This window comes from Leiobunum rupestre, chromosome 7 (genome assembly GCF_980474605.1).
Source record: "Leiobunum rupestre chromosome 7, qqLeiRupe1.1.hap1, whole genome shotgun sequence".
Taxonomy (NCBI): domain Eukaryota; kingdom Metazoa; phylum Arthropoda; class Arachnida; order Opiliones; family Sclerosomatidae; genus Leiobunum; species Leiobunum rupestre.
Window position 1 is genome coordinate 25,942,809 of NC_143390.1, and position 68,520 is coordinate 26,011,328.

The 68,520-nt window shown below is 36.4% G+C and overlaps 9 protein-coding genes across 21 annotated transcripts in view; 4 read left to right on the forward strand and 5 right to left on the reverse strand.

Moving 5' to 3' along the window:
- The first annotated feature begins 9,632 nt into the window (after nt 1–9,632).
- Nucleotides 9,633–12,486, forward strand: LOC149935401 (folylpolyglutamate synthase, mitochondrial-like). 6 transcript variants are annotated; one of them, XM_090154611.1, is made up of 10 exons: nt 9,633–10,029; nt 10,092–10,220; nt 10,287–10,405; nt 10,472–10,586; nt 10,641–10,749; nt 10,901–11,025; nt 11,095–11,398; nt 11,475–11,625; nt 11,694–11,836; nt 11,901–12,484. In XM_090154611.1, the coding sequence occupies exons 1-10, from the start codon at nt 9,757–9,759 to the stop codon at nt 12,260–12,262; spliced, it is 1,830 nt and encodes a 609-aa protein (XP_090010737.1). In that variant the 5' UTR covers nt 9,633–9,756; the 3' UTR covers nt 12,263–12,484. The 6 variants fall into 6 exon arrangements, with proteins under 6 accessions (XP_090010737.1, XP_090010736.1, XP_090010735.1 ...); XM_090154610.1 differs by having other exon boundaries at nt 9,633–9,883; nt 9,968–10,029; nt 10,472–10,777; nt 10,845–11,025; nt 11,901–12,483; XM_090154609.1 differs by having other exon boundaries at nt 10,641–10,777; nt 10,845–11,025; nt 11,901–12,482.
- Hen1 (Hen1 methyltransferase) lies at nt 12,308–14,188 on the reverse strand. Its single transcript, XM_090154612.1, has 5 exons — nt 13,870–14,188; nt 13,029–13,276; nt 12,785–12,967; nt 12,550–12,724; nt 12,308–12,487 (listed from the first exon to the last, which is right to left on the reverse strand). Exons 1-5 carry the CDS (start codon nt 13,987–13,989, stop codon nt 12,437–12,439), a joined length of 777 nt encoding a protein of 258 aa, XP_090010738.1. The 5' UTR covers nt 13,990–14,188; the 3' UTR covers nt 12,308–12,436.
- ix (mediator complex subunit intersex) lies at nt 13,300–13,871 on the reverse strand. The gene has a single exon (XM_090154613.1). It carries the CDS (start codon nt 13,811–13,813, stop codon nt 13,358–13,360), a length of 456 nt encoding a protein of 151 aa, XP_090010739.1. The 5' UTR covers nt 13,814–13,871; the 3' UTR covers nt 13,300–13,357.
- Nucleotides 14,189–14,328: 140 nt separating the features above from the next.
- LOC149935404 (low-density lipoprotein receptor-related protein 1B-like) lies at nt 14,329–22,747 on the forward strand. 4 transcript variants are annotated; one of them, XM_090154602.1, is made up of 22 exons: nt 14,329–15,052; nt 15,180–15,380; nt 15,441–15,645; nt 15,704–15,871; nt 15,938–16,088; nt 16,773–16,878; nt 17,146–17,384; nt 17,445–17,553; nt 17,618–17,798; nt 18,322–18,446; nt 18,522–18,803; nt 18,861–19,211; nt 19,279–19,426; nt 19,499–19,777; nt 19,835–20,067; nt 20,136–20,372; nt 20,436–20,613; nt 20,672–20,873; nt 20,939–21,204; nt 21,264–21,328; nt 21,386–21,661; nt 21,731–22,747. In XM_090154602.1, the coding sequence occupies exons 1-21, from the start codon at nt 14,851–14,853 to the stop codon at nt 21,655–21,657; spliced, it is 4,200 nt and encodes a 1,399-aa protein (XP_090010728.1). In that variant the 5' UTR covers nt 14,329–14,850; the 3' UTR covers nt 21,658–21,661; nt 21,731–22,747. The 4 variants fall into 4 exon arrangements, with proteins under 4 accessions (XP_090010728.1, XP_090010729.1, XP_090010727.1 ...); XM_090154603.1 differs by having other exon boundaries at nt 21,739–22,747; XM_090154601.1 differs by having other exon boundaries at nt 21,386–22,747.
- Nucleotides 22,748–23,174: 427 nt separating this feature from the next.
- shi (dynamin-1 shibire) lies at nt 23,175–32,960 on the forward strand. Of its 5 annotated transcripts, none has more exons than XM_090152892.1 (18): nt 23,175–23,517; nt 24,766–24,836; nt 24,902–25,054; nt 25,125–25,328; nt 25,403–25,501; nt 25,561–25,864; nt 25,935–26,073; nt 26,138–26,205; nt 26,270–26,408; nt 26,472–26,629; nt 27,405–27,456; nt 28,056–28,187; nt 28,253–28,362; nt 28,625–28,925; nt 29,002–29,058; nt 29,126–29,313; nt 29,506–29,694; nt 30,277–31,700. In XM_090152892.1, the coding sequence occupies exons 1-18, from the start codon at nt 23,351–23,353 to the stop codon at nt 30,320–30,322; spliced, it is 2,577 nt and encodes an 858-aa protein (XP_090009018.1). In that variant the 5' UTR covers nt 23,175–23,350; the 3' UTR covers nt 30,323–31,700. The 5 variants fall into 5 exon arrangements, with proteins under 5 accessions (XP_090009018.1, XP_090009015.1, XP_090009016.1 ...); XM_090152889.1 differs by lacking the exon at nt 30,277–31,700 and adding an exon at nt 31,709–32,960 and having other exon boundaries at nt 23,176–23,517; XM_090152890.1 differs by lacking the exon at nt 30,277–31,700 and adding an exon at nt 31,709–32,960 and having other exon boundaries at nt 23,176–23,517; nt 28,640–28,925.
- On the reverse strand, nt 32,961–35,800 carry hyx (cell division cycle 73 hyrax). The gene is made up of 14 exons (XM_090152895.1): nt 35,632–35,800; nt 35,396–35,501; nt 35,289–35,327; nt 35,150–35,231; nt 35,031–35,086; nt 34,882–34,967; nt 34,602–34,818; nt 34,436–34,531; nt 34,291–34,366; nt 34,060–34,218; nt 33,771–33,993; nt 33,613–33,704; nt 33,385–33,526; nt 32,961–33,321 (listed from the first exon to the last, which is right to left on the reverse strand). The coding sequence occupies exons 1-14, from the start codon at nt 35,760–35,762 to the stop codon at nt 33,285–33,287; spliced, it is 1,542 nt and encodes a 513-aa protein (XP_090009021.1). The 5' UTR covers nt 35,763–35,800; the 3' UTR covers nt 32,961–33,284.
- A 3,167-nt stretch (nt 35,801–38,967) lies between these two features.
- On the reverse strand, nt 38,968–40,226 carry LOC149935407 (uncharacterized). The gene is made up of 3 exons (XM_090154223.1): nt 40,204–40,226; nt 39,791–40,102; nt 38,968–39,400 (listed from the first exon to the last, which is right to left on the reverse strand). Exons 2-3 carry the CDS (start codon nt 40,008–40,010, stop codon nt 38,973–38,975), a joined length of 648 nt encoding a protein of 215 aa, XP_090010349.1. The 5' UTR covers nt 40,011–40,102; nt 40,204–40,226; the 3' UTR covers nt 38,968–38,972.
- A 653-nt stretch (nt 40,227–40,879) lies between these two features.
- Nucleotides 40,880–51,073, reverse strand: Dsk (Drosulfakinin). Its single transcript, XM_090153277.1, has 3 exons — nt 50,959–51,073; nt 42,794–43,028; nt 40,880–41,221 (listed from the first exon to the last, which is right to left on the reverse strand). The coding sequence occupies exons 2-3, from the start codon at nt 43,017–43,019 to the stop codon at nt 40,977–40,979; spliced, it is 471 nt and encodes a 156-aa protein (XP_090009403.1). The 5' UTR covers nt 43,020–43,028; nt 50,959–51,073; the 3' UTR covers nt 40,880–40,976.
- Nucleotides 51,074–64,008: 12,935 nt separating this feature from the next.
- LOC149935409 (putative ammonium transporter 1) overlaps nt 64,009–68,520 on the forward strand; it is a 12,063-nt gene continuing 7,551 nt past the window's right edge. Inside the window, exon 1 of the mRNA XM_090152820.1 lies at nt 64,009–64,314. Coding sequence (XP_090008946.1) covers nt 64,176–64,314 — 139 coding nt within the window. The 5' untranslated portion in view covers nt 64,009–64,175. The remainder of the gene's footprint in view (nt 64,315–68,520) is intronic.

A 68,520-nucleotide genomic window follows, 5' to 3' on the forward strand; every position in this document is an offset into this window, starting at 1 on the left:
GCTATTACGTAATTTTTATAAGGTTATAGTTTTTCCATAGGTGGCGACACTCTACTAGGCACAAAGGTTAATTGTGAGCCGCTGTTCGCGCCATAGAGATAGAAAAGAAGTAGAGGCACTATTGTATCTGGCGAAGTTGACCGCGAGTGCCGACCCCCTTTTCGCCAATGTAGGAAGCCATGAGATGGGCAGATTACGTGGCGCCATCGACGCGCGGTGAAATGAAATACATTATGCCTTTTTGAAAATCAACTGTCATTTGATGTAAACAAAAGAAGGATAGATGGCGTTGCAAATTCTGCCCATCTCCGCTTACATATATGCGCGGGGGGGGAGATGAATTTTCCCTGTCAAAAACAGGGATGCCTTAACGCGGTAATCTTCCCTCTATTTCTTTTCTATCTCTATGGTTCGCACGCCTGCTTTTCTTCTCCAGGATAGTAGTTTCTTCCTCCATTATCACACATTAAGTTGACAAGTTATAAAGCAGATGGCAATATTCTTTCTTAGCTCAAACTCCTCAAAGACTATATTAAGCGTCTATAATCTTAGAACTCTAAGACTTGGCCCAACTTTTCTCAATGTACGAAGTAAGTGAATTTTTCACATTTTTGAAACATAATTTTTTTTCAATATGAAAAGTATGAAAACCTGAAGTCCGCAAACCCCAATGCTTTTCATATTTTATCGTTGTTAAATCGGGAGAGATGATACAATTTAAGAGAGATTTATAACTATTACATATTTGAAAAAATATGCTGGTTAACAAAACCACCAGAATTAATTTTCTTGGGGGGCCTTTAAGGACTCGGTTTTGAAAATAAATACAGTAGACGCTCTTATAAGTTCGTATTTTGTTTCGAACGCTCAATGGGGTCAGAGGTTTACCGTTATCGGTCGGAGTATCGGATAAGACCAAATATGTCAGTCAACTAGACGAAAATATTTCAAGTTTGTTTATATGGGCAACTAGACGTACGTCGTCTTCCAGTTGCTTAAAATGACAGCCCCCTCTAGGAAACGCCACTGAATTGGAACATTGTCTTCGGTGCAGGAAGACCCGGGATTTGAAGTTACGCCACTGAATCCAACCTGATTTAAATTAAACTAATAAATACCTTTCCATTCTGATATTTAAAGAATATATACAGGGTGTCTCAATTTGATCGGCCCATGGATTTTTCTCAAACACTATAGTTGCTAGAAATGTGAAATCATCCGGATATACTTTCTCGGGGAGGGCCCATTTCTTTTGGAATTTTCAGAAAAATCGTGAAATTTTTCACCGTTTTGAAATTTTTATTTTTTGAACGATAGGTGGTAGATGAAAATTTTCAATCAACAAGTTGTAGAGCGTACTCGAAAACCTTTAATGAAATTGGTTTGGTCAAAAATGGACAATTTTTAATTGAAATAATACGTCATGAAAAAAAACAAGTTGGTACTACCCAAAAAGAAAGAGAAACCTATCTAATTTGAAATGATCGTATGTTTGTAAAGATAAAAAAAGGACTGTTTTTTTAAGCCAAATTATTTTAAATAATTTTTTAGAGAAAATACAATTTACATAGTAGAATTCAAGAATTCACGCGTCTTATTTGGGGCAAGATCTACGGCAGAGAATCATCGCAGCGTTCGCTGCGTTCCAACTCATAACTCCCGAGATGGTCCGTGCTTCGTTTCAAAATATGCTTCATCGCGCACGGATTTGTATTTCAGCGGACGGTGGAATTATTGAACCTCATTTAAAATAAGACGCGTTAATTCTGGAATTCTACTATGTAAATTGTATTTTCTCCAAAAAAATATTTATCATTACAAACATACGATCATTTCAAATTAGATAGGTTTAGCTTTCTTTTTCATGAGACGTAAACCTTTTTGGGTAGTACCAACTTGTTTTTTTTCATGACGTATTATTTCAATGAACAATTGTCCGTTTTTTACCAAACCAATTTCATTAAAGGTTTTAGAGTACGCTCTACAACTTGTTGATGGAAAATTTTCGTCTACCACCTATCGTTCAAAAAATAAAAATTTCAAAACGGTGAAAAATTTCACGATTTTTCTGAAAATTCCAAAAGAAATGGGCCCTCCCCGAGAAAGTATATCCGGATGATTTCACATTTCTAGCAACTATATTTTTTGAGAAAAACGCCTGGGCCGATCAAATTAAGACACCCTGTATATAAAATAATTGTCAGGAATTAGAAAAATGGTTTATTTAAGTTATTTTATTTGATAATATCATATGTAACATAATCTATCGTAAGTATATGCCATAAAAGCATTTTCTTTCATTGAAACATGTTAACGGGATATGACGTAAATTACGTCACTTCCAACTCCGTGACGAAAACGCGTCATAAAGGGAAACGGAAGTTAGTGAATCGCATTTTGAAAACGTGCACCATTCCTAGCACAACTTTCACAATCAGAGTGGAACTATTGGTTTCTTTGAAATGTCGTTAGTAGTTGTTGTTGTCTAAATTGTTTAAAAGGTTTCCATCTACATCTACCTGCCTAACCAACTTCGTTTAGCTAAAACTAATTAGCTGCAGTTTAGCGCGACATTAATTGAACTCCCACTTGGAATTTCGACGAAGTTTTACGCACGTTTTACGCTTCCGCGAAAATGGCCCCCAGAGCGGTCAATTTAATTTAATTCTTTTTTTAACATGGTTTTTTATCAGAAGTAAATGAACGTCTTTTACCGGAAGTAAATGAACGTCTATTACAGGAAGTAAATGAACGTCTTTTACCGGAAGTAAATGAACGTCTTTTACCGGAAGTAAATTAATGTCTTTTACCGGAAGTAAATTAACTTCTTTTACCGGAAGTAAAATAACGTCTTTTACCGGAAGTAAATTAACGTCTTTTACCGGAAGTAAATTAACGTCTTTTACCGGAAGTAAATTAATGTCTTTTACCGGAAGTAAAATAACGTCTTTTACCGGAAGTAAATTAACTTAGTTTACCAAAAGTAAATTAACTTAGTTTACCAAAAGTAAATGAACTTGGTTTACCAAAAGTAAAGGAACTTATTTTACCAAAAGTAAATAAATGGCTTTTATCGGCTTTGGTTCGTAAAGGTTCCCAGAAAATCATGTTTCTATTAGCCTGCTACATAGTATACATTTCAAGGCTTAGCATGGCTTACGTGGTACATTATTTCGTAACTTCATCGTCTGATTACTGCTGCTTTCCTATATATAACCCTGTTCGAAGCCAGAAAAATTTCGTAATGGGGGCAGTAGCTTTTTGTGAGGGGGCAAATTTTTTTCTTTACCTAATTTTGAAAATTAACATAAATGGCGCCTTGAAATGTTTTTGGTGTACAAAAAAAACCCTTACTTTCTGAAGCAGACCATTCTACAACTTGTATTTTATTAAGAAATAGTTACCTATAAATAACGATCTAAACTAGTGTTATTAATTTTCCGGAAAAATTAAATGCGGAAAATTTTTCAGAAAAGTTTCAGGAAAATATTTTCCGCAAATCGGAAAAATAAAAATTTGAAACATAAATTACCTTTTAAGGGTTTTTAATGTTTTTAAACATACTACAAAACATTAATAGCATTACATTGTTAATCAGTTTAAACTAGTCTAGAGGTTTAGTTTTACTTTCAGATTCGAAAAAATGAGGCGAAAATACCGCTTAATTTCAATTTGCAAACAATATATTAGACTAATCATGGAATGAAAACTTTTTTTTTTATTCTTTTCGGAAAAATACGGAAACGTTTCTGACTTACAACACTAATCTAAACCTTAGACAAAGACAAGTGGTCCAAAAGGAAAATTTCAACGAATAGAAGATTTAAAAAACTAATAAGATGAAGGGGAATGGATTAAATTGAGGGGGCAGGTAGGGGAAAATAAAAATTTCATTTGAGGGGGCAACATTTATTTTTGATGGGGCATTGCCCCGAATGCCTCCCCCCCCCCCTCGTGGCTACGGGCCTGGTCGTCCCGCAGTTATTATACAAACGTGGTTTTTCGGCCCACAAATTATAATTGGTATTATCGTACTCTCGCGTTTGAAAAAAATATTAAAGGGGAACGGTCAACCTTTAACCAGTTAGATAGCCCTATAGCCTATTAAAAATTAAATTTATGGCGAAAACCACATAAAAAAATATTGAGTGGTTAATTTTTAATAAAATAAAGAAATTTCGGGAAATTGAAAAGCGGGCGTCCGCCGCGACACCTGGTGAGAAGTCGGTGAGACAGAAAACGTACTCTCGCTTTTGAAATGTAATTTTGGGCACTAGGGGCATTTCACCTGCTGCCTCGATGTGGAACTAATATTTCGGCTGATCCGACTTGTTATTAATAGAAACAAGAATGTATTTATTTATACTCAGTGAGAATGAATATGCCGAGACTATCGACGGACACGTTGAGGCCCTAACGCCGTCACGCTAAGGGGGGGGGGAGGGGAAAGGAGGCGGTCTTATTTTTTGCGTCCTCGCTGCAGCGTTAATCTCGTCGAAAAACGTAATTTTTAAGAACCAATGAGATTGCAGTATTATTTGATTTTATTAAAGCGGAGGAGCATACCGGGGGGGCCTAACGGGTGGAATTGGAGAAACGCTAAAAATAATCACGACATATTCTTTCTCCCTGAGTATAAATAAATACATTCTTGATAGAAACTTGTGTTGTAACTGCGACTATGTTGAAGATGGCGATATAAACACTAGAGGCCTTCCCGCTCCTCTCAGATAATAGATTATTTTATCCTATTTAATAACGGTACGATACGCGTGTTCCGTACGCAACGCGTTCTAATCAGTGGCATAGCTGATGGTCCGCAGGGCCCGCGGCGCGGGGGGGGGGGGGCGAGCTTTGGGAGGCCCCGCTCACCATAAATAAATTGAAAAGGGGTGACTCATTTAATTAAGACGTGTCACCGAACGTGCGCCACTACCCGTTATTAAATAGAAGTGAGAAAGTCCCTAATTGTTGTGTAGCGCCATCTTCAGTATAATAGGAGTAAAAGTACCCAAGTGTTGTGTAGCGCCAGGCCCGACTAGAGAGGGGGAAGCCGGTACAAATTACCGGGGCCCGTATAGCCTAGGGGCCCGGGTTTGAACAAACGAGCTATACTAATCCCGGGTTTCACTCCGAAAATGTATAGCTATCACCGGTACTCACGGCTCTCTTGGGGCCCGGAATTAGTAGCGCCATCTTCAGTATAAAAGGAGTAAAAATCCCCAAGTGTTGTGTAGCGCCATCTTCAGTATAATAGGAGTAAAAGTCCCAAAGTGTTGTGTAGCGCCATCTTCAGTATAATAGGAGTAAAAGTCCCCAAGTGTTGTGTAGCGCCATCTTCAGTATAATAGGAGTAAAAGTCCCCAAGTGTTGTGTAGCGCCATCTTCAGTATAATAGGAGTAAAAGTCCCCAAGTGTTGTGTAGAGCCATCTTCAGTACAATAGGATTAAAAATCTTCCTCGTTCCCTTGCTCAGCCATTAACCTTGAAGCATATGTAACATAATTACTCATAAGTATGCCACTAGCTCTATTTCTTCACTAACGGTTTGTTTCACAGATATTGCGTCATCCGTACCGTACTTAATATTTTACGTCATCGAATCTCAAAAGTGAATTATGCCGGCGCACAATTAGCTCTACGTATGATAAACCGACGGCCATTATTTTAGTAAACAAACCTGTTTGAACAACCAAGGCTTAGTAGCTAAAATGAGATACAATATAGTGTCCCGTGCTGTTAATGCAATGAATTTGCAAATTAATGAAGTTTTCGGAGACTCAGGTTCTAAAATAAATTTGCATTGTCAAATAAAAGTAGCAGGTTTATCGGAAAAAATAGTTGATATTCAGGTTGAGCTTTTCTGAGGCATCTACAAGATTGGGGTCTTTACAGTTTACAGATTCTTTTGAGCCTAGGCCTAACTCTTCTAAACATGGTATAGGTTTTAATAACGCTGGTGGAATATCCCACTTCGACGACTGAACCGTATTGGTCATTTTCCCCAACCTTTTCTTTTCCTAAATTACTCATTATTTAACTTCATTCGCCCAAACCGAGCGAGTTTATGAATTTCAATAAAATACATTGGGCCGACTAAAATTCCGCCACAAAAAATTCCTTCTCAATTTAGAGATTTTCCATTGGCTTAAATACAAATGTTATTAACCAATAGTTTGACTCCCAAAATTACTAGGATGAATAAAAAGGGTAAAATCTAACGTAGTCCTTCTTTTTACTGGTTCGTGGTGAAACAAACCGTTAGTGAAGATTTTTGAATGGAATAAAGGTACAGTGGCATACTTATGAGCAAAAGTAGCATAAGACCCAAAAGTGTGTCAGCAAAGTAAAAAGGGGAAACGAGGGAGGGTAGGAAAATACGTCATCAAAATCGAGGTACTCCAGCGCCGCCGAGTGTGGCGTTTAAGAACGTATGTCTACGGGCGAGTAAATCGAACAGAGAAAATCTAAATATATTGTTGCTAGTACTATTCCAACTAGTAGGTTATGTAGTCTATAGCGCAACTAGTTGACTAAAAATTTTAATAGGCGCGAAGGTACAGCTGACACACTTTTGGGTCTTATATTACTTTTGTTATGAGTTATTATGTTGCATATTCTTGAAGTAATAGTTCTTTTTATATAGTAACGTGGCCTTCTTATTTTATTGTGGCTCTTACGTCACAGTCGCTTACTTTTACAAGTCAACGAGCTCGCGCTACAGTCGCTAGAGGAATAGAGGTTTTTCTAGCGCGCGTACAAATCGCTCGTGCGAATACAGCTGTGTCTTGTGACGTAAGAGCAACATTTTAACAAGTTGGGCAAGAACACTTTTTATTTTATAAAATCAAAGTTCTATAATTCACGATTCTTTCAAAGATAACTCCGCAAGTTAATATTTTTATGGTTACAGCTACTCTTATCAAAGAGTACTAGAAACGAGTATATTTGACTAAGTATAGAGTTGCTAGTCGTTTTACTGATTTATATTTGGTGAAGCATTGCCCATGGGTGAAGTAAGGATGTAGTAAGGGAAAATGCATGAGCAAAGCTGCAAGAGTCATACTTTGAGGTATTATGTTACTTATGATAAAAGTATTTGCTGTTAATATTTATTGATTTATTTTCGTTCAATCAAAAAGATGCGTATTAAAATTTATGACATATATCTCGCAATAAGCCGTGGCTAGTTTCATTGGGTACCGTACACATCAAAAATTACGAACGTCATTATACACGGTGTCTGATATTGCCCTGACATCGCATTTTTCTCAAAAACTAAAATAGGGAGAGTTTTGAAATTTGCATGTTATACGTATGACGCAGGAATAATTATAGTGGCTAATTTTCAGAAAATTCTAAAAAGATTTCCATGTTTTTTCAAAACTTAATATTTTGACCGGTACGTGATAGACGAAACCTTTCAATAAGAAAGTTGTAGAGCATACTTGAAAACGTACAAATAATGTTGGTTCGGTCGACAAAAAACGATTTTTCATAAAAATATGAGGTCATGAAAAATAACAAGTTGGTCATAGGAGGCAATAGCTTTTTCGGGCACTGTAAGAAAATACATTTTAAGCATAAATGTATCAAAGATTGATATTTTTATCGAACACCAACAAATTACAGATGGGTTTTTGTTTTAGACCTATTAGATTCTAGCCTGGTTGGACTCATTTTGGTCAACGCTCAGATTATTTAGTATTTAAAGCGACAACTTAGTAATTAAGCTGCATCTTTATTCTCGCGATCAGCGTGCATTAATAATTAAATTGTTTTACGGCGAAGTGAATTGGAACACTACAAGAGGAAGTATTTGGTATTCGCTATCCGAACAGAACACCAAGTCGAAACACCGTTCTCAGAGCTGTTCAAGATTTCAACCACCAACTCCAGGATCCGTGGAGAAGGTCGTCAAAACATTGACATGGAAGACACTATCTTGGCTAACTTTGTTGCTTACCCTCGAGGGCCTCGACGCAGTATCAGGAGTGTAAATTACGCTCCAGATACTGCGTCGAGGGTAAGCAACAAAAGTGATGACCTGGGTTTGACAAGGGACTACATCTGGATAACCCCGCGAAACCAAAACTTACATCCATTTCGAATGACTCTTCACCAAGCCCTTCACGATGGCGATACGGAACGCCGTTATGACTTTTGTAACTGGCTGGGCATCATATGTGAAGAAAACCTGGATTTTCTTCATCTATTCTTGGTGTTCGATGAATGTTCGTTTGCCAGTGATGGCCCTTTCAATCACCAGAATAATAACATGTGGAATGATGTTAATCGACTCTGGAGATTCACTCAACATCATCAAGTCCAATTTCTACTTAACGTATTGGCGGGTCTAGTCGGTCCCCCTTTTTGCCCTGAGCGGGCAGAGCTTTTTGGAGCTCTTACAGATCAAAGTAGCGAATGCGTTGGACGAAATTCCTCTGGCCCACTACCGCCAGCTGTGGTTTCAGCATGACGGTGCGCAACCAAATCAACCTCAAGCTGCTGTAGTTCATTTCCATCTGCGATGGAGTGGAAGGAACGGTCCGATTCGATGGCCTCCAAGTTCACCAGATCTATCACCGCTCAACTGTTTTCCTCTGTAGCTTCGTCAAGGAGCACGTTTACCAGACGCCTATTGCGAACCTCGAAGAAAGGCGCCAGATTATAATTGATGCCTTCCAACTTGTCACTCCCGACATGATACAATTGATACAGCATTCATTTCGAGACTTGCTTCATCGTGCAGACACATGCATTGCAACAGACGGAGGAATAATTGAACCCTACCTGAACTTTGTTGTTGTTGGTTTTTTTTTGTTTTGATTGAAAAAAGATTAGTCTTTCGTACATTTGTTTTATGCTTAAAATTTATTTTCTTACAGTGCCCGAAAAAGCTATTGCCTACTATGACTAGCTTGTTATTTTTCATGACCTCATATCTTAATGAAAAATCGGTCTTTTTCGACCGAACCAACTTTAATTGAACGTTTTCAAGTATGCTCTACAACTTTCTCATTGATAGTTTTCTTCTATCACCTACCAGTCAAAAAAAAAACTTTTGAAAAACATGAGAATCTTTTTCCAATTTTCTGAAAATTATAAAATAGAATGGTTCCTACGTCATTTCAAAACTCTACTTGTTATAATGTTGGAGAAAAATGCAATGTCAGAGCAAAATCAGACACCCTGTCACGGTTTATAGAATCTACCGCGACCCTGTATACGCTAGGAATATGAAAACTCGGTACTTGAATCCTCCTAGGTATACGAACCTTTCCCATCCTTGCGATTGAGGCCAAACTACCTAATGTGGTTCGGTATTCAAGGCTGAAATGAATACATTCGTGTTAAAATGCATTTGATTCCAATTGAAAATAATAACAATTAATCCAGCCACACACAAAAAAAAAAAATGAATGGGATCAAGGAACCCATAGAGATAGAAATAAAGGGACCACTAGAAAAGTTTATAAGTCAAGAGTTAGTGGTACATAGGACAATTTTTCAATAAAAAAAACTTATTTTTGACCCTGGCGCTTGGTTAGTTATACAAAATCGTCTGCAGGCAGCAGACTGCTCATTGTAATTGTTTTTGATTCTGATTTCTGAATAAACCAATTTTTTTTTGCAAAGGACGCGTTTTCGAGTTATGTGATAAGATTACGGAAATAAATTTTATTTGATAACCATGACCTAGTTTATGAATTACACAAAAGGAAAAGATAAGAATAATTTTATAAACATCGCCACATGGAAGTTGCTCAAAGGATCAAAGTAATAAAAGTTTTACAATCATTACATACAAGACTTTGCAAAACTGTTCTGTGTGTGCATAATAAAATTCGTATACTTCCAAACAAGTTAAATTTTTGCACTGGTAATTGTTTGATGTTCAGTAGTAAAAGCATGAGTAGTGTTAGTGATGAAGTTATTGAAGGTAACACGTGCCTTTTCCAATCAGTTGTGGAAATACCAAATGTAAGAAATTACAAGAGGAATGAGCAATATAACTATTCTTATGAGGTATGTCCACATCAAAAGTTATAATAATTTTTTAGTTCAAATTACAATTTTCTGTATAATAGGAAACAATTACTGCACTTAATGGCTTGCAGAGCAATGCCGCATTGCTTGCAGCTTCCGAAAAAACTTTAAATGTTGCCAAAGAAAATTTGAAACTTGCACCTTTTCATCTAGAGAGTCTGGGAATCCAAGTACTTTTTAGCTACATGAAACTTATTATGTCATTTTATAATATTTTTGTTTGTAATCTTTCGAAGGTAAAAGATTTGGAAAAGTTAAATGCAATTCACATAGCTGGAACCAAAGGAAAAGGATCAACATGTGCTCTTACAGAATGCATATTACGGAACTGTGGCTTTACAACTGGTTTTTATAGGTATAATTACTTCTTTCTGATTGTTACTTGGCCCATTTCTCCCTATTAAAAGTATTTTATCTCTAGTTCACCACATTTAGTTAGCGTGCGAGAGAGGATCAGATTAAATGGTGAACCTATACCCGAAGAAAGTTTCATTTACTACTTTTGGGATACTTATACAAAATTGAAAAATAACTTGGTAAGGTTATCTACCTTTTTCACTTTTTTATCACTAATATATTGGATTTTTCAGATAAATGATATGTCCATGCCACCTTATTTCCATTTCCTGACTTTATTAGCTTTTCGCGTATTTTTGGATGAAAAGGTGGATGTATCAGTTGTGGAAGTTGGTGTAGGTGGTGAATATGACTATACTAACATATTAAGGCAAGATACCATTTTAGACAGACTAACTTGCTAATAGAAAATTAACATTTATTATTAAATGTCTTAGATTACCGGTAGTAGTTGCGATTACTTCCATCGGTATTGATCACACAAATCTTTTAGGCAATACTTTAGAACAAATTGCCTGGCAAAAAAGTGGAATTTTGAAGAGTGGAGTTCCTGCATTTACAGTTCCTCAAGAATCTGAAGTACTTAGAGTATTTCTGGAGCGATCCTTAACAAAAGCGGTGATTATTAACCAATAATAATTTAAAATGGAATTTAAATAATTTTTAAATTTTATTTCTATCCACTAGTGTACTTTGAAAATTAGTCCTCCTCTCTGTGCATTTAAAGATGAATTGGGCAATCCAGTGCAGTTGGGAATGCGAGGGAAAGTGCAAGAGGTTAATGCATCTCTGGCATTGCAACTTTGTCAAACTTGGCTACAACGTGTCAACCCAACACATTTGTCCTCCAAGAATTTTCATTTATGCGGAAACGTTCTTAAAACTGGGCTTATTTACCAAGACAGTACTTATTCAAATGATACTGAAGAGAGTCTGATACCATTGATAAATTATGCCAAAACGTTTCCAGTTCCACAAGCATTTACAAAAGGTATTATTACAAATATTGACCTAAAATTAATTTTTGTTAAAATAGTAGTAAAATACTCAAAATTTAACTTTTTCAGCTTTAACACAGTCAAAGTGGCCCGGAAGATTTCAGACTATTCGTCAAAATTCAGTAGTTTATTTTTTGGACGGTGCTCATACACCTGAAAGTATTATTTGGTGTGTTGACTGGTTCAAGGATGCCAGTCAACAGGAAATCAAGTCTACAGAGTAAATATAGGGAATAGTGAAATGCAAAGATAAATTACATTTGTTATAGATATTTTTTCTCTTTTCAGTGACAACATTTATAAAATACTTATTTTTAACTGCACTCGTGGTAGAAAACCGGAATTTATGCTCAACCCACTCATGGATTGCGATTTTGATTTGGCCATATTTGCTCCAAATCACGTAACTAAAGATATTAGCTCCGCTTCTGGTAAATTTAAAACCCCCTCTATTAAACTTAATTTTAAAGTTTAATGTATTTAATTAATTTCTAGACCAAACCAATTTCAATGTAGACCCCGATTACGAATATAAAGTCTGCCTAAGCAACTGTAACGTTTGGAATTATCTACAGAGTAGTATTCTTGAGGAAAAGGCCTTTGGCAGCGATGGAGGAAAAGTTGCGCCATCATTGGATTCCACATGCCCATCTCTCATCTTTGAATGCCTCACTGACGCCATTGAATGGTTGACTCAAGGACAAAATGCTTTTGTTAAAAATGGGATGAGAGTGGATTTTCCTCAACCGCCAAAAGAATTGCTCAAAGCTAATCAGGTACATATTTTAGTTACTGGCAGCTTACATTTAGTGGGAGGTATTTTGAAAGTACTGGAATCCAAATATGGCCATATTTGACACAAATAAGTCCCTGCTGTATATTAAATTTTGAAATTTAATTGCCATATATTTCCATGTTAATTTTTATTGAAACTATGAAGATAATTTAAAAAATGATACTTCTGATATAAAATATTAATCAAATTGATACCCATTTTTAAGAAAATATTTTTACTACCTAAAAAAATGATATCAAATGGTATCTGGTGATTTTTTTTTACTCGGATATATAAAACTGTTTATCTGAAAATAAAATATTTTATTTTATTTTAAATCTTAATTTCTTGTGGAGATATAACACGTACTAATTGATAACTTTCAATATTATCGTCAGATTTGGTAATATCCGTAGTCACGTTAACTTTCCTAAAAATAGCCATTTGTGTGCAAGCTCCCAAGTCTTCCCTTTCTTTAGGACCATTGCCGATTCCCTCAAATTCTACATGGTAATGCGGGTACTTCGTCACAATATCATTAGCCCTACCAAAAAGAAAATTTTGTTATAACTCTTTTCAGAAAGAAAAATCAAAATTAATCTACCAATTTTCAAATTCCGCTCTACTCCACTCAAATTTGTGGTCCCAATGCCGAAATTCTTTCTCATTGGGAAATAAGCAGTTAAATTCTCGATTTGGGGTGGTAACAATTGCAATTTTTGGTTGCATGTAGTTAAATAATACTTCAGGTACTTTCTCTAAAACATCTGCATTGAGATGTTCAACTCTGTAAGGGAAATTTATTTAGTCATTAACAGCATTATTTAAAGAATCGAAAAACTTATTACAGTTCAATTAATGTGACAGCATCATAATTTCGTAGCCTAGGGTCTTTTTCCGCTACACTTCCTTGATAAATTTTAATATTCAGAGTTTTTTCTCTCTTCATTAAGAAATCAAAAGCTAATGGCCTTGCGATGTTTTCCGCTTGCATTAAGCTACCATAATGCGAGTCTACGAGCGCTATCTCTTGACAATGAACAAGGTTTTTAAGGAAACGTGTAAATTTTCCATTGCTACACCCAAAATCAGCTACCTAGTTATAAGGAAAAAATTAGATTAAATTCAAAAACTATTTATTGATGTTTTGCAATTCACAAATACAATGAGAAAATTATTAATCAGCTTGGCTAACGCGTCGCGCCCCTTCAGCCAACATTTCTTGGATATTTTTGGCAAAAGCCACTTGTCCCTTTACTGTGCTTAAGTATTGGCTATATGATAGGCCATCTACTTGCCCAACAGTTTCATTTTTTATAATAACAGACAAGGGAAGATATTGATGGCTGTCTTTTAGTTGAGTGGTACACTCTTGTATTGTTCGTAAATTGACCTCAATTTGATTGCAAATTGAGAAAAAGTCCTCCAAACATTTATCAACTCTGGGTGGGCCTTCATCGCTAGTTTTAATTCCATTGTCAACTGCAGCATTGTGATAGATGTCATCAGCAGCAACCTTAACCACTTTAACAAGAGCATCTTTCACTGACCAAACAAGGGATTTTACACGACCTATGCTGTCATATTTCTGCTCCGCAGTAAGCATAGTTTGAGGCGGTGGTCCACTAGCCATTATTCCTTGATTGTTACTACTACTTAATACCTAAAAACTAAGGCTTAATAAGAGACCTTTACGATATCCTCGGATTGCAAAAGATCGCGCACAATATTGTATCTTTGAATGTATAAAGGCGGATCAAACTTAGGGCCAGATGCTTCCAAAAGTAGTTCTTGTTCGTTTAGTCCCATTAATACCAAGACTTAGATTTTAATTTTACCAAAAAAAAACATTGCCAATGATGATTCTGCAGTCTGCACTTCAGTAGCTGATTTATTTCTTTTAGGTACGAGTATTATATTCCTAGATTACTATAACCATTGCCATTCGCCCTTGCGGCAGGATGTCGTGGTGTAGCTTTCTTCACCCCGCGAAATTTAAATAAACAAATCGTAACCAAGGAGGATGTCGTTACATGAGTTCACTTCGCAAAAGTGACCGAAATAAATAAAAAACCCTTCATGAGATTTTAATAATCAGTCTAATGCTAATGGTATGACATTCGGGATTGAGCGGAATTTATATATGATTAAGTAGCATTTTTGACAGTTTTAAAGCCCTGAATATTTCGCGCCTTTTCTCTTAAAATGTTTTGCGGCTCGATATATCCGCCATTGGAGCCACATGGTCAGGCACGGAATCGTTTCCCTCCAGCTTTCAACCCTTAAAACATAATAATTTACAGTTTATTACGTATCATTTTCAATAACTATCATAAGGAAAAAAAATGTTTACATTATTTTTATGTAAATGTACGAGCTTGCTTGTTTTCTGATAAGGCCTCAACCTCTGACCTTCATATCTTTAAAAAAGGTCGAATTTGGAGGTGTACTGTTTATATAAAAATCGAGTCAATCTCTTTAAGTGTTTTAACTTTACATTTGTAACAATTACGCGCGCTATTAGCTCGAATTTGGTGTAAATTGTGCCAGATAAATCTAGGTCGTTTATTGTTAGTATATAATTATGGACCTAGTACTGAAGAGTGTGAATAAAATTTTAGGTTATTCCACTAAACTAGAAAGTTGTTGAAAACTAGGTTGTGGTTATAAATGTTTGGATTCTTGTTTTTAAATACTGTTTCTAAATTGAAAAGGCGCAAAGTAATAAAAGCAAAATCTCATTTTTGCTTTGCATACAATAAGACATCAGCAATGTCTCTAGTCACCCTTTTTATCGTGACTTTAGTTTATACACTCTCCATTAATCATGGGGTTGCTTTAAGTTTTGCCAAAAAAATACCCCCATTATCAGGTATATTGAAATTTCTTAAATTTAATTTTTTTTTAAAACTTGTAATACATTGGTATGTTATCAAATGTATTATAGGGTTGGTTGAAATTTTTGTTTCTCAGTTTAATTCAATTGCATTTCCATATAGTTACGAATGAATCATTCCTATTAACAACTGGCAGTGAAATAATCCAGTACACTCCTTCCAATTTTACAAGGAAAACTTTACTCAATGAGTTGTCAGATGCCACTTTTTTAGAAGTAGCCTCAAAACTTAATGGGCAAACATTTCTTTTTTGGTGTAATTCCAAAGAAAATGTTATTTACAGAGCTTCACTTAAAAGTTCCGGTATGCCCAAAGCCAATCAAACGGTTGCTGACTAATATAATAAATTTTTATACTTATTAGGTATTGTACATAACTCATCGCTGGTCATGGCTAGAGGAATGTCTTCCATAGTTGGCCTGTTTTTTGATCAATTTGGTCAAAATCTTTATTGGCTTGATGGACAAAGTGGGCGGTTAGAAGTTACTAAGTATGATGGCTCTATGAGAACTTCTTTAGTGTACCCAATACGCAACCCAAAATATCTTGTTGGTGATTATCATCTAGGGTAATTGAATCTAAGCTTTTAATGATTTAGTAGTTTATCTAATTTATTTAATTTCTAGCTTGTTATTTTGGACATCGGTCAATATTAATGGAAAACAGATACTTGAAAGGAGCCGTTTTGATGCTAGTGAACGTTATATCTTGTACGAAAGTGTTACTACTGAAGAAACAATTGATTGTCTGGCAATTGATGATTTGAGGGGGAAATTGTATTGGATTGACAAAAAGTGTGATTTTTAAAATACTGAAATAAGCGTTGGTGAAATTTACCTTTTTACCCTATTTTCCCAAAGGTCGAATACTTTGCACAAATCAAATTACGAGGGAAGAATGCGAGAAATTGTTGGTCATAGTCCAAAGCTATTATCTGTGATCTCCATCAATGTTGTGAATGATTATTTATTTTGGATTGAGGATGATATTAGTTCGGGTTCATTAGTTCAGGTAATTCACGCTTCTAGATAGTGTTCGTACGGGGAAAAAATAAAGTCGGGGTCGGGGTCGGGGTCGGGGTGGGTCTAACCCCGCAAAAAACAAGTCGGGGTCGGGGATGGAAAATACTTGGAGTTTATTATGAATAAAAAATTATAAAAATAACCCAATTTTACTGAGCCTAGAGGTCTATAGCTTAGGCAATTGTTTAAGTAAGTTGTTTCATAAATTCACAAGTTATTTACAAACGTTGTTAACTCCTTAGCTGAGACTGAGAGAGCCCGAAACAACGGAAATTATGAAAGTGAAACTAAAATTTAAAAAAGCTACTCAAGTCGGAGTTAAGCGTCGAGCGAGAACTACTTCAGCGGCATCAGCCGAAGGTCATTCGGATCATTCTATTGTCGCCCACGAAAAAAGGGAGAGAAGGAACCTATATATTTTATATATTTTTAGGATTTAAGCGGGGTGCGTTGGCGCGAAAATGTAAAATTACACTACAAAAACATAACCCCGAAAAATGGAAAACCCCGACTTAATTTGCGACAGTCGGGGTCGGGGTCGGGGACGGGGACAAAAGTCTGGGATCCGCGACTTTCGGGGTCGGGGTCGGGGTCGGGGTCCCCGTACGAACACTACTTCTAGAATTATAAAATGTTTTTCAACATGATACGAAACCTTTTATCCTTTTTTAAGGTCAATTTAAATAATTTAGATGAGAGGAAGATTTTAACTTTAAATCGACCTTTCATGTATTATGCAAAGCGCTTTCCTCATCGACAGCCCAAACCTGCATTTAAAGGTAATATTTAAATTTTTTTATAAACATTTTAAGTTGTGTTGTATATGACGTAAATAGAGATAGAGGGCGCATGCATAGGTTAGGAGGACTGAAGGTGAGGTGATTGGAAGATTAAGGGATTCAGTATTTGGGCACAGTGCGATATAGTATGACGATTGTATAATGATTATGAATAGTGTAAATAAATTAGTTTTTATTATCTATCTAATTAGTCGTTATTGTCAATGACAAACAACGTACATAACAAGTTGAATGTATATTTTTTAGATAGCTGTGTGGAAAATAATCTTGGCTGTTCCCATCTTTGCCTTCGAAGTGGTGATGGATCTCATTCTTGTCACTGCCCTTATAGCCTCGAGCTGGCATCAGATGGAAAAATGTGTGACCCCCATGGACCAATTTTGGGTTTTGCTACTAAAGAAATGAACCATCATACTATGCATTTTGTTGACTGGGCTAATCCTCACAAATGGGTTTTTCCCCCTATAAAAATCCCAGTTGAAAATGTGAGTTCTGTGCCTCATTTATCGTTTGTGTATTAAAGTGAAGTTTAACTTTTTCCTTAGGTTGTTGGGTTTACCGCTGACCCCGAAAAAGATGAAATTTATTGGATTGATGGAAAGAAAATACTGAAACAGTCTCTGGCGGGACAGATTGAATTAGTTTTGAATTTAAGTATGGGAATTAGTAGAAACATTTGTTTAAATTATTTTTAAATATTTTGATTTTTGTGTATTAGGTTATTTCCAACCAAAATCATTAGCTTTAGATTGGAAGTCTGAAAATTTATACACTCTGTCTGGTAATGATGATAATTCCAGCGTTCTTTCAACTTGCACAAATTCTGGCCATTTATTTTCCCATATTGTTTGGGATAATATGTTTGAACCTCTTCAGCTTGCTGTAGATCCAGAAAATGGGTAATTTGTCTATTATCACTTTAAAAGACATGAAAACCACTACTGCACAGTAAAACATCGGCAATAAAAACCTACGTCACTCCGATTTTGGAGTACTGCTTGGCTGTGTGGTCCCCACACACCGCGGCGGAAACCCACAAACTCGAAATCAAACGTCTTGTGGCGATAAACTCCATCATCCATAATGCGAATGGGCCGCTTTCACTAATCGCGCATACAATATCATCGTGGATGCGTGCCCCCGCGGTTTGGAAACCAGCCAATCCTATGTTATCCCCTATCTGAAAACTAAGCTTCGGAAGCACGCATTTGTTCCCTCCTCCATCAAGGACTGGAACTCTCTCCCAGACCACCTGAAGTCCCTGCCAAACTGCATAAACTTCAGAAATATCTAGGTCTTTTACTCTGACGTGATGGGCATCGCCTTTTGTCGGAATTAAAAAACTTTAGAACTCTTTTTTTTTCTTTATATATGTAGAGTACTGTCCATTACCCAGTTACAGTTAGAATTTTTAATTCACAGGAAGCTATTTTGGTCACATCGTAAAACTGATTGCGAAAACCCTATGTGCTCTCTTTTTATTGAAACTTTAAATTTAAATGGGAAAAATAGGAAGATGTTTGTTAACACCACTGAGACTATTCAATGTAAATGAGCCAGATTTTACTTAACTCAAAGTTAATTAAAATGGATTGTCATAAATCTGTTAACATTTTTTGTAGCTTTTGTGACCGATTCTCGAGGGAAGCAACTTTGTTGGCTCAATCAAGACCAAAATCAGATTATGTGTCAGAGTTATGAGGGAAATCAAGTTCAGGCACTCCAACCCAATGGAAATTCTAGATTTACCGTTATGTGTTCCTTCAATGGGTTTCTAATGGTTGCTAATGAAATTGGAATTCTCCAATCAATTAATGTATCATCAGACCAACAAAATGCTTTATTTTTAAACTCTACACTGTCAATTTGTTTTATCACTGTTCTGGCCCAATCTCGTTATTCAGGTATTATAAATTGAGTCATTTCATGAGTAAAAAAAATTAACATATTATATTTTTCAGCTAACTATTCAAAATACAAAAAGCCAAGAATTGAACTGACTGAGAACTTCCGCAGTAATAGAAAAGATGATGTTCCTGTTTTGTTGTATATGACTGGGCCATACACCCGTACAATATCGCTGATTGATTATCACCATCCAGAATTACTACCCTATTCCATTTTTGACCATATGTCAATGACTAACGGGACCATTGACAAAGTTGCTTATTCCAATTACGGAGGACTCAAAACTCTTTATTGGATTGAATCGGAAAATAAGATAAGCTCTGTGCACCTCGATGGGAAGGGAAAAAAGAATGTGATTGAAATGGATTCTTATATCGGCGGAATTGCAATTGATTCTATAATTGGTAAATATAAATTGTTCCACTAGTATTGAGACCTAAGCTTTTAGGCTCATGCTAATATTGCTTTTAGGTAACATTTATTGGACTTTACCCTATGAGCAGAAAATAATGTTTGCCAACCATGCTGGTCTCTATCCTGTTGTCCTATTAAGCTTAGATTTATCTAATAAATTAGATAAATGTCAACCACAAACTATTACCTTTGATGAACATTCTAGGTATTATTGTACTGTTAATAATTAATTAATGACTGTTAATAATAATAGTGGAAAAATATATTTCTTTTATAGGCTCATTTATTTTGTCTTAGATTGCAACAAAATGTGCAGTATCAATACTGTTGTCCACATGACCAACAGTTTTACTACTATTTGGAAATCACAATATAAAATTGGGGATTTGAAAACTGTGCAGAATTTCATTTACTGGACAGAAACTGATAATGGAGCCATTAAACGTTTAGATTTGCATTCTCAAGAAATGGTTACTGTAATTCAATCTAATGCGCAACAGGCATTAAGACCAATTAGCTTATCTATTACTAATTCCACTGTATATTGGACTGATAGGTAATTATTATATTATAGTACTTGAAGCTATAGCATTAAACCAATATTTTTTAATAGTTCAATTAATAATGGGGCATTGATGGCGAAACGATTCAACTCTACAGAAATGATTGTTTTGAGAAATATTAGTCAACCAGGAAAACTCTTGCAATTATCAAACCGAAAAATTGGCAGGACAGATCCAAATCATTGTTTGAAAAATAATGGAGGCTGTTCCCAGCTATGTTTTTTCGATGGTGATGTTAGGTGCTATTGTTCTTTTAGCCAATTGGTTGATAAAAAATGCCAACGTAAGCAAGCTTTATTATACATCTACATTTGAGACTATTGGTATTTACATGACTATTTCTCCCTTTAGCCTATTCATCTTACCTGCTTATTGCTGATAGTGACAAAATTCTGAGTGTTGATTACCAAAATCCAACCAAATCAAATAGTCCACTTCCGACTATTAAACCCAATTCTACTTTGAACAACATTTTGACACTTGCTTATGATGATTTACGAGACAGAATTTTCTTCAGTGTTCTTTATCGCAGTCCATATATTTATAGTATTGACCCTAATGGAAATAATTTGAAATTAGAATTGAAAGGTATAATGTTTCACCCAAAAATTTTGATGGTTTTGGTAATTTGATTTTACATTGTCTCTGTAGATTCCAAAAGAGTGCGACATGTTGAGGGCATGATTTTTGACCCACTGCTCTCTACTCTCTTTTGGACAGAAAGTTCTCGATCTTCAATTTGGAGTCTTAAAAACGGTAGTGAGCACCAACTTATTGAGCTTGGTAAAAATGATAGACCTCGGGGAATTGCAGCTCATTCATGTTCTGGGTAAATTCCTTTAAAAGTCAGCATAGTCGTGTTTTTATGTTAAAACATACCTTCACAGACAAATCTTTTGGACTAATGTCAATAAGATTGAAGCAGCTAATTTATTGGGAGAAAACCGCAGAACTGTCATATCTGATGGCTTAGTTTTTGTCAGTGCTTTATCCATATTCAATAATGAGCTTTATTGGACTAATAAAATGGAAGATGGAATTTTGGAATTTTATTTGGAACTAAGTAATTTGGATGGAACCAATCGAAGGGTATTGTTTATTTATGAAATTATATTAGTTTCAGATTGTTAAAATAATTTCTGGTACTTCTTTAGATCTTTGCATCAGGTCAATACCGCAGACCATTTGCTCTAGTACCAACTGAAACAAGTATTTTCTGGACTGATAGAGAAAGCAATGTTTTGTGCAAGTCAACACTGAAATCTCCGAAAAACTGTGAAGTTATTAGACGAAATTTACAAAATCCCTTTGGTCTCTTGATAGTTCGTCAACAGAAATTAATTTGCGATGGTAATCTTACCAAACCTGTAATTTGTGATAGTACTGCGTGTCGGAATGACTCATCTTTGGATTTTGAAAAGTAGGCCTTAAATTTATTTTACTCCTGAAGATATCTTTATTACATTTATTCTTTCTCAGTGCTGATGCTGTAAACAGTGTACATGGAACAGTCCATAACTTGGACCATATTTCTTTCCAAAAACGTAAATTATATGATTATTAAAGCTACAAATTGTCAAGTGGCTTATAAAAATGTGCAGTGTTTTTGGTTGTAGTGGTAATATCGGGAAGCGTAATATCAACTGGAGCTGTTTTGGTCATTATTTTGTTCATGATAAGAAGACAGAGGAGAAGAAAAAGAATTCCAAATTGTCCAAAAGTAAAAAGTTCAATAGGTAAACACCATGATATCAAGGATAGGGAATCTAGTGATTGTGTAATGCTACGATCAGCTATCAGTAATCCCTCATTTGAGCTGGATGATGTGTTCTGTGCTGATATTTTGGAAGATGATGTTTTAATGAGGAAATAGTATGGTAATTATTAACGGGCTAGGAGCTTAGATAGTTAAAGTTTAATGTTAGACATTAACTTTATTTTTTTAGTTTTGCAGTTCTAGAACTGTTTGATAGAGGCAAACATTCTTTACACAATTGAGGCATTTATTTTTTATTTGACCCTGTTCCATATAAATAGGTGTAACAGTGTGTAAATTTATTTATTTCTTCCGTTAGTCATATTCACTATTGCCCTTGCGTGTTTGTTTAAATTTTTTCTGTTCACTGCAATGCTGAAAAAGCAATAGTCTACAAGGCAGCTTTTTCAATACTGTTTATTCTGCATTTTGCGGGTTCACTTTTTATGCTTAGCTAAAATTTAACTTGACTTTGAAGATTTTAGGTTGTTGCTTTTATAGAGCCTTTGTATTCTTGACTCTCTGGTTCATATTCTATGTATAATTTCTGTGGCAAAAATATAAATGCTCAATAGGCTGATATTTTTAACCATGAAATCATTGGAAGTATACTATGATTTCTTCGTTAAAAAAAAATACAACTCTTGCTAAATATTGAAAGCCATGTTCTAAAACTTGATTTTCTAAAGTGCCATTTTATAAGCGAATATTATAATCACGTACAAGTTTTAAATTCTGCGGTCATAATTTGCCCTTTACAGTTCAAATTTTTAGGTTATTCCCAAAAATGTTTTTTTTTTGGCATTTCGTGCCTGTAGTAGTAAACTCAAAGAAACTGTACCTCTACTTTTGTTTTTACTTAAATTTTTTTTACTGGATATAATTTCTCTTTAAAAAATTAATTTGTTTGGAAGAGGAGGTAAAAATTTAATTTTGTAAGCTATTCCCCGGTGTTTTTTTTTGTTATGTTAATAGCAAATCTGGTCAATTTATGGGAGGTTATCTATCAATGTAGTTTCTATATTGACAAAATGTGTCTTAAAATTATTATAAAAAGAAATTATACGCCAAAAAGAAACCAAATCACCTAACGATTTAATAGACTATTTTTTTGAAGTATATTCATAGCTGGAATATTGTAGTAATATAAACACTCATAACCGAGATGGTATAGTGGCTTTAAAGTATTTCTACAATATTCCCCACAGTGGTTGACAAATATATTTATATTATGTAAACTCTTGGTTTTCCATTTTGTTGAAAATAAAAAGCTTTATAGAAAAGCATTCGATCGTTTTCAATGATAAAGTATGCCAACATATTGTTCTTAAGAACGCGCTTTTTCGAATTTAAAAATTGCGCTGTTCTGACATCGTCAATCGATGACGTTGTTCCAAAAACCTTTCCCAGAAATTTGTCATTTATCCTACAGTGATGCCATATTAAAGGAAATTTGAAATATTTTAAAGTAAGGAAAATTTTCTTGGAAATATACCGAATCCATGTTCTCAAGTCCTAAATTTTAGTCACGTCTCTCATTGTTTCGAAAATGAATTTACAAGAATAAAGGGTTAAGGAACCTTACCGAAAATTTTAAATCGAACTCTTTAGAGAAAGGAAAAATTTCCACTACCTCCGTAAATCGGGGAGACTGGGGAGTAGATAAAGTAGAATCTGGCATCACTGTTTTTCATAGTTTGCTGATGGCGTAAGGCGGAGCGTATGATAACGTATCCGGCTAATTTGTGGTTAAAATTGTCGATTATTTCATGCATTAGTTAATAATTAGGGTCCGAAATAAACTGTAAAGATGGCCGCAGGGAACGAGGGAATGGAACATTTGATCCCTATTGTAAATAAATTGCAAGATGCTTTTACATCTCTCGGCGTGAGTTTGTCTTTGGACTTGCCACAAATTGCCGTTGTAGGAGGTCAGAGCGCAGGGAAGAGTTCCGTACTGGAGAACTTTGTTGGACGGTTCGTATCGATTGGTTGACTACAAATTAGGCATTAAGCTTAACCCTGGGTGGAATGCGATTTTATTTGTTTATATGCCGAATAACGATTACTGAGATCCCATTTTAGTAAAGTGGAGAAATCCAGGGATCCAATTTGACAGTCCAACAAACACTCCCCCAACATATCATATTTTAAATCTGCTTTTCTAAGGAAGGGGATGAGGGGCGGATACACAAAATGCCTTTTGATTGTAGATAAAATTAACAGAAATGATTTGAATGAAAAGAATTTGTTATAAATGAATCTTATAAAATTGCAAATTCCCCCAGAGCTTTGAAATGGCTTAAATTTTTCTAAGAACTAGGGTTTTTAGGTGTTCATTTTCTGTTTTGTTTGCCTACTATATTCTAAGTGTTGGTATTTAATTGAACATTCATTGCTTTAATCTGGCAAAAACTTAAAAAAGAGTTATTACCTTCTGTATTTTTTGACTACACATTCACTTTTATACAAAGGTAAACTCCCTTTAAATCGGGTGTTCCTATAAAATGCCTTACATAATGTACAATGAATGGCATTTTTCCCATCAATTTTTGTCAGTCACTTCAAGTGACACAAGTAGTTGTAAAGTAGCTAAGGAAGTTATATTATTTATTTTCTATCCTGGAAACTAAACCTATAAGGGTTATTATTTTGATAAAACCATTCTGACCATCAGTGTTCGGGTTTATGTTATTCATTATCAGTATCATACACAATCCAGCCACCTGGAATTATGTCACTATTTGCTATTATTTTGAGGTTCTAATTTGTTAAAACATATATATATAAGATGAAGTCAACTTGTTAGAAATTAACCGAAATTTGTTTATCAAAAAACCTATATATTAAATTTTCCTTTGTCAAAGTACATAAGACTCATTAAATCATTTTTATGTCGCCTGTACTGAACCATAGTGCCATAGGCTTAGCTTTATTTTTAAATTTGGGGATTAGTAGTCAAGTACCAGTGAGAATTGAATCACTGTTTGTGAAATGATATCATATCATCATGATATGGCATTTCTTCAATAATGGCCTATCTACGCATTTGCTGTAAATTTTTAAAGACCTATATATTTTGACAGCTGATAAAAGGTGTTATGCATTCAGCTAAAATAGTTTATATTGAATCATAACTAATGTGTTATTTTGAATGAACTAATAATAATAATGATGTCACTGTTTTGTACTTCGATTAAAATATTATTTGTTTTTAATATTTAGAGATTTTTTACCGAGAGGTTCTGGAATTGTTACTAGAAGGCCTCTGGTATTGCAATTAATAAATAGCAATGGTACGTGAAGTGACACAGCAGTTTGGCATAACGTTCTCAAAAGTAATAATATTAAATATTTGTAGCGGAGTGGGGAGAATTTCTTCACGCTCGAGGAAAGAAATTCACAGACTTTAGCGAGATTCGTAAAGAAATTGAAGATGAAACTGAAAGAATTACTGGATCCAACAAAAATATTTCCAATGTCCCAATTAATCTTCGTGTTTATAGTCCCAATGGTAATATTTACAAAATCTATTGTAAAAAAATTGAATATCTAATGGAGACTATAATAATTTTTACATTTAGTCCTCAATTTGACCCTTATTGATTTACCCGGTCTAACAAAAGTTCCTGTCGGTGACCAACCTGCAGACATTGAAGCTTTAATCAAAGACATGATTCTCGGTTTCATCAAGAGAGATAATTGTTTGATTCTCGCTGTTACATCTGCTAATCAAGATTTGGCCACTTCGGATGCATTGAAGTTAGCGAAAGAAGTTGATCCAGAAGGTTCGAAAATTTTCTTTTAAATCTGGATTATTTATTTATTATTATAAAATATTCTGTCAAATTATAAAAACCAGGTCTACGAACTATTGGTGTTATAACTAAATTGGATTTGATGGATGAAGGAACAGATGCTAGAGAAATTTTGGAGAATAAACTGCTTCCACTTAGAAGAGGTATTGTATTTTAATTCCAGTTTAATTAAATGCAATTTTAAGATTTTGGTTTTATTTAGGCTACATTGGTGTGGTTAATCGCAGTCAAAGAGATATTGAAGGAAAGAAGGATATAAGAGCCGCTTTAGATGCTGAGAGGAGATTTTTTCTTAGTCATCCTGGTTATCGACACATGGCAGACCGTATGGGAACACCATACCTTCAACGGGTTTTAAATCAACAGCTAACCAATCACATTAGAGATACCTTGCCTGCATTGAGAGATAAAATGCAAAGGCAACTTATATCAATGGAAAAAGAAGTTGAAGAATATAAAAATTATAGGCCTGATGACCCTTCACGCAAAACTAAAGCCATGCTTCAGTATGATTATTTATTTCATTTTCCAGGGTGAATGTAACAAAACAGTTGTTTATTTTTTTTGTCTAATTAGGGCAATCCAACAACTACAAACAGATTTTGAGCGTAATATTGAAGGTTCAGGGTCAGCAGCCATAAATACCAGTGAGTTGTCTGGTGGTGCTAGAATAAACAGGCTTTTCCACGAGCGTTTTCCATTTGAAATTGTCAAAGTAAGTTATGAAATCTCAAGTACAAATTTTTTACTCTTTTCCAACTTTTGTAATGATATTTTAGATGGAGTTTGACGAAAAAGAATTGCGAAGGGAAATAGCTTTCGCAATTAGAAATATTCATGGTATAAGGTATGTAATATTTTTAAAATTTGCTTTTCTCCCGTTCTCTTTTGGAACTTTTTTTTTAACTTAGGGTGGGACTTTTCACTCCCGACATGGCCTTCGAAGCTATTGTTAAAAAACAGATCTCAAAATTAAAAGAACCATCTATAAAATGTGTTGACTTGGTTGTAAATGAAATGTGTAATGTTATAAGAAGGTGTACAGAAAAGGTAATATCGCCAGCTATGAATATTATACGTAAAAAACGGTAACATATTTGAAAATTTTCTTAGATGAATCACTATCCCAGTTTGCGGGAAGAAACTGAACGCATTATAACAACGCACATAAGGGAACGAGAACAAAGAACCAAGGAGCAGATTAGTTTGTTAGTGGAGATGGAGTTGGCCTATATGAACACAAACCATGAAGATTTTATAGGGTTCACAAAGTAAGGTTTTGTAATTGATATTTTCAGCTTTGCTGAGGTATTTGTAGGGCTGTGTGAGTAGTGGTTTTAGGCAATCAAGTCGGGTACCAAGTATCTGAAAAAATTTTCGTAGAGTATCGAGTCTGGTAGTATTTTTGTTGAGTGGGATAATAGAGTACTTGATTAAGCCAAAAAATTCCTTATTCGAGTAGTCGAGTGATTAAGAAAAACGTTCAGGTACTCGATCAAATTTTTTTTAATTATTCATAACGGTATTCTTGATTATTCATAACTGTATTAAACTTCATATATGATAATTCAAAAAGAATTAACGATTTAAAACTTAATAATTCTTAAATAAGATGACTGATTAACTGTATTAAACATATAAACTACTAAATTGATGCCTAAGTAACCTAAGCCTAATGGCGCCGTAAACGCCAAAGCGCCATCTGAACGCAAGAAGAAAAGCCATATAGTAATATCAGAGTGTTGTGTTGAAATTATTGCAGCGGAAACACAATAGTTAGTAAAATACTCGTTGAATAGTCGAGTACCTGAACATGATGGGGAAAATAATAACCCAACGAATTCAGCAAGGAGGCTTATTCAAGTACTCGAGTACCCGAATATGTAAATTTTTGATACTTGATAATCGATGAGTATTGAATTTATCTTAATCGAGTTACGAGTTCGGGTACCCGAATTAAAAATATGTCGGGTACTCGATGATGATCGAGTACTCGCACAGCCATAGGTATTTGGCAGATATTTATTTTATTTACATTACGTATAGTGCGCAACAAACGGCGGAAGCTACCAGTGGGAAACGAAAACTCGGAAATCAGGTAGCATTCCTTTTTGTTTGTATGTTTCTCTTTTTCATTTCAATTTCAAATTTCTAAATGCTTTGCGTTACTGTGGTAAGACTGTTAGCGTAAGCATAATTCAATGTAATGTGGGTATACCCTACTATACAGTCAAACACATGGCAAAAATTCATAATATTGGGTGATCTTTGCCCCATTTATTCAATTTCTTATTCCTTCTATTGGGTTTATGTTATCTCTTGGTCTGGTCTCAGGGCAATTTATGTATACTCGCAACGTTTAAAAAGAACAAGTTGTAATGAATGTACTGTAAAAGGCCACACCACTCGTTTCTTTCTTTTTGCATGGTTGTTGGGATATTGTCTGTGGCTATTTAGGATATAAATGATATGAAAGAACATTGCATGTTTTGTTTTGCAATGTTTTCTTGGTTTATTTTTCTATTCTTTGTATTCCCAAATCTCACGTTTATTCTTGGTTTGCTATAAGGTGATATTTTTTCTCTGGAGTACAGTTGCTTTCTCTTTTCTCTTTCAACCTTCCTCTCCTCTATCCTCTGGTCTTTTACTTTTATCTTCCTCGCCTCCCCCTTGTTTCTGTTTTTTGGTTTTGTAAAGCTGCCGCTTTCGCAACAGGTGATCCGAAAGGGCTGGATGTGCATCCATAATCTAGGTATCATGAAAGGTGGCTCTAGAGATTATTGGTTCGTCCTAACGTCTGAATCACTCTCTTGGTTCAAAGATGAAGAGGTATTTAGTCTAACTTAATGCTTGACACTTTGTATTATTAATGGAGTTTTTTTAATTCCTTCTAGGAAAAAGATAAAAAATACATGCTACCTCTTGATGGCTTAAAAATCCGCGATGTTGATCCTGGCTTTATGTCTAGGCGTCACACTTTCGCACTATTTAATCCAGACCAAAGGTATGCATCACGATATCTTATGAATAGTACCTCTCAGCTGTTGTAATCTTTTAACTCTCGTTATCACTAACAATTTTTAAATTGGGAATTGGTAACCTAAACTTCAAAACTGTGCACCCAAATCTTTACTAACGGTTTTACGTGAATGCCTTTTAATTCTCTCGTACAATGTTTCCAAGTAACTTTATAGTGCCAATATATTTATTATTTGATAAATTGCCGTAGACGCTTTTAATATGAAAAATTTTAATGCCAATGAAAGGGGCTCCGATTACAGGAATGTCTACAAGGACTACAAACATCTCGAGCTCTCCTGCGAAAGTCAAGAAGAAGTTGACAGCTGGAAGGCCTCATTCCTGCGGGCAGGAGTGTACCCTGAAAGAACGCAGTCTGAGAGTAGCAACGGTGAAGTTGATAGCGGAGAAAACAACACTTCCATGGATCCCCAACTTGAGCGACAAGTCGAAACTATCAGAAACTTAGTTGATTCCTACATGAAAATCATCACCAAAACATTCAGGGATTTAGTTCCCAAGATCATCATGTTGCTCATGATTAATAATGTAAATAACATTACAATTCTCACACTTATACCTTTACAAAGTAAAGATCTTCCTTATTGATTTCTTTTTTTTATAGGCAAAAGATTTTATATATTCTGATCTTTTGGCTTGTCTCTATGCAAGTGGTGACCAGGTCAATATAACTTTTTTTGTTATGTATTAAAAAAATGTTCAGATTTTTTAAAGATAATAGTATTTAGGCTGCGTTGATGGAAGAGTCTCCAGAAGAAGCCCAGAAAAGGGATGAAATGTTACGAATGTATCATGCGTGCAAAGAAGCCCTGAAGATTATTGGTGACGTATCCATGCACACTACATACCAACCGTTACCACCTCCGGTGAAAGGAGGAGATGATTGGCTCAAACTTCAAACTCCAGATTCTCCGAGGTATTTACCATATCGCTTGTCTTGTGTGATTACTAACATTTGTTTGGGACATAAAGACCTGTTATTTGTTGGGTAGCTAAGATTATATAATTTCATAATGAAAAATAATCTCAAGACTTTCATATGGCTAAAAATATAGATTTCTTTTTAATGCTGATCTTAAAATTTACATTAATATTTCAAATTTCTTAGGCCCTCTCCACCGTCACCTGGTGGGCCCAGAAGAAATGTGGGTGGCTCAAGAGTGCCCCCACCTCCACCTGGTGGACGACCAGCTCCAAATTTGCCCAATCGCCCGGAAGCTGCTGGTGGCAATCGGGGGCCCCCAGCTGCCCCTCCACGCCCAGGTGGAACTATTTTACCACCTCCCCTAATTCCTTCGTAAGTGTAAATTGTAACTCCTCACATATAACTAAGCCTACAAGTACTTTTAAGCCTATTAATGTCCAAGCAAATAGTACAGTATTTTCAAACTGTGGCTCAAAGTAGTAGAGTAATGTAGCCCCATTTATTTGCCTTATTATTAACCTATTACATTTGAGTTATATATAAAGTTTTTTATTGGTAATAACTTAGTGACTAGAATGTCAGCACCGAAACCTTTTGTGTTTAAGAGCAGCACCTGTTTTTCTAAATTATTCACTGTCTTGTATCTTTGGCATGTTTAAAAATAACCCAGATGGTACAGCAACACCTGCTTAATCATTCTGAAACCTTTTTCTATATTTCATTTTTTTTTTTTTTTTTTTTCAAAATTGAAAGTCTTTCAAGTTTTAGCCGAAAGGGTGGCTTTCAGTTCAGTGAAAAATGTCCATTGTACTTTTGATTGAACTGTCTGATACTCTTTCCCATTAAGTTTTTTTTTTCAGGCTAAGTCCTACTTCTAAACTAACGATTTCTTTGTGCAAGAGTGAATGAGTGATTGTACATGTGTGCTTTTTTGTCTTTGACTATCTCCCGTAGCCGCAGCCCAGGAGGGAATATCCCTTCCATTCCGCCACGTTCTTAACAAGGGAATGTGTAATATAACTTTAACCAATGGCCTAACTGATGTTCACATTGTCAGAATATGCTGAGTTTAAAAAAATACAGTTTTTGGTGCAAATAAAAAGTATATAAAAGAGAAAATAATTAAAAATACAAAGAATAAGGTTAAATATTTAGGATTGAGTGAACACCAGCCACTTTACTCTTGTTTTCTTCTCTTTGCTATTGCTAGTATTTGCACCTTTCTTGTTGTTGTGATTGGTTGGTCAAGTTCTCTGTTAAAGCTAGCCAATGGAAAATTGTTGGGAATGTAGGAGATAGGAAAACAATATATATATATATATATATAAACATATTACATAAAAATTAGATCTTTTTTGAGTGTCAAGCGGTTGTAAAGTATTTCACTGTTCCTGCCTTTAATCGGTAAGATCCTGCGAAAGCTATTTCGCCATTTATGTTTTAGTAAAAACCACCTTTCGTAGCTGCCAGAGAGATACTTATTTTTCACCCAATTTTCCCCATATTAACTCTTTAACTGTTTGTGAAACGTGAATGTCACTTATTTTCTTCTTTAATATTGGTTTTAAATCTATTATCTATCTCATGGTATTCGAAAGAAGCTATAAGTTGAGTCAATCGATCACCTGACAAAGGGAGACTAGTAATGTTTACCTTGCCTGTCTGGTGATTTTTGTCTATTCCAAGACTGTTATCTGATAGCCTAATATAAATTTACTTGCTGTATCAATTGATTGGAAATTATTTTGCGGTGTTATTGTCGCAAACTAACAATTCGAAAGACAAATTAATTGCCCCAACAAGTATTCTATGTAGGGAAAAGACTATTGTTTTAAAAGAGTGTTTAGTTTACGCATAAATTATTTTAATATTTGGAAATAAACACTTCAAGTGCCACGAGTTTGAGTAAGCTAGCAAGAGCTATCTTGCACCAAATATATGAATGTGGCAATCATTTGCAATATTATTCTAACAATTAACAGTGTAAGCTTTAAATTAGAAGGAGAAAAAGTTAATAGAGAAATTGTCTACTAGTGTCTCGTGCCTAATGTAAAAATAAGGGATATATACATTGTATCATACATTCTAAATCTCAGATTTTATTATGTTCTGGCCAAAATAGTGTCAGTTAATCCTGGAAACGTTATTAATAATTAATGAAGTACCAGAAAATTAAGTAATAAATTGGGTAATGGATATATGTAACATAGTTGTTTAATGTATATTATATTCCCTATTTAAAGTAAAATGGAACACTAGTTAACAATGTTTTCCAATTTGATTTTCCACCCTTTTTTTATTTGATATTACTTTTTTTATATTATATTATACATTATTATTATATTTAAATACATAACTATCATTTTGTTATTTTGGTAATTTTTAGGCGTCCTGTTCCCAACATCCCACCTCGAATACCCGACCGGCCGCAGGTTCCCACACGGCCAAACTAGTTTCTTTAGGTTCTAATTGGTATATCTTCATTTATCATCACCATCACTGGTTTATAATATATTTAATTAAAGTCATATAAATTACCATATTTTTCAGTGCACAGTTTTTATCAAACAAAATTCTTTAAAAAAATTATAGTTACGTAAAAGTTCTATTTTTATTATAATTAAAATTCTAAAAGGCAGTTGTTTTAATGGCCTTTATGGTGCTTGGAAAAATCCTTCCTGTTACTTTCTGGGTTATATTTTCCTTTTCAAATTGTCTCAGTTTAGTCAACATTGAAATTTGTTTGCTGAAAAATATGGTACAATGTTGAGAGTTATACAGGTCTAACAATAATAAAAAACCAAAATTTGGTGTCTTACGAAAGGATAATATGTCATGCATTCCCAAGTCTGCTAATTTTATATGATTTACAGAAATTATATTGTATTATATACAGAAAAGACGTTCTCTTTTTGTAAAGTTGTAAAAACACATTGTGCATGTTTAAAAGAATATGTAAATAGTATGCTTGTTTTCCTAAGTTATCAGAAGTGTATTACATAATATTTGTTTCAAATAAAACCCAAGTAAATATAACTAAAGTATATTTAAGAGATACGAATTAGATGTATATAATTAGGATGTATTGGCTTTAAGAAAGATGATTATGACCTTTAAAACATTCCATTTTGAGTTATCAGTATTTTTTTTAATTTTACCGAGAGGTATCTAATATGCGAGAGAAAACTGCCAAAATTAATGAAATTAAAACGTTCAAAATCATAATCATCTAAAAAGTGCTTTATGTTGGCAGGTTATAAATTTTCTAATTGTTTTCTATCATAATAATTTTTAAAGTTGTATGTAGAGTAGAGGTACCTCTGCTATAAAAATCTTCCAGAAAAGGTTTTTTTGAAGCCAAATTAGAGGGTATAACATTTTGTTAACCAAATTTAACGGAGATTAAAATGTAATTAGAAATTAAAAAAAAAAAACAAATCCAAAGATTTAACTTGTAAGTAAGAGAGATAATAATTGTATGCTATTATGAAAAAGTAATCTGCCAGAAATAAAAACAAATTGATGTTCAATAATTTTTAAGACCTAATTAGAACAAATTAGACGCAAAGATCAAGTTTATCCGGTATTTTATTTACAAAAACAGAAGATTTACACCATTTATTATACTTCATGACAGGTTTGTGGGAACAAAAATACGTCTTTATTATTAGGAGTGTATTTACAAGGAGTTATTATTTCAGGAAAAAAAGGGACAGCAAAAATTATGGAAGTAGAAACGTCTCCATTCAAATTTCATGATTCAGTAACATAATTGTTTCTTTACAATAAACAAGAAACTAACTGTTATACTGCACTTGTAAAAAATTTATTTTAATACAATATTTTTAATTTTCTAGTACAGCCAAGAATTACGTGATAATACAAAAGTAAAGTTTTGCACTGTCTCTCCAGACTTTAATTGAATTATCAGGTAACTCTTGATCAATTCCACCGTATATTCTTCAGAATCTCAAATGATGTTTGTGCTTCACCATATGGCTAAATAGATAAAATTTTAAAGCAAAATAAGATAAGAAGCTCGTTAAAACACTGGATTCTCACCTATCAAGCACCTCCCAAAATTTGAGCAAGTTTGCCCTATCTAAATGCCGCTTCTGTTTGCTCAGTTGAATAACATGAACCGACCATTTTGCAACATTCGTGTCCAGCTTCATTTCGTCCCATTTCAGATGGAAAGCTTTTACTACGATTCAAAAATGGTTAATTCATCCAAACACTAATAAACGTTTAGGTTTCTACTATTCATTTCATAATATACGGAATACCAACTTCGAGAGAAAATCTCGACTGGATTTCCATCCCATGGCCAGCCTTTGAACTGCCAAGCTGGACCTTGAACGAAAACTGCAACTACTCTGTCCCTGTTTGGATGATAAGTTTTAATTACTTTGGATCTTTGTAAATTAACTAAAATCAGAATACTGTACCAATCTTCAGGAGCTAATTTAAGAGGGTTATCAATAACTCTGTAAGGTACTGTCAAGCCTTCTCTTCTCCTTTGTACCAAGACTTCATTTTCACGCTTGCATCCTTGACTCTTTTTGTCATCGGTACTCAAATACCTCAGATCTTGCAAGATATCTTTTGCATTGTGCATGGTAATCAACGAAGTTGTGGCAGCGGGAATGATAATAATAGGTGTTCGGGAAGCTAGGGAATGTTCAATTATTTCAGTTTGCGTTTCGCAGAGAAATATAGTATTAAAACTGTTATAACCTCTTTTTTGTGAGGGTCTGCTAGTGGGTACTGCGGCTGGAGTTGGTTCTGGGTTTTGGGGAGTGATTGCAGAGCGTTTTGGTTGAGAACCCTCAGTCACGGATTTCAGTGTCATGCCGTGGTATGTTCCCATTGTATCGATTTTGAATCCCTCAGTATCTATTTATAGGAAAATAGAGTATATTAAATAAATTTTTTTTGTCCACACTACAGACACTGCATGAAACGCACCTTCTTTGGTACGGAATCTTTCCTGATCGTAACGATTGTACACAACTGGCTGAGGAACTGGTCTGACCGGGGTTGCCTAATTAAAAATGTACCAATAATTCATGAAATGCTTAATTTTAAGTATTTTTTTTCTTTTCTTTCTTACTCTGGGAGTTTGAGCTGGTTCAGGAGCAGCTCTATTGCCTCCTTCTTCCCTGACTTTGATTGACTGTAGAAGCGGGAAAATACTTTTTGAAAAATTCTAGGTAGAAACAAGATTTTCAGGTTAGTATCGCAGTTTAGTCTCTACCAGTTGAATAAATTGTTCTAACTTTTCCAGTGCTTTGAAGTATCGTTGCTCTAGTCCTCCATTGTCTTTCCCTGCTAATGATATCTCTGGTCACATCCACATCATATTCTAATATACCCTGAATATCGGGAATGCCAACTCCAATGTCATCGTCTCCTTTAATGGTCGAACGTTTCTTGGCTAAACGTTTGGCTTTAATAGCTGCTATTTTTTCCACTGACATAGCCTCTGATAAGGATCTAAAATGAAAGGAAGGTGTTTTCTAAGTTACTTGTTTTTTCTACCTTTCTTAAACGTATTACCTAATTTGTTCAGTGGTGACGGAGGATTCCTTAGGAGCATCCAATCTCGCTGCCAATTGTTCTTTAGCTCTCTGAACTTGCCCATCCTGTAACAAAAACAATTAAGAAAGTTAGCTTCTGCTCAATATATGTATACTGATAGAACAAACTTGTAATTTGGGCTTCTTTGACAAATCATTTAGTGGTTCATCAGCGATACGCTTAACTAGGTTTTAAAAATATGGAGATTAACATAGCCCGAATGAAACAAAAAAGTGTTGGTAACTACCTTGAGAAGGTATTTCAATTGGAGCACTCTTGTCAATATTTTGAGATGAGGCAGTTTCCCCATTTAGATATGCTAGAATATCCTAAAAACACATTTTTATGAATCATGTGAAAAGTATATCACCTCTTGAATTTAGTACCTTTCTGTCAGGACGCCTTACAGCAAAAATATTTTCTGCCTAGTTTAAATAAAAAAATATCAATTTCGAATAGTTTTTGGTGAAAAAAGTAATAAAGTAAAACTAACAGCAGCTTGTCTGACATAAACTGGATGAGATAAATGAACATTCTTTAAAAGGAAAAGTAAGCACTCCAAGGTGTAGTACTCTTTTGGGGCCCCATCTTTTCCGGTTCTTTAAAATTAATTAAAAATAGGATTACAAAATCTGCTCCTATTTCACAAAATTTAAAAACATAGATAGATACACTTCCAAGGCTTAATTGAGATATACGGTTATTTAGTTAAATATATGGAAATCTTACCCCCAAACTAAGTAATTAGTTTTCACAGTTTTTGGCCACGAATATTCTCCAAAAATAATTTGATTAGTTCTTTCGGAAATTTCTTTTTTGTTGACATTATATTGCCTTAGCAAACTTAGAGGGTCGGCCATCTTACCTGTCTCTCGGCCAACTCTGCCACGGCCAACTTCGATCGCACGTACCGCGCTTTAGCGGCCCCGTAAATCGCCTGAATTTACCGTGTATATATTTTCCCACCAGGCTTTCCCTACGACCAAAATTTAACGTTAGTCAGATAGGAAAAATCCACAAAAAACAATTATTTTTAAATAAATTTTAAAAAACATTGAATTAAACAGAAACCAAGAACATCCTCTAGATGCTGCCAGGAACATAGTATTATTGTTTAATACTTAAAACACATGTAAATAAATAAATAGAACAAAAAGTGAAAGGAAGATTCACTGTAACTTCAGGGTAAATATATTATTTTAACATTTTTTATTAAATAATATTAAGTTAAAATATATTATAAGCGCAATAAATTATAATTTTAGGTTTCAACAAGTTTTAAGCTTTCATCTTTTTAAACCTAGAATAATATTGTATATTTAGAAAGGGCTGGTTTGTAAATTTATCTGACTGAAACTTTTCCATAATAAAGGTACAAACCGGAACTGAAATCATCCTCCTTGAAATGCAGGCTGAAGACCATCTATCTTTTACCTATTTAGTTCCAAAGATGTACCTAAGCATCTTTTATCTTCAATTATATTAGTTTTAAGATTCTTACTCTTAAAACTAATTAGATTTACAGAAAATACTACCTAAGAACGGTTATAAACTCGTGAATTTGCTATATATATACTATTAATAAAGATTGGTTATTATTAAAGATTTATAAATTTTAAGAGAGACATTATTTACGCGTCAAAACCCTCTAAACACCTCTACAGCCTTCAAAACTATGTATTCTAATATGGCGCCATCGCGTAAAAAACGCATCTCTTTTTCTTCATTTAATATTTATATGGTAATATTTTTTTTAAATTATGAATTATACATAAATATATTGCGAAAAGATAGTTTAACTTACTATACCTTGTTTTTTCTAAATAGGAAAGTGGAAAACCGAAGAAAAACATTTTTCCGCGATTTCGCTTGTATTCCCCGCCTTTGGTGATAGTAGGTTTTTGATCGTATCTAGCGCCCCTATCGGGATTATTCATACACGCAAATTAACATTAGATGCGAGGTGATTTACGGGGCCGCTAAAGCGCGGTACGCGTGATCGAAGCTGGCAGTTTTTTTTTGTTTCTCTACTAACTGCCCCCCTCCTCCCCCCTCCCCCTCCCTTCGTGGCGCTATTTTTGTGACGCAAAAACTGAGTACAAATCGAGGAGCAGGTCACTTCCTTGATTAACGACGCACCCCTCAAATGATTAAATCATATTTAATCACGATTAGAATGTATGTTTAAATCTGATTTATTCATGACTTAAATTTGGATTGGAATGATTAAATTGCGGTTGGAATGATTAAAATCGTGAATAGAAACTACTTTATGTTGGTTACTGTCAGATTCAGATTGTTCTTCGAGTAGTGATCGATTAAAAAGAGTAGCTACAAAAGAATTGAAAACCGCAGCTTTTAACGTACAACAACAATTTGTGGAAGAAGTAAGGCGAAGAGAAGAAATATCAGTATTCTGGTACGATAATATTGCTTATTATTATTATTATTGCTTATTTAAAAAGGTCGACGGCTTTTAAAATTCATTTTGCAGGTGAAAATACCTCTACATGTTATGGTCAAAAAAGCACGCAAAGAAGGTTGTGTGCCCAAGACAATCATGTACCTGTAGTGTCGCGCGCTAAAACGTCATTTCAACTAACACTCCGTAGCTTTGGCTGTGGCCGCCATGTTGGGTAGAATTTTTTTCAATAGGAAAAAGCATGGGTGACGTCGTGAGACGTAGAACTGTTAGCTCCCTATACTGGATATTTAATAGGACATGTATTAAAGCTCACGTATAAATCTGAAAAGGAAAAGAGAGAGACACTATACCAAAGATTATGCCCCTGTAAATGCACCATCCAAAGGGGCCAAAGCATTGGACTTTTGTGTTCTTGGTATTCCTGGGACGATGACGAAGTTTTAAGCGAGGGGTCTGACATTCACAAAAAATGTTTACGGGATTTTTAAATCCGGGATTTCACGCTGGATTTCAAGATTTATTGTTGGATTTCGGCTTTCTTAACTTTTGTGCCGGATTGCGCGATTTATCGTCGGATTTCGAGATTTCTCAATTTATCGCTGGATTTCAAGATTTCACGATTTTGCAATTTCTAGATTTCCGGTCGGATTTCTTGATTTACCGGATTTCGAGTTTTCGAAAAAAAATTATGTATTTGGAAAATATCCAGGCTGGATTTCGGATTTCTTGGAAAATGGACAGGATTTCTTTGAATGTCCGACCCCTCGAATCTAAATCTTGAGCCCATGTCATCAGTCAAGTTTATTTTCGTCTCACACTAAATGATGGAGTCAAATGTTTCCTCAAATCTCTTGAGAAATGTGATAGATAAAATCAAAAAGTAAAAATAAAGTGTTCCTATTAGAATGGTAGCTCAATTATTAAGCTGTGATAACTCTCCTTACGCAGCTCTAGTGTTTTAAATCAAATGTGAAAGTTATTTTTTTGTTAATCATTTCAATCAAACACAAGAAAGAAAATTTAATATGCATTTAATCAATGTTAATAATCAAAATAAATAAGCGTATTTTTAGTTGATTAAACTGTGATTACAATTATTTAAATTTCGATTTAACAGATTATATTGTTTAAATCGTGATTCAATGATTAAATCGTGATTTCAATGATTAAATCGTGATTGGAATGATTAAATCGTGATTCAATGATTAAATCGTGATTCAATGATTAAATCGTGATTCAATGATTAAATCGTGATTCAATGATTAAATCGTGATTCAATGATTAAATCGTGATTCAATGATTAAATCGTGATTCAATGATTAAATCGTGATTCAATGATTAAATCGTGATTCAATGATTAAATCGTGATTCAATGATTAAATCGTGATTCAATGATTAAATCGTGATTCAATGATTAAATCGTGATTCAATGATTAAATCGTGATTCAATGATTAAATCGTGATTCAATGATTAAATCGTGATTCAATGATTAAATCGTGATTCAATGATTAAATCGTGCACCGATTTAATCATTTTACTTTGATTATATCGCACCCATGCGAGGAGTGACTTGCCCCTCGCTACAAATAAAAGTACGAAGAGCTTGATTTAAGAAAATAATTTATAGTTTTGAAGGGTATATTTTTACAATTTGCTTTTTTTCAGTATGTTATCTAACCTTTTGAATTTCGCATTTTGCGTAATTTTGGGTAAGCAGAATTTCACAATCACCATTACAACAAATGCCACGAAAGTAACAGATACAATAATTAGACCGAATGGAATTACGAATTTCTTATGTTTCCCATTTTTGTCAGCCACGCGGTCGTTGTTCGTTATTCCTACGGTATCATTCTCGTGGGTGTTAGGTGTAGTTCGAGGTGTAGTTCGAGGTGTAGTTCTCTTTTCGGAAACAACTGTTTCATTTTCCTCTTCGCTATTGTCTCTTCGCCCATAAATAATTTCGGCGCTCTTAGTAATGGAATTATTTTCAGCCGATATAAATCTCGATAGTCCCTTTTGGTGAGTCTTTCTTAGGACCTCCCGAACGTTAGCTAGTTGTCCATCCATTTCTGTAAATTAAGATTAATCATTTTCTTTAATTAATGAGCTTGATAAAATCAAGAATGTATTTATTTATACTCAGGGAGAATGAATATGTCGAGATTATTTTTAGCGTTTCTCCAATTCCACCCGTTGGGCCCCCCGGTATGCTCCTCCGCTTTAATAAAATCAAATAATACCGCAATCTCATTGGTTCTTAAAAATTACGTTTTTCGACGAGATTAACGCTGCTGCGAGGACGCAAAAAATAAGACCGCCTCCTTTTTTCCTCCACCCCCACCTTAGCGTGATGGCGTTAGGGCCTCAACGTGTCCGTCGATAGTCTCGACATATTCATTATCCCTGAGTATAAATAAATACATTCTTGATAAAATATAGTATTCTTTGTTAATTTGTACTTGTAATATTTCCTGAATCGGGCGAATAAGTTCCTCTTTTGAACCGTTTAAATGAAGACGCCAACTCGGAGAATATCAACATTCGATTATTGTTGACATCTTGGGTATATTGAGGTAGAAATTGTGAATAAATCATCAGAGGGTTGATGCTCGAACCGCGATGAAAGGAGAGAATACACAGAATCGATGCAACTACGACCAATATCACGCCCTTATTCATTTCCAAAGGTCGACTACGGGAGAACCGTTAGGCCTATCGTTCGAGAATATTCTTTTATTACGCAGAAACGTGCGTTGCTGCGCTCGAGCTTTCTGAAAAACCATTTCATACTTTTTCTTCCCATCCGCTAAGCTTTCCAAAAGAAAATAGACAGAGGAATAGAAATTTTATCTATTGATATAGGGCTACTCACTTCCAATAATGTTATGACGTAAGCCTCGTCTATTGAAATATCATTAATCGGAAGCCTATAGAGTAATGGCAGTGCTACGTCACACGACGTCACCCATGCTTTTTCCTATTCGTAAAAAATTCGCGCCCACAATGACGGCCATGGCCAAAGCTACCGAGTGCTACTACTCTATAACGCAAAAGCAAACGCTTTCAAACGTCGATAGTTTTAACGCCTCACGGAAGCTATAGTTTCTATTCCTCTTTTATATTTTTTTCCCCCAATTGCCTGGAAAAAGTCAACAAATCCCGGGTCTTTCAGAAGTGAGACATGAGTTATACCGCGTTTTATCATACGTTAAGCTGGTTGTTCCGCCATTCCCACAGGCCCTTTTTCTTCTAAAAAGGATTTAAACGCGTTTTATCTCGCGAAATTGGTTATATGAAAAAAATACATATACGCCTTTTAAAATATCACAAAAAGGAATTATTTTTAATTTCAATATATGTATAATATTCAACGCGACAAGGTTTTTCTCTTGGAGTACTTGGAAGGTTTTTTTTTAAATATGCCTACTTAAATAGTTCACAAAATGCGACGGGAATAGAGGTATAGATTATCATTTTGTGACGAACAATCTTTTCAACGATACGTCCTTATTTTTTGTTGTAAATGTAAATTATCTCGAGATTCCATAAAACTATATAAATTCATTTATTATATTTTTAATAATATATTTATAATTTTTATTTAATATAGTTTTGGGAGTTTATCAACGGACCGAGTCCCAACTTTCACTTTCCGAATCTCATGTGTCCGTAATCGTCGAATTTCTTAGCCATGGAAGGGTCACTCCTCCCGAACCTCATGTGACCGTAATCGTCAAATTGTCGCTTATCGTGGTAGTTTCCGCCACTTCCGCTTATCGTCCTTTCGTTGACGCCGCTTCCAGCCGTCAGCAAGTCCTCGTCGTCAAAGTCCGTCAAACCGAGGTCCACCGGGACATTCTCGTCTTCTTCGTCCGAGTGAATGTCCGAGCCTGCAAAGTCCACAAATTGATTCAATTCCGAATTAATGTATCAGCCGAACCAACCGCCTTAGTTGGTAAGAATACACTAGAGGTTCAACCTACACTAAATTCCTGTCATAGTAATTTTTAAATTACACCAGCGCCATCTCTAGAGTCGTTTCTGAACCAGTATTTAACATATGACAGTTTCTAAAGCAAGGTACCTCGACCGCAGGGTTTTTTATCAAAATATTACGGCTTTTGCGTTGCTATGTAAAATAGTGACGTCACCCAGATGAGATCGTATTGAAAATCAACGGAGGCTCATCTGGGTGACGTCATCAATTTTAACTCTTACAGAAATTTGTTCAAACATCTTCTTGATCAAGACCCCCTTGCTTCTAAAGTCCAGAGAGCTTTGCTACATAATAGTTCCGCGATGAATCTAGGGTTGGCGCCACTTCGTGCATTATTCGTCACGACAGGGTGGGATCAATTGTTTAAATACAACAATTATGGTGGGGTGGTGGAGTGGTTAGCAAGCGGAGCCACGATCGATCCCAGCTTGTGTCACTGGGTGAAAACTCGGAATAACTCCTTCCGCGTTGAGTTAACGAGTTATCTCCCCACTAGTTAAAGGGGTTTCCACAGGGGCGGATTAACCAATAGGCCGAATAGGCCTGGGCCACCAAGCCTACAAGGGGCACCAAGAGGGTTCGAAAAAAATAAAAGTACAAAACTTTAATCATTGGCTTTTCACAAAATATTTTCCGAAGTAATTTTAGTAAATGCGTCCACCCGTATGAACCAAAAACGTTTGATTGTCACATTTTCTGACGGACTGCCGTCTAGCCCCTGACGACATCGGACATACTAAATCTGGCAGCAAAATGAATTTTCCTTCCATTTCTCAATTATAAATTGAGGAAGCGCCTAGCTCGCTTCGCTCGCTATTGAAAGGGGCACCAAAATAAACTAGGGCCTAGGGCCCCATAAAGTCTTAATCCGGCCCTGGGTTTCCATAAAAACGTGTTGAGGTTAACGGTAATAGCAAAAGTGACATAATTACCAATTACAATCCCTGTACTTTCGTATGCTAAAGGTTTAATGAATGCTCGACTCGAGATCGACCACATAAAAGACTATTTATTGTCGCCTTTTTGGATCTTTTTAGTCTATGGTATTATATCGTAGGTAGATGGCGATAGCATCTCCACAGAACGACGAAAAATCAAAAAATACACTAACTAAGTGCTACTTAGTTCCTCCGTTCCTCTCTGCGAGGCGTTATTTGTTGGTTTTAACTTCCTTCCCTCCCCAAGGCATACTTTCCCTTCTCCCCTCCCAACTTGTATTTCGCTCGTAACATTCATTCAGAAATAGGTCCGATTGACACACTTTTGGTAATTATGTCACTTTTGGTAATAGTTAGTAAAGGGTGTTGTTGTCTCGCGTGGCATGAAGGTCTTACCACCACCCTCCTACGCATTGTAACCCACCCCCCTGAAATAATGGCTAGTAAGTTAGATGACTTGTAAGGTAAGATGATTTGGGCTTAAAGTGGAGCCTTGGGTATTAGCCTGGCTGATTATTTTGATTAACCTTTATAAGAGCGTGTTTTGCCCGTCGTGGCACTATTGACGTTGTGCCCTCCAACTCCGTTGATTCCCGCGAAATCGTTCTTGCCGGCTCGATTTCTGCTGTTAACGTAAGGGAGAATCATCCTGGCTATCTGTTGAAGGTCGGCGTGGCGAATGATTGGAAGTCCTGTAGAACTGACCAAGGCTTCGGACAGAAAAACCATCATCAGAAACAAAGGGACTCTCATTTTTCCACTCTAAAAAAGAAAGCCAAGTACTTCTGTGGGTTATTGAATTGTTACCATTTTGTTTGCTGCTCAAAGCGCACCCATGGCATCACGGAGACTGGAGACTTACAATTATTGTGGACTACCCAGATAACGGTGGCCAGATCTCCCAGTGGAGACTGGAGACCGTATCTTACAGCGCACATGTACTAGAGACTGGAGACCCAAACATTTATCGCCGCCACCGAAGACTATTTTTTGGCAACTGCCACACCCAGTGGAGTAAGTAGGGCAGTTCCGGATTAAGGAAAGGGCCTACTAGGCACAGGCCTATGGGCCCCCACCAACAGAAGGCCCCCACCACTGATGAAATCAATGGATTTTTCTAGTGTTGTTAATTTTCCGGAAAAATAAAACACGAAAAATTTTCTAGAATATTTTCCGGAAAATTTTCCGCAAATCGGAAAAATAATAACTTTTTATCGATATAAAATGTCTAATAACAGTAAACATACTACAAAACATTAATAGTGTTACATTTTTAATCAGCTAGTCTAGAGGTTTAGTTTTACTTTTAGATTCGAAAAATTGAGGCGAAAATGCCGCTTTATTTAATTTTGCAAACAATATTAGACTAATCATGGAATTAAAACTTTTTTTTTCTCTCGGAAAAATACGGAAAATTTTCCGGAAAAAAGGGTTCGGTTATTTTTCAACTTACAAAACAATAGATTTTTCACTGATTCGCTTTATTATTTGAAAAATCATTTTTCTCGTGACATAAGCACAGCTTCGGGACATAGGCCCCCGCCAAAATCGGCCAAGGGCCCCACCTTCAGTAAATCCGGTACCGAAGTAGGCGGTAAGCTTTCAGTGGCCCCACCCGCGAAACTCTCATTGGGGGCTTTCTATAATAAGTAGCGTTTCAAGAAAGGAACGACCGACCAAATGAGTTTATTTTAGTGTTGTTAATTTTCCGGAAAAATAAAATGCGGAAAATTTTCCAGAAAAGTTTCCGCAAATCGGAAAAATAAAAATTTGAAACATAAATTACCTTTTAAGGGTTTTTAATGTTTTTAACTTTTTATCGATATAAAATGTCTAATATCAGTAAACATTCTACAAAACATTAATAGCGTTACATTGTTAATCAGTTTAAACTAGTCTAGAGGTTTAGTTTTACTTTCAGATTCGAAAATGAGGCGAAAATGCCGCTTTATTTCAATTTGCAAACAATATATTAGACTAATCATGGAATGAAAACTTTTTTTATTTTTCTTCGGAAAAATACGGAAAATTTTCGAACTTACAACACTAGTTTATTTTCAATCAATTTACAAAAGTAACTAACAGTCAAACCGGCCTAAAAGCTATAAACTTCCGAAAAAATGTAAGGCAACATGGTTGAGAACTTGAGAAGACCCCTCAAAACTCAAATCGCGGTATTTCACCAAAATATGTCTTCCTGGTGTTACATAATTTAACCGTTGGTGCTTTCTTATCTCATGAATTGCTGAAAACTCTCAAATGTCTTAAGCAACAAATCCTCCGAAAAATACAAACCGCTAAATCAGGACTGAGAAACCACTAAATATAAGGGGACACATTTTTATATTGGAGGCCGGAGACCAAATGTCATTTCGACGTATGTGTCATTGTAACCATGGGCCAAATAATGATAAATCCAGGACATGACTCTGGTACCTTCACGCGTACTAAATCGGCCGTCCACTAAAAGACACAGGCGGCCATTTTAGTAGGGGGGAAAAGGAGGAAAAAATAGAAAAAAATTGGGGGCAAAATCAAGCAAGTTTCCGGTTTCCCGAACGCCATCTAGTGATGACTGAGTCGGAATTCGGAAATAAGTGGCGGTTGTAATTCGAAAATCATGCCATATTTGGCCCCTCATTTTTTGATAAATTTTAACGATTCTAGGAAAGTATATGTTTAATATTAAATAATTATATATATTATACTAATTATGAACTTAGTACGTATAAAAATAAGTACTTCCTTTAATAACCACACTATATATGATAACTGTGAATAAATATTCCAGGATATTTACTACGACGACCACGTGTATTATTTTTGAAAACTGTCCCTAAAAAATTTGCTCCCAAAATGACGTAGGTCCGCGATCGCGCGTTTTTCCCAATAGGGGGCAATAGTGATCGGGTGTTAGCGCTGTTGGACGGGTTTTTCGCATAGAGTCATGTCCTGGATTTATCATTATTTGGCCCATGTTGTAACTATTATTACTTTGATATTCCGTGTTTTTGGTATTTGTGGTGTTTTTATTAAGTAGTTCAAGTACTTTGGAACGGGCAAAAAACTAGATCCGTTGATCTGTCGAAATCGAAGGATCGGTTTTAAAGACCGAGACCAGAGCGAATTTCCACCCCTCTTATCCTGTACTTAATTTTTGGACCTAGTGACAACTGATTGACAGCTCTGACAGCTTGAGTGACCGCCTGGACAATTCCATATATTGTAGCTTACCTCTTTTTTTGATGCTCATTGTATATATTCTATTCAAAAACCGTCCAAGCCGTCGGTCAAGCTGTCGACGCTGTCACTCAATTTTGTGGGGGTCTAAATTCGCGCACGAGAAAATGGAATCTCTGGTCTCGGCCTCCATCGCAGAAAATGTTGACCACCTTGTTTTACAATGTTTATATTTAATTAATTGTAATTTTTATGTAATTTCATTTGTATTTATTACGTAATTGATTTTTATCCATTTGTGTCTAACTTAAATTTAAATAATATTCTGTTTGAAACGTGTAACTAAAATATGAATTTTCCATTATAAACAGTAGCATTACAAGCGGCTCTCGGTCAGTGGAGGAATTTTTCAACCGCTTCCCAAAAGCGGAAACTCGCTTCAAATAAGCAGTTGTAAGTAACTCAAAGATTACCCAGAAAACATCTTGTTTTAATCTATCCATAAGAGAGTAAGTTTCTATCGTATGGGCTTAAATTACCAAGTTATTTAAGCGAAACTAGTTTGACTAATTTATTTAAGAGTTAATAAAATAACTATTTCGGAGATTTTTCACACGTTCTCTGGAATCGATAAATAATAATGGTTCTAACTAGAGTCACGGATTTAGATCGCGATTCTACATGAAAAGTCGGAGCAGTCGAATATTTTAATTTAGAATATCAGAACAGACGTATACTAAAGTACAGTCACTAATAAACTTGGAATGAGGCCACTGGCAACACTTTCTTGCTACCATAGATATATTAAATAAATAGATACCTTACGCGGAGTGATAACTACCAGACAACCCCGTATCAAGTTCTATAAACCTATACGACTGTCTACAGCTTACTAGCCAAAAAATGATATACCTGGCCATTCACGTGACATAAAGTTCTTCAAAGAGGGCTACCAGCCCTGGTATCAACAATCAGAAAGTACAGTACTAGTTACCTTCTGATTTCTATGACAAACTAATTTTAATATAATTTTACACTAAATAATTTTATTAGTTTTAATGAAATACCAAATCTTATAAACACATTATTATAAGTATTTAAATTATATTCTTTACACGTTAGATTATAGAACAAAACATATACGCATTAATTACCACGATCGAATTATTCGAATATATATTATCTTCCGTCACGTAGCCTACTTCATCGTAAAATGCATTTCTTCCTCATTTTAGAATTGTGGCAGTTTGATGCTGGTTTAAGTACAAGACGCCAATTCAGGCTAATAAGGCATAGGATAATTAGGATTTGACTGCAAATGTTTCCGTATAATTATATAATCCATTATTTAAAAAATGAATTATAATTTGAAAACTAAACGGCTCACCTTCCTCAAAAACCTTTGATAGAAGTTTAAACGTAATGAAACGAAGCTCCGAATTATTTAAAAATTGTGACTTCCTACTTGATTTATCAGGCTAGTGTTTTAAATATGTCGTGGGCCATGAGCATATCGTCATCTAACTATTGGTTTCGGTCCTCAGCGTAGCCAGGATTTTGTTTCGGGGGGGGGGGGCACATCATTGAAAAAAAGTAAAAAAATAAAAATATTTGTACGTACGACCATACGTTTCGGGGGGGGGGCATGTGCTCCCTGTGCTCCCCCCCGGCTACACCACTGGTTTCGGTTAAAGTAAATAGTAAAAGGAGTCATTATTTAGTCAAAAGGTACAATCATCGCGAATGTTACATTTTGACCAGTCATTGCCACTAGTTTGATGGCTGTTGAACGTCAGCCTGACGTCGTCAGGTACTTCGAACGCCAATCGGCGGTTTTACCAAGATTTTTCCCAATGGGGGCTTCGGCCCCGCCGCCCCCATGGGATCAGCGCCACTGCTAAAGTAGATCTTTTTACGGGTATAATAACCCACCAGAACTATTCGCCAGAACACTATTGGATTAACAATGCGTCAAAGCTACCCTACCTCGAAATCACAGAACTGAAAAAACGTACTAGTCTACAGATGACCAAATCCGATTACTATTGCTTTTGAAAATGTAGTCCAAATCCCAGCTGTCCTTGAGTCCTTGACCAATAGCTTCATTAGGGTCCGGGGCGGCCAGCACCGGGTGTTATCCACAGAATGGGTGACTCTCATCGTATTAATTTTCTTTTCTTTTATTAATTTTGCATTACGATCTACGGGTGACACCGACCTTATGGTGACGACGCTGCTACAACCAGCCAATAGTTTGATTTCAAGTGTACGCGTTTAGATTCAAACGAAAAGTTTATACCTGTTAAGTTATTAAATTAATAGTTGTTCCCCTAAATTCCCCATCAAAGTCCATTTTTGTAATTAAGCGAGTGTTTGATTGTGGGGTCAATTTGTTGATCCGTAATTAGACATAATAAATCGAGGCATGCTATTTAATAAATGGCTCTCCGTACAAACCAAAAAGGGATAAAGTAATTCTTGCTTAAGGAGAGGATATTTTGATTTTTTTTAAACGAAGACTTTTTATTTCACAGAAGGCGGAACGTCTTGTTTTGGGTTTTTCGCCGGTGTTTATCGAGGCGCGTAAAACGCGCTTGGAGCAAACATTTGTTCAGAGGGAAAACATTTTCCAGCCATGATTTCTTTGATGTACGGAGAGTGGGTGCTTTTCTGGCCAGATTTTCATTCGCAACCCTCTTACTCCGGAAGGGATGATTGAATTTACTTTCAACTAAAACAAGAAGTCGGTTGAAAGGTGGTAGGTGTTCCCCGAAAAAAGCGGCTTAGAACTCGCTAACTTAAAGAAATTTACATAAAATATTCGAACCCTAAGATCGGTTTCATATCGAATCGACGAAGTTTTTGCGAAATCGTAGATTATTTATTCCCTATTTTTGTTTTGATTTTGATCTGTTTCACCTACATAAATTTTCGAAGTCTAAGGAAATAACTTTAAAAAAAATACGAATTATGTTATTTTTAGTAGCTTGTTTCGTTCGGAACTGACTGGGTCTGGAGTGTAAATTTTTTCACGCGATAGTCATAGTTGATGCCGGGGGGGGGGGGAGTAATTTTAAAAGGGTCCCCAAATCCTTCGAAAGGGGGGCCCTAAAACATTTTAAGTTAGTGAAAGCTTTTGATGGATAACTTTTAAATTCTTTAAAATACTACTGGGAGTAAAGAAATTGAAGTTTTGAGGGATAAATACCATATTTTGCTAGCTAGAAAATGGAAGAGAGGCCCAAAATCCTTCTAAGGGCCCCAAAAATTGGGGCCCTACCTACTTGGCCTGACACCGTCACTGACGATATTTGATCAAGATGGTGGCCAAAGTTCAAAGGCAGATCCTGATGTCATTAGACTTTTTCGCTCTAGAGATGAAAGCTACTAATAGAAGCCCACAGTTTACCTCAAAACATAGAAACTTGAGTTTTGCACGCAATTAGGAATACATATTTTCCTCGCGAATTATATGAAAGTTTTACAAAAGCGCAATTTCGCGTTGTCTCTGGAAGTCCTTGACTTTGCGAGCCCAATTTGGTCGGCCACATTAAACGGTCCCGTATTCCGGGGACAACATTTCGCGGTGAGAGCTCGCTGTCTGAATTAATCGGCTCCAATTTAGCGTAGAGTTTTCCATTTGACTGCTCTCGAGGGCTCTGATCAACATTTTATGTTCCATTTGCGTGCTCGGATCTGTTCCGATCAATTTTCGAGTGTTCCATTTACCGCTCTCGAGTGCTCCAAGATCGCCCAAAGCCGATTGGTCGATTTGGAGTTATCGAGAGCGTGTTTCCAACGCGCTCAGTCCAGTCGAAGCCATTTTTTCACGCGTTCCTTTTTAGCTCGGGAATCCTCTTCTTAACGATCGGAATGAGATCAATGACATCAGAGGTAGATTCGGAGCGAATCTCGAGCAGTCAAATGGAAAACGTTATTATTCCCAATTCCAGACATTTTTAAATTTTTTTCGGAAACGAGATGATACCAATTAAAGAGTAAACTTGGGGTTAAAAAACCTTTCGAAGCTAATTGGATTTAACTTTTTTACGAGCAAGGGCAAATCAAATGACCTTACGTCGCTTCTTCGGGTATAGGGTACTTCAATACTAGTTCGGATTATTTGTCGATGTCCTCCATTAATATTTATCTGATGTTTGGGCGCGGCCATGACTAGTACGCAACAGGGCGTCCGCGTGACCCTCATTTGACCAAAGAGCTTCCGGCGAATTTGATGGCCAAATATTTTCACTGTCTCTTAAGCCACGTTCACACTTAACCCTAGAATCGCTTCGTTTAGATAACTAGTTTCCAAAACCAGCGTGAGAAATCGTTTCGTGTTGGTTGGGGAAGCAACTCGTCAAAGTCAGTTCGCTTAGAATCGTTTTCAGAGCGATAAGGCGGGCAAGTAAAATTGCTCGTAATTTTCAAAATAATGGGAATAAAATTCGAAATAATGTCAAATAATATTACAGTATGTATAGTAAACATGATTAACTAATTGTTTTGGGATACATTTTAGTATTTTCAAAATTCTATTCATAATTTGAAATGGCGTTAAGCCTTGGCTATAAGCGAGCCGGGGTGAAGCGATTTTGCACGTGTGAACCAAGAATTATCGTCGGCGGTCAAAACTGACATTCAAACTGACCTAAACTGGGTTTTAGGCTCTAGTGTGAACGTGGCTTTAGTTCAGTAATGACTGCCGCGAAGTGTCGATTCGCTCTTCGAGATGAAGATTTTAATTATTTTCGTTTTTGCGTCTTCGTTTGTCGAATCGTTCTAAGCTTTGTTATTTGGCCAGCCTCAATTATAATTCGATAGAGCCGCCGCGTGTTATTATCGCAGGGGGGGGGGGGGGGGTTATCGAAACTCTTGTTTGTTCGCCCAATTAAATTGTCAAGCGCTCGTCCTTTTCGACCTTTTATTAGTGTATATACCCCATTACTTGTCTATTTCCCACAGAAATTAAAAGCGACGTTAAAGGAAGATTTTAACCGAATTTAGAGCTAATTGTTGGAGTTAATTGGATAATTATACTTAAGATAAAAGGGCGCGCTAAAAATACGCTCCCAGCATTATGTTTAAAATTTTAGAAATTAGATAGACGTAAAAATGTTTTGTAGTCGAGTTTCCAGTGATAGTTCCTACGCGTTAGACTCGCTCGTAAAGCGTACGTGCCTGGCTACTAGAGCACCGCTGCAGGCGGTCTTTACAAAACGGAATAAACTTTCAAAAGCTATTTTATTTATCATCCGCAATTCAAAATCGTATAATTTTATATTATTTAATACTTATAGAAAGTTTTGCGGATAGTTTTAGAGGATATTTAAATTATAAACGGAATATAGAAAGTTTATCGGATAGTTTTAGAGGATATTTAAATTAAAAACGGAATATAGAAAGTTTCTCGGATAGTTTTAGAAGACATTTAAATTAAAAACGGAAAAGTTATCGTTGTTTTATCAAACCGGGCTGCAATCGTAATTATGTTTGGGAAAAAAATATTTACCTGACTTTGTGAAACTGCGAATTTCAAAAGTTGATTATCTTTAAATTTGAATTTAAAAAAAAAGTTTCGTGACGTGGCCAAATATCTGGTGTCGGTGGTGTTGAAATTGTGGAGAGAGTGTGCACTTTGTCGGGCGGAGCACGATGGGACGAATGGTCCCGCGGCCAGTTTTAATATCTCCATCCTTTAGTTTTCTTTTCCGCCAGAGGGGGCTCTCTCATTTGTCCGCAAAAGTTTGGTCGCCGTGGAAACGCGTCTTTTCAGCGCTTCCGATTGGTCGGGACGCCTACGCGGCTCTCTCCCAAATAATGCCGGGAAAGAAGGGCTCTAGCGGCAATCCCGGGCCCGATGCTTGTGCATTAATGGGGCCCCCTTTTTTCGGGAATACTTAAGCGGGGACGGGCCGTTCCTATTTCTTCGACGGGCTTCACTCCTCGAATACAGATTTCCATCGGCCGATTGCTAGATGAAAACCCGCTTAATGGTTGTTTGTAAAAATCGTTTTCGTGTATCATGGCGATTGTATCTCGTTCGGATTGATTGTAAATTATACTTGGAATTTCTTTTATACTGACTTATGAAATATCGTTGCGAACCGAAAATAAATTGCATTCTAATTCTCCAAGATGCCCGATCTAAAGACAACCTATTATATCACGAATGGAGATTAAGCTCCTCACGTTCAACATAAAGGTGTACGCTTCGTTTAGAGTTATATGTACAAGTTTAACGTACACGCGTAGCTTAATTGCTCTATTGTATTAAAAGCGTAGCTACGGCTGCCGACATGTTTTGATTGATAAACTGAATCCTTGTTACGTGCATCTATTCCATCAGGAATCTATACCTCTACTTGGAATGCTTATCCTTCCGTAGTGCGTATGTTAAGATCACGCTGACGGCTTTAGCCCCGCCTACGAGATAAAAAATCCCCTCTGCACGCTCTCCCCTCTCACGTTGTTGTTAGTTAACATAGTGACGTCAGAAAAACCGTCAGCAACATCGAGACGAAAATCTTCAGCGATAAGCATTCCAAGTAGAGGTATGGATTCCTGATTCTATTCCTGGTTCTATTGCATGGGTGCTTGGTCGTAGCTAAGCCACGCCTTGAAACGGCCGACATGACATTAATTTGCCGTCACAGATCACGAAGCAAAACGCCACCCGATCCTGCGAAATAATCACGTGACCACCATGGGCGTCTTAATGTCATGGCCGACCGAGACGCGTTACCGTGGCAACGAACCCAAGCTACGAATTGAATAAATGCAGATGGAAGATCCTTATTTTTATTTTTAATATAATTTCTACGAGTGTAATGCAGCGAAAGCGACGGTTATATTTGGTTCTCATTTGAGGTTAAATCATTAAACTAAATGTAGTGTTTCAACGGTCACCTGCCGAGAATAGCTTATAGTTAAGTATACATTCACGCGTCCCACCAACCTTTTGGTAACTATTGTATCAACCCACGCGTACGCGTATACGCTGCCAATTATAAGAATTATACAAACAGAGCGCGGTAATTTCCTAGTCTTTGCGTAGCATTTCTCTTTGATTCCGTTGAGAATTTATGGTTTAAGGTACCCTCGAAAACGTCTAGGGGAAACTTGTAGGAGTGTTGACGTAACGTTATCGAGTAAAATCCAATCTTCTACAAGTTCCCCGTTCACGTGTTTAAGAGGGTGGCTCAACAGTCTATTGTTGAGATCTAATGTAAACAGACGAATTTATGTATCAAACTGATTATTTTTCTTAAGAGTTTCAACAATAATACCCGCGTTTCGTCTCGAATAATAGACGCTAGCATCTAGGAGCAACAAACACAGCACCCCACACAAGGAGAACGCAACCCGTCAAAAGTTGTGCATTTTCCTGCGTACACTTTTCATTGGTTAGACGCTTTAGCACCTGCTGCCGTCGGAAGGGGAAAATTCGGAAATTGTCTTCCCTATTTCCGTAAAACGTTCAGCGTAAAGGTTCGTCCAATGAAATTTGTACACAACACTGCGTTAGAGTGTTTAAAGGCTAGCTGAGTTCTCCTGGTGTTTGTTGCTCCTAGGTTTCAGCGACTCGTGAAAATGACGTAAACGCGAACGTCTTTGTCTAGCCCCGACGTTGATTTCCAAGGGAGAGGTTAGACGTAGACGTTCGCGTTTGCGTCATTTTCCCGAGTTGCTGAAACTGTTTAATCCAACCGAATTTCGGGAATGAAACGCGCTTTCATCGTTTAATTGATTTTCAATCGGATTTTTTTTAATGATTTTCGGGTGATATTACACAAGCAGCGTGTCCGTGTCATCGATAATGATAATTTGTACGTGTGAACAACCTCGTTAATCACTCGGGAAAAGAGTCGGGGATAAAAAGAACAAAGAATAAATGACGGTAGCTTGTCGTATCCGTTATCTACGACCTATTAGTCCTCCCTTCCACGAAAAGCCGTTAATATGAAAATATACTTTCTGCAGGAAAACTAGTTAGAAAGTTTAAGCATTACTCGGTTTATTTCGCTTTATTCAAATATTTGTGGACACTAAAATCGCATTTGGCTAATGCGGAACCCTCTTCGCGCCCTCCCAAAGGGTCCCTGAAATTCATTCCCGGACGTATGTTGTTGGTCTCCTCGCGTCCCCGACCAGGAGCACTTTCTCCAAATAATTTGGACCATGACATTTTGCGTCCGCCTCCTTGTCTTTGTTGAAGGCCACGCCTCTATTTTTTCATCCCCTTCCCTCCCACTTGCATCTCTCTCTGCCTCTTGTTTGGATATTAATCATGGTTAATTTCGGGGAGGCGCGCGTTAATTAGTTGTGGGAGAGAGTTTTTCCACCCATCATTTAATTATTATCTTTTCATTCATTTCGTGGCCAACGAGATTTTTAAGATCCTGATTACCTTTCTCAGAATGTCTTAGATGAAATTTGTTTTCGCTGGTCTAGCTCTAAAATACAACTGTTGAAAGAGTAATAACGAAAGATCATTTTCGGGTAACATCACCCGAAAAGGGAATGGTAGGTACTATTTTCACGCGCGGTGTAGCCGACGACGCCGCTGTACTTTAAGTAATAATAATAATAAATAATAATAATAATCAGCTAGGCTAATACCCAAGGCACCACCTTAGGCCTAAGTCGTCAAGCGACTTTTGAAGCCATAAATTCAGGTGGCCGGGTTACAATGCGTAGGAGGGTGGTGGCAAGCCCTGCATGCCACGCGTTCAAGCCAACAGCTCCCTACACTAACTATTACCGTTAACCTCAACAAGTTTATATGGAAGGGGAAACCGAAGATCTCGGGGGAAAACCCCTTAAACTTGCAAACTCAACGCAGAAGGAGTAGCTCCGAGTTTTCACCCAGTGCCACAAGCTGGGATCGAACCCGGCTCCTCTTGCTGCGAAGCGAAAGTGCTAACCACTCCGCCACCCCAGCTTAGCTGTATAACTGACTGAGTCAAGACGCTTGACAAGGGGTCTCGCACCCGAAAGCTTGCGGCGTAAATAAAAAGAAAATGTTTTTATAAAATAATTCTTTTAAATTTATTTTAACCAGCCATGAAGTATCCGTCGTTATATATATATTTAAAATTTATTAGTTGAGGAAACGTTGTTTTCATATATTTTTTAACCAATTATAAACGTTGAAATAAAACACGTTTTTATAACGCTATACAGGGTGTTACGGATAAGAGTACCGAAACTTTCTATATGTATTCTATGGGTCTCTATAAGTAAGAAATGTCTAATAAACATGGGTCCTAAAGTGCTTCGTTTCAGAGATATGGGCACCCAAAAACTACCCCAAAAACCCGGACACAGCCTTAAATCTGGCAAACAATATTCTTCCTTGAACCAAATTGTTTTCATTAAACTATCAATTGTTTTTTATCTGTGAGGCGAAAAACCATAATAACAAGTGGCAAAAGTTCATTAATGTCCTTTTAGAAGTAAAATGAGTTTGAAGACAAATACAAGCCATTTTAATTTATTGATACGATTTTAATAATTAAATTTAAAGATACAAATTTATTGTATTTCTCATAGCCCTCTATCTACAGACTCAAACGCCAGTCGATCTGACACCAGTCTTTTGGGAATCTACTGCTGGTTGAATCTTTGAGCTTCTAACCCATTTTTCTCGAGCCCGTCCGTGCAATAAGCGTTCCTGGACCAATGTGCCTTATTAGCTACAATATTAGACAATTTTAAAACCATTCCTTTAGAATTTTTATGACATTTGTATCTTTAAATTTCATTATTAAAATCGTATCAATAAATTAAAATGGCTTGTATTTGTCTTGAAACTCATTTTACTTCTAAAAGGACATGAATGAACTTTTGCCACTTGTTATTAAACAATTGAAAATAGTGTAATGAAAACAATTTGGTTCAAGGAAGAATATTAATTGCCAGATTTAAGGCTGTGTCCGGTTTTTTGAAACGAAGCACTTTAGGACCCATGTTTATTAGACATTTTTTACTCATAGAGACCCATAGAATGCATATAGAAAGTTTCGGTACTCTTATCCGTAACACCCTGTATATTGAATGTTTTCCAACTAAAAATTAACGTTAAAAACGTCTATGAAACGTTGTATATCTAACGTTCTTAAGACTATTAAATAACTGATCTAAAACGAGAAAAAACCTTTAATAATCGCTTCAATGAAAATGTTAATTTTCAGTGATCGCGTGCTTTATACAATCTTTAAGGAGAGGAGCTATAGTTCCTTTTCTTCGTGGCTCAGACACACCTTCTCGCTTCCCAAAACACTTGATTATGTGGCCCAACCATCGAAATTCAAACAATTATGTGGCCCTTTAATCTATTATTGTTTACTTTGGTTACTCGATCAATTATTCTAATAAATAAATAAGATGTATAATAAGCGAGTTTCAATTTAGTATTTTTAAAATTCTAGTCATAATTTGAAATGGCGTTAAGCCTTGGCTATAAGCGAACCGGGGTGAAGCGATTTCGCACGTGTGAACCAAGAATTATCGTCGGCGGTCAAAACTGGCATTCAAACCGACCTAAACTGGGTTTTAGGCTCTAGTGTGAACGTGGCTAAAGTTCCCCAGTGCAATTTTTGGCGGGAACTGAAGGGGGGAGGGGATGCCGATGGATTTTAATCTCCCCACGTTAAGGAAAATGTCTTTTAAATTTTGACCCTCTCCAATAACTTCGGTTCATTTACTTCTGCCTCAGCCGTAATTCAACTTGTAATACATCAGTTTAGCACGGTATCGTTATTTCCCCTGATTATTAGAATACTAAATTTGCAACGTTGTCCGTATTGTATCCGAGTATAGTGTTAATTTTGGAAATGACCCGAATAATTCGAAATCTTCCGAGACACACTCCTTGTTTTAATTAAAACGTTGTACTATCTTTGCATAAATTTGAGGCAACAATCGCCAAAAATATATTAATCATATCGCTACTCTCCAAATATGAATATTTTCTTTTACCGCGTGGGGGTAGAATATACATTGACGTCTAATATCTATCGAGTGACCAGCATTGCGTCTTTCAATTTCTCGAGCACCTTTCGCGCTTGAAAGGGAAACGTAGAATCTCTTCCATTGAAAGGGCATCCGTATTTTGTCTAATTGAAATCCAGCGGGCATATCTCTCTGTTAATAGATAGCGGCTTCTTTTGTGGGAATGCCATAAAAAGGTTGCTTCGTGTATAGTAATATATTGACAGCGAATATCGGCGTTTCGGGGCCAAGATTCCTCGCAATCCGCTTCGTTCAATAGAAGTAAAGGAGATAAGCTCACGCGTCTAACGGGTACTCCGGAAAGCTTCGACGCCGTTTTCGCGTTAAATTGACGAAACGTCAGAGAAGCGACGTTGGAGGCGTATACGTTCCCGTTCGTAACTTCGGCAGCTTAACCTCCGTCATAAGGGGGATTTTTTTTCAAAGCGAAGCCGACCCTTAATTTAAAAATACGAAGAAATTGATCACTGAAAGACACTCTTTTTTGTCATAATTTTTAATTTAAAATATTTCAAATTTTTTTTCAAAAGTAATGTTATTTTTGGATTCCGCTTGATGCGTATGAGGATGTAAATACAACGCGCTAGTCTCATTTCTTTAAGGAGTTGAAAAGGGCGGAAATTTGCGGAGACCGTACCCTTCGAATCGCTTACGATCCCGGTGGCAAGTTATCCGGAGACCGTCTCGGTATAACAAAGAGGGCAAATTTAATAAAGTGTTTGCGAGAACGTTTTGTTTGTAGGCTCATCCGTTATTGCATTCGTCGTCGAGGACTGCGACGGTCCTCTCGTTAGTTGGCCCGGCTCCGAGGGGACCCGGCGCGCGAGGACGAATTAGCCTCTAACGAAGCTCAAAGTTATTCGGAGACAATTTTCTCTGACAACAGTTCTTTATTAGCCAACATTGTTATAGCGAAGGAAGAACTCGGAGGTGGCACTCTTTTATTACTTTCGCCGGCGCAGTGCCGCCCTCTAACTAGCGAAACGGAATTATAGCGCGATTAAAAACCGCCCTGTTTATACTTAACTACTTTCGAGCCTCTACGCTGTGTCTTAAACCGAACAATAATGAAGATTGTGTTCGGGGATTCCACTGTTTTGCCCCGCGAAACTAACTGACCACTTGCCATTTATTTTACCAGGGATTCTTTCCCGAGGGTTCGGAATCTTCGTGACGGTTGAGGAACGGAAATTGGACACTGTCTCTCCATTTCCGGTTTCTATCGAATGAAAATTGGACTGGAATACTCTAGCGGGCTTCTGACAAACACGATATTTTACTCATATTTAGAGTCTAGTGTTTTAAGTCGGAAAATTTTCCGCCAGGAAAGTTTCCGGAAAATGACCGAGGCGTTTTTCCGGAAAAGTTTCCGTTTTTTTCCGAATAAAATTAAAAAAGTTTTAATTCCATGATTAGTCTAATAATGTTTGCAAATTTAAATAAAGCGACATTTCCGCCTCATTTTTTCTAATCTAAAAGTAAAACTTAACCTCTAGACTAGCTTTAATCTGATTAACATTGTAACACTACTAATTATTTGTAGTATGTTTACTGTTATTAGAAATTTTATAACGATAAAAAGTTAAAAAATTCAAAACCCTTAAAAAGTAATTTATGTTTCAATTTTATATTTTTCCGAAAATGTTCTGGAAATTTTTCCGCATTTTATGTTTCCGGAAAATTAACACACTAATTTACACGCTTGCTTATCTTCAAAATCGAAGCTAAAAAGACCGCCGTCATTTCTACGAAATTTATTTTACCAGAGAAAATTTTCAGATACAGTAGGACTCGTACTCCTAACCCTGGTGGTAGGCTTGTCCCTGAACACCGAAAAGCGTTAGAAAGAATATCGTAACCTTGGATTAATTAACACATAGGGATATTCTAGTGTTGTTAATTTTCCGGAAAAATACAAATTTATTTGAAACATAAATTACTTTTTAAGGGTTTTTTTTTAACGTTTTATCGATATAAAATGTCTAATAACAGTAAACATACTACAAAACATTAATAGTGTTACATTGTTAATCAGTTTAAACTACTCTAGTTTTACTTTTAGATGCGAAAATGCCGCTTTATTTAAATTTACAAACAATATTAGACTAATCATGGAATGAAAACTTTTTTCGGAAAAATACGGAAAATGTTCCGGAAAAAAAGGCCTCGGTCATTTTCCGGAAAATTTTCCCATTTACAACACTAGGATATTCCGTTGAAATTCCCTTCGCTGGCGGAAAATCCTGTGCTAGTGGCGCTCTAACGGGAAAGATAGGCGTGACAAGCTCTGCGCATGCGTGAAATATTGGAGTAAATTACGCCACCCGTTAATATATCTTCTTTCAAATTGGACGCAAAACTAGTTCGAAAAATAAACGCCAGGTGTCCCTACTTTCTGAATAAATTTGTGCCCCGTTTTTCGCGCTTGCTCAGATATAACTTTGCATTTTCTCGCCGCTAGAGCGCCATTAGCAAAGGTTTCCAGGTTTTTGCTAAACCGAAATATCCCTACGCCTTAATTAATCCAAGTCGTAACTAACCCACTGATCCTCCCGATTTCAAATCTGGTTTGGTTGATTTTTTTTTAAAGTGTGCTCGTTTGTGACGAGCTATTGAATTTAATTGAAATTTATTGAATATTATTTATTGTGAAATTAAATGTAAACGACGCGTTTAAAACAATGACTGTTCAAATTGATACTGGGGGACATTTCAGGGCGAGTGTAGCTGCGGCTACTGCGCCGTAGAGTGACAATGTTCAAAATTTGCATGAAACAAAATATATATAGATTATCTTCCTTCGTCACCCTCCACATTAGAAATGCATCAAATAATATAATTCAGGCCTTCGATAACGCGACGTGCTGGCCATTGTTAAGAGCTTTCGCGCCTCGGAATTTCAATTAAATAAAAGGATACATATATTTAGCCATTATTTAAATTTTTGGATTAGCGCTCTAACTATTGGTCGTTGTGAGACAGGCACTTTTCCGCGCATCAAACTCTCCTCTAACGACAGTATTAAGTCAGTCACGTTAGCGTGAAATATTTAGAACTGACCTTCGCCGCGACAATTGTATAACATCCCGTATTCGACGCTTTAGTGGGCATTTTGAACATTCAAAAAGGTACAAACCATACCCCGGTAACCACGGCTTCGATTGAGCTATTCTGTGAATATCTCTTGTGATTTTTATACTTTCACAAATTTTTTTTATATAAAATTTTTTTATGTCCAGTTTAAACAAAACAGAACTACTTTTCAGTTTTAAACAAAAACGTCTTTGCAGTTTATAACAGAACTACTTTACAGTTTATAACAGAACTAAGTATTTACAATTTATAACGGAACTACTTTGCAATTTATAACGGAATAACTTTGCAGTTTATAACAGAACTACTGTACAGTTTATAACTACGGTTTAGTTTCCTACGAACCAAAAATACATTTCAGAATAATTGTAATAAGTCGTGACCGTACATTTCAGAATAATTGTAAGTCGCGACCATACATTTCAGAAAAATTGTAAGTCGCGACCGTACATTTCAGAATAATTGTAAGTCGCGACCATACATTTTAGAAAAATTGTAAGTCGCGACCATACATTTCAGAATAATTGTAAGTTGCGACCATACATTTCAGAATAAGTGTAAGTTGCGACCATACATTTCAGAATAAGTGTAAGTTGCGACCGTACATTTCAGAATAATTGTAAGTCGCGACCATACATTTCAGAATAAGTGTAAGTTGCGACCATACATTTCAGAATAAGTGTAAGTTGCGACCGTACATTTCAGAATAATTGTAAGTCGCGACCATACATTTCAGAATAAGTGTAAGTTGCGACCGTACATTTCAGAATAATTGTAATAAGTCGTGACCATACATTTCAGAAAAATTGTAAGTTGCGACCATACATTTCAGAAAAATTGTAAGTTGCGACCATAAATTTCAGAATAATTGTAAGTTGCGACCGTACATTTCAGAAAAATTGTAAGTTGCGACCATAAATTTCAGAATAATTGTAAGTTGCGACCGTACATTTCAGAATAATTGTAAGTTGCGACCGTACATTTCAGAATAATTGTAAGTTGCGACCGTAAATTTCAGAAAAATTGTAAGTTGCGACCATACATTTCAGAAATATTGTAAGTTGCGACCGTACATTTCAGAATAATTGTAAGTTGCGACCGTACATTTCAGAATAATTGTAAGTTGCGACCGTACATTTCAGAATAATTGTAAGTTGCGACCGTAAATTTCAGAAAAATTGTAAGTTGCGACCATACATTTCAGAAAAATTGTAAGTTGCGACCGTACATTTCAGAATAATTGTAAGTTGCGACCGTAAATTTCAGAAAAATTGTAAGTTGCGACCGTACATTTCAGAATAATTGTAAGTTGCGACCGTACATTTCAGAATAATTGTAAGTTGCGACCGTACATTTCAGAATAATTGTAAGTTGCGACCGTACATTTCAGAAAAATTGTAAGTTGCGACCATACATTTCAGAAAAATTGTAAGTTGCGACCATAAATTTCAGAATAATTGTAAGTTGCGACCGTACATTTCAGAATAATTGTAAGTTGCGACCGTAAATTTCAGAAAAATTGTAAGTTGCGACCATACAACATAGTTTTCACAAACGCAAATGGACATAGTTGGACCATAGTTTATTTCGCACGAATGCAATATTTTGGTCAATGTAATTTCTTTGCCTCTGTGTAAAATTTCATACGTCTACCCAAATAACATTAGAAAATAAAAGAGTTCTGGTGCTCGGTTCTGGTATATTTAATAGCCTAATTCAACGCTTCTATAAATCTATCGACAAATGTTTTTATTTATAAATATTCAGAAGGTTGCGAAATTTCAATGAAACGAGTCATTTCGATCGGGATGCGTATTTTGTCTAGTTAGGTGAGGAACATATTTCATTAGTTTCGGTGATTCGCTACAGTCGCTCTCTTCGACTCTTTTCAGCCAACAATGATTCGGCAGAATGTCTGCAGCCATCCTCCTTTTAATCGCTCTTGGACTCTTATTCGCGCGAGAAACGCCCGCGTTGATCGGAGCGCATTCAACGTTTTAATTAGGCCACCCTCGCCCTATGTTTCTTTTGTTTACAGTGGCATACATTTTTTTATTACAGATTGACAGACGTGTGTCGTAATTGTAATGGGTAGGCACTATTTAATGGCTGTGAAACGACCGAATCTACGAACAAAAATAAAAATAAAAAAATTAACGAGGGGGAAGGTGAAACGGAGTGCGAAAATGCAATTTTTAAAATCGCTAGTACTTTTTCAATTTGTCCAAATTACTTAACCCAAACATAACCAAACACTTTTTATTTTTTTTTAAATAAAAGTCCAAATTACACTTAAAATAACCCAACTATATATAATAAATTATAAATTTAGTAATGAAACTAAAAACGATTTAAGTTCCCAATGTACATTTATTTTTATTTTAAAATATTATATTGATAATTTATTTTTATTTTAAAATATTATATTGATAATTTATTTTTATTTTAAAATATTATATTGATAATTTATTTTTATTTTAAAATATTATATTGATAATTTATTTTTATTTTAAAATATTATATTGATAATTTATTTTTATTTTAAAATATTATATTGATAATTTATTTTTATTTTAAAATATTATATTGATAATTTATTTTTATTTTAAAATATTATATTGATAATTTATTTTTATTTTAAAATATTATATTGATAATTTATTTTTATTTTAAAATATTACATTGATAATTTATTTTTATTTTAAAATATTATATTGATAATTTATTTTTATTTTAAAATATTACATTGATAATTTATTTTTATTTTAAAATATTATATTGATAATTTATTTTTATTTTAAAATATTATATTGATCCAATATATTTATTTAATTTCTTTATACGGCATTTTTATCCAAATTCACTTCTAACCTAACTACATATAATAAATAAATTCCAAAAGGGTTCGAAATTACCTAACCAAATAGTTATAGTTATAATTCCATTATAGTATAGTATATCTTTCAATTCGCCTAACCAAGTCGTCTAACTTATACATGCATAATCAATTAGTGATTTTATTATGTTATTATTATTTTGAATTTTGAATCCATGAAGTTTTCCAGTTGATTATTCGATTGATCTTTTTGAATTTTTGTAGTGTCAACCAAATTAGCAACACCGACTTTTTTTAACGGTAATTTTTGGAAACCTATTAAGGATTTCCTTTAAACAATCCGTTGAAATCGGTGAAAAACAAATTAATTTGGAAAAACAATATTTGTCAATGCATTTGATTTCTATCGCAATGCTAAACGGAAATGATGTAGATCCCATTGGGATTGAATTATGACTATAGCGTGTTTACTATTGCGTAATATCGAGATAAATATTCACTTTTTATCATAAGATAAACCCCTTCCTATCAGCGCGTAATTAACGTTCCCTTCTGTTTGCTGTTAGGATTACGTACACGTAATCAGATTGTCACATTTCGACAATCATCTAATTCTTTCTACTAGCCGATTTTTAGCCAATGCACCTCACGCTCTAACAGCATGGGCCAAATAATGATAAATCCAGGACATGGGATGACTCTATGCGAAAAACCCCTCCAACAGCGCTAACACCCGACCACTATTGCCCCCTATTGAGAAAAACGCGCTATCGCGGACCTACGTCATTTTGGGGGCAAATATTTTAGGAACAGTTTTCAAAAATAATACTCGTGGTCCAAGGTTCTTACAAGCGGCTTAGTCAACACAAGACGGCGTTCGGGAAACCGGAAATTTCTGCTTGATTTTGCTCCCAATTTTGTTAATTTGCCCCTTCCTCCCCCCCCCCCTACTAAAATGGCCACCTGTATCTTTTGGTACGTGTGAAGGTACCAGAGTCATGTCCTGGATTTATCATTATTTGGCCCATGCTAACAGTAAGCTCTTCCCATTTACAATTCAATCAAATCGACTCGCTCATTTCATTCGTTCCCTAAAACTGACGTCTTCCAACTCGATTAAAACACACGCGGGTGACGTTTCACCTTGAGAAAAAACACGCCAACAAAATGTATCCTCGTGGTCTTTAATTGTGACAGTTTTAACCCAAAACCATTCGAGTAAATGAGGTCAGATAGATTCGCTACGGGACGAATGAGCCGTTACGACCGCGTCGTTGAAGAGCCTCCGGTTGAGCCGACATTGTAGGGGTCCGTTTCGACATTTTCCTAAATTTGAAATAAAAAATAGGCGAATTAGCATTTCGAAAGCACCCCCATCCGCGAGTCGGTGACGGTCAGGATGACGTGATAGTTCCGAGTTAGGCAGAGCGCCGGTAAAGTTCCCGTTCTCAACGTTCGAGTGCATCCTATTTTCGATATCGTAATGACGGGAGATGGAAACACCGCTACCCCCCCCCCCCCCCCGGGGGACTCTTAAATCTCTCTACAGGTGTATTATACGCAATCCGTTTCGCTTTGATATTTCGTTACAACTCTTTCTCTCCGCGTTGCCGGGAATTGAAGAGGCAAAATTGTCTTTTATTAATGTGTTTATTTCTTCCGTGAAAGCGCCATTGTACGGAAACTTCGCAGCCCGCTGATACGCGACCTCTGTTCCTCCGATTGAGTTTCTATTTTTAATTTAGTTTAATTTAAACTATTTAGTTTATTATTAGTCGCGTATCATGGCGGGAGAGTTCAATAGTTCGTTACGATCGAACGTCGTCAGTATCGAAGATTTCAACTCCCTGGCTGCGAGGGTCGGCACCATGGAGAACAATATGAATGTCATGTTCTTATTCTTCGCCGCGGATATCATCATTTGTAAGTTGCATTCGCCGTTCGTATTTTATATTTTTAGCTTCTTTTACGGGCTTAAAGGCCTAGGTTTTTTTCTGCCTGTCCCCCTTTAAATTAACTTAGTGGAGCACAAATACCCTGGTGGTAGGCCAACCGCTTAACATTTTGGCCTAATTTAAAGGGGGACAGGCAGAAGAAAACCTAGGCCTTTAAGTTTTTAAATATTACCAGAAGTATATAATATATATCTCCTACGTAGAAGTATCCATCTTCCTATTCTTTTAATTGTATTCCTTTCCAAGCGGATGTTTCAAAATACGTTAAGTAATTAAGCTTAGCTGGACACTTCTCTCGTAAGAGTTATATTATGTACTTAAAAACGCATTTTGTTTCTGGAAAATGCGCGTAAACGGAGTAAAATTGCGTAATATCGATCGAAAATGATCGTAAACGCTTTAAAAGGATGTAATCAGTGATGGCGATTCCGTGGGGGCTCTAGGGCTCGAGCCCCCACAGGGAAAAACCAACGAGGGCAGAGCCCCCACAGAAATAAAATAGAGGGAAAAAACAATCAGAGAAAAATGTATAATCTTACTTCCTAAGTTTTAAGTATATGAATTTTTGGATAAAAAAATAATGGCCTTTGCCCCCACAGAAATGTTTTCCGATGTAGAAGTTACGAATACGTATATAATTCAAACGATACAATTGAAATTTTAAAATTGCCGAGTTGGCGTGCGTACAATGAAAATCCATTATCAGATATAATTCGTAATGTCACTAATAATTACGGTATAGAAGTACGTTAAATTACGGCTATATCGTTGAAAAATTCGTATAATTAGCTTCAATTTTCGTAAGGGAGCCAAAAGCTGGTACCAGGGATGCTCGGAAAGCCATATCCGATTTATTACGCGTAGCGAAGATTTAATCCGTCGCTTCACCGTCGCTTAAACAAGGGGGACTTCCTTTCTTTTCTTCTCTATTTCCCTTTCCGATAACGAGACCTCCAATTAGCGGAGGAACGATTATCCCTGTTTACGAATAAATTCTGGGCTCGAAATCCTTCGGGGCTTCGACAATTACATTCCCCTTTATCACGTCTCTGTCCGTTTCACACACGCAGACACTCGAGTCTGATTTTGCGGCCATTCTTCCAGAAAGATGATAAGCCTGTTGCGGCGTAGTCTCTCCATCTGTTTAGAGCTATCATTAAAGTTACGCTCTATCCCGAAGAAAAGGGTTAAAAAATCCATTTACTGTTTCTTAAATTATACAATATTTACCACGGCCTACGGGCTTACACTGTTCGACGAGTTATTTGACTTCAATACTTCGACTATGTCCGGGTTTAGTCTAATGTTCTCTTCGAAACGACCTGGACATTTTTTTTAAATTGTTGCCTAATTATAGCGTGAATTTATTTCGTGAGATAAACCTTTTGACCCGTCTCGGGTATTTCCCATTTCAAAATCAAAATTCCCTACGTAACTTCTTTTATGAAATTTCCAAGAATTATGAAATAATTCCCAGGCCAAACCCGCGCCTGCACTTTCACCGATTTAAAAAAGGTGGGCGTTCTATTTCGTGTTTCAAGAAGTAGATGGAGATCTTGTTCTCGTAAATCGACGTCGTAAATAGAGAATTTTATCGTTAAAAAAACACTCTTCATTTCTAGGCTATTCCGAAATAGCACTCCCGAGCTGTCATTTTTCGACTGATTATTGTCAGAAATTCTGTTATTGTACATTTATTTTATAATAGCCGCACCCGATTCTTAAGAATTTAATTTTTTTAATATCTTGTAATTAGAGCCAAGTAGTGACGTATATGTACTATGTATTGTATAAGTGGGTACAAGTTCGAGTCGATTTCTATTAAAAATTGGGTGGGTTAGGTCAGGTCGCGGATCGGCCTGAATATCGCTAAGGGCGATACCACTTGTTATGATGTCAATAAGGTAATTGGTGTTATTATATACGATCTCACTAAGGGAGTGTCACAAGGACGTCGCCACTAAGGGGGTATTACTAGGTACGATGGCGCTAGAAGGATGTAACTAGATACGATGGCGCTAAGGGTGATGTCACTAGGTACGAGGAAACTAAGGGGACTGTAACTAGGTACGATGGCGGATTGGGTAGCCTGCTGTGGGGCGGTGCGTCTCCGTATGAGGGCACGGCAGTACTGTTTCCCGGCCTTTTGGAGTCACACCGGGATCTCCGGTGCCAGCTGTACCGGGTTACTGGGACTGCTGTGTGCTCGTCGTTCCCCTTTAGGAGCTCTCTCCAAAGGGTTTGGCTCCTTACCTTCATAGGTAGGGTGTCGGCTGGAGTTGCTATAGCATCCATTCTAAATCCCACTGCTGTGTGCGAAGTGGGGATTGGTCCACCCATTGCTGCACCTTCTGCTGGGTTGAGTGGCTTGCGTCAAAGGTGCGGCCGTCAGTAGTAGGGTACTACTACCCATGCTGGATTTGTCACCTGTCCGGGCTAGGTGGACGCTGGTATGGTCTCTGTTACTAGGTACACCGGGCTATAAATTCTGATACCCTGGCAGCTAGGAGCAACAAACACAGCACCCCACACAAGGATAAAGCAACCCGTCAATAGTCGTGCATTTTCTTGCGTACAGTTTTCATTGGTTAGACGCTTTAGCACCTACTGCCGTCGGAAGGGGAAAATTCGGAAATGGTATTCCCCCCGCCCGTAAAACGCTCAGCGTAAAGACTCGTCCAATGAAATTTGTACACAACACTGCGTTAAAAGGCTAGCTGCGTTCTCCTGGTGTTTGTTGCTCCTAGATGGCACTAAGGGGCTGTCACTAGGTACGATGGCGCTAAGGGGAATGTAACTAGGTAAGATGTAACTAAGGGGCTGTCACTAGGTACGAGGTAACTAAGAGGGATGTAACTAGGTGCGATGTCCGCGTTGCTATTAAAATCGTTAAGAAATATTTACTTGTTGTGTCTTTAAGTCATCCCGGCTGACACGTACCATATATTTTTCAAAAAATATTTGTCTTGCTAAAAATCTAAGATTTAATGTAAAATTCACGGCTTTGCAGCAATAGTAATTATTGCCCGCGGTACTATTAAATATCGTTGCTGTACTTCTACTAATAACTGGGGGCTTTACCGGGAAGTCGTGGTCTGGCTCTTGTAACCCGTAAGGGCGGTGGCGCACAAGAAGATGTTAGCCGTGGTCAAATGCTTCTATCTCCACCTCCGACTTCGGTCAGGTAGGGGCCGGAAACTGGGCTTCGGCTCAGGCTAACGGAGAGGGTCCATGCAAGCATCACGGTCGCTTCGACGGAACTAACAGCCAGCTGTGCGGCGGCGGCTCTCCGTATGGGGCGCAGTGGTCCTGTATCCCGGCCTGGTGGAGCCCACCGGGATCTCCGATGCCAGCTGTGCCGGATTGCGCTGGGTTGCAGTGTGCCCGTCGTCCGCCTTTTGGAGCCCTTTTCGGAAGGGCAAGGCTCTCTACCTATGTAGGTATGGTGTGGGCTGAAGATGCTAGAGCAACCCCTCTTATTCCCTCAGCTGAGCACGAAGTGGATGCTGGTCGCCCCATTGCTGCGCCTTTTGTTAGTTTGAGGGGCTTGCGTTAGCGGTGCTACAGTCAGCAGTATTATTATCTCGCTGCCCCTGGCTTTTGGCACCCGTCCGGGCTGTGGACGCTGGCGTCGGGCATAATGATGAGACCTCCGGTGTTATGAACTTCGTTCTTGGTGCAACAGGCGGTTCTAGGCAGGTGCAACCGGTGCAAATGCACAGGGCCTCACGGCTCTATGGGCCTCGCTCATTTATCATTCTATGGGCCTCTCGCTTCAACGTTATATCAACCTTGCAAAGAAAGAAGTCTCCATTTCCAAGATTCAGTTCGCAAGAATGTGCGAAAACATTTATGTTTTAGTTTAAAAAAGAATACCCTCGTCGTGTACTCTGATTCATAATCCAACCAAATATAATCTATAAAATTCTGCAAATGCTTATTTACCCAACTAGTTTTTCTTGTCTGTCCGTCGCAGCAACTTAAATGGCTTGAATTTAAACAATGAAAAGGGGCCTCGCGCTTTCAATTTTGCACAGGGCCTCGAACACACTAAAACCGCTACTGGCAACGGGCCAAAAATTTCAGACACATGTACTTGTTCCGTTGAACAATCGTTCTTGTACTGTTCTGTTGAAGACTCTGATAACGAATAAACGATGTTGTGGTCGCTCTT

Excerpts from the sequence above, each read along its gene's own strand:
- LOC149935401 (XM_090154606.1), top strand. The coding sequence starts at position 9,757 with ATGGAAGTTGCTCAAAGGATCAAAGTAATAAAAGTTTTACAATCATTA. Across the intron at positions 10,030-10,091 it reads AATATAACTATTCTTATGAG|GAAACAATTACTGCACTTAA; the intron begins GTATGTCCACAT and ends TCTGTATAATAG. Across the intron at positions 10,778-10,844 it reads GACTATACTAACATATTAAG|ATTACCGGTAGTAGTTGCGA; the intron begins GCAAGATACCAT and ends TAAATGTCTTAG.
- ix (XM_090154613.1), bottom strand. The coding sequence starts at position 13,813 with ATGGCTAGTGGACCACCGCCTCAAACTATGCTTACTGCGGAGCAGAAA.
- Hen1 (XM_090154612.1), bottom strand. The coding sequence starts at position 13,989 with ATGGGACTAAACGAACAAGAACTACTTTTGGAAGCATCTGGCCCTAAG. Across the intron at positions 12,725-12,784 it reads AGAGCGGAATTTGAAAATTG|GGCTAATGATATTGTGACGA; the intron begins GTAGATTAATTT and ends TCTTTTTGGTAG. Across the intron at positions 12,488-12,549 it reads ATATTGAAAGTTATCAATTA|ATAAACAGTTTTATATATCC; the intron begins GTACGTGTTATA and ends TTTTATTTTCAG.
- LOC149935404 (XM_090154601.1), top strand. The coding sequence starts at position 14,851 with ATGTTTGGATTCTTGTTTTTAAATACTGTTTCTAAATTGAAAAGGCGC. Across the intron at positions 15,053-15,179 it reads AAAAATACCCCCATTATCAG|TTACGAATGAATCATTCCTA; the intron begins GTATATTGAAAT and ends ATTTCCATATAG. Across the intron at positions 19,778-19,834 it reads ACTGTATATTGGACTGATAG|TTCAATTAATAATGGGGCAT; the intron begins GTAATTATTATA and ends ATTTTTTAATAG.
- shi (XM_090152889.1), top strand. The coding sequence starts at position 23,351 with ATGGCCGCAGGGAACGAGGGAATGGAACATTTGATCCCTATTGTAAAT. Across the intron at positions 26,206-26,269 it reads AGAAATATTCATGGTATAAG|GGTGGGACTTTTCACTCCCG; the intron begins GTATGTAATATT and ends TTTTTAACTTAG. Across the intron at positions 29,314-29,505 it reads CAAACTCCAGATTCTCCGAG|GCCCTCTCCACCGTCACCTG; the intron begins GTATTTACCATA and ends CAAATTTCTTAG.
- hyx (XM_090152895.1), bottom strand. The coding sequence starts at position 35,762 with ATGGCCGACCCTCTAAGTTTGCTAAGGCAATATAATGTCAACAAAAAA. Across the intron at positions 35,087-35,149 it reads AATTGAAATACCTTCTCAAG|TTAAGCGTATCGCTGATGAA; the intron begins GTAGTTACCAAC and ends TTTAAAACCTAG. Across the intron at positions 34,219-34,290 it reads AAGATTCCGTACCAAAGAAG|ATACTGAGGGATTCAAAATC; the intron begins GTGCGTTTCATG and ends TCCTATAAATAG.
- LOC149935407 (XM_090154223.1), bottom strand. The coding sequence starts at position 40,010 with ATGAATAAGGGCGTGATATTGGTCGTAGTTGCATCGATTCTGTGTATT. Across the intron at positions 39,401-39,790 it reads CGATTCAGGAAATATTACAA|AAATGGATGGACAACTAGCT; the intron begins GTACAAATTAAC and ends CTTAATTTACAG.
- Dsk (XM_090153277.1), bottom strand. The coding sequence starts at position 43,019 with ATGAGAGTCCCTTTGTTTCTGATGATGGTTTTTCTGTCCGAAGCCTTG. Across the intron at positions 41,222-42,793 it reads CAAAACACGCTCTTATAAAG|GCTCGGACATTCACTCGGAC; the intron begins GTTAATCAAAAT and ends TGGACTTTGCAG.